Source organism: Nomascus leucogenys, chromosome 14, assembly GCF_006542625.1.
Source record: "Nomascus leucogenys isolate Asia chromosome 14, Asia_NLE_v1, whole genome shotgun sequence".
Lineage (NCBI taxonomy): Eukaryota > Metazoa > Chordata > Mammalia > Primates > Hylobatidae > Nomascus > Nomascus leucogenys.
Genome location: NC_044394.1, coordinates 49,545,064 through 49,616,319, shown reverse-complemented (window position 1 = coordinate 49,616,319; position 71,256 = coordinate 49,545,064). Strand labels below are relative to the sequence as shown.

At 48.5% G+C, this 71,256-nt stretch overlaps 2 protein-coding genes and 1 long non-coding RNA gene across 3 annotated transcripts; all 3 read right to left on the bottom strand.

Annotated features, from left to right (window-relative positions):
- Window positions 1-29,376: 29,376 nt before the first annotated feature.
- On the bottom strand, window positions 29,377-39,880 carry CD300LB (CD300 molecule like family member b). The gene is made up of 4 exons (XM_030827596.1): window positions 39,716-39,880; window positions 33,953-34,282; window positions 31,807-31,879; window positions 29,377-31,128 (listed from the first exon to the last, which is right to left on the bottom strand). The coding sequence occupies exons 1-4, from the start codon at window positions 39,864-39,866 to the stop codon at window positions 30,966-30,968; spliced, it is 717 nt and encodes a 238-aa protein (XP_030683456.1). The 5' UTR covers window positions 39,867-39,880; the 3' UTR covers window positions 29,377-30,965.
- A 9,574-nt stretch (window positions 39,881-49,454) lies between these two features.
- Window positions 49,455-51,328, bottom strand: LOC100589914. Its single transcript, XR_001114777.2, has 2 exons — window positions 51,211-51,328; window positions 49,455-50,112 (listed from the first exon to the last, which is right to left on the bottom strand). It is a non-coding gene; the product is annotated as an uncharacterized LOC100589914 (long non-coding RNA).
- Window positions 51,329-60,727: 9,399 nt separating this feature from the next.
- Window positions 60,728-67,231, bottom strand: CD300H (CD300H molecule). The gene is given in 4 exon segments (XM_030828099.1): window positions 60,728-60,851; window positions 62,879-62,942; window positions 63,805-64,161; window positions 67,171-67,231. Coding segments are annotated over 4 exon segments (606 nt in total).
- Window positions 67,232-71,256: the final 4,025 nt, after the last annotated feature.

Here is a 71,256-nt window from a genome sequence, read left to right as displayed (position 1 = left end):
GAGGTGGGTGGGTCATTCGAGGTCAAGAGTTTGAGACCAGCCTGGCCAACATGGTGAAACCCCATCTCTACTAAAAATAGAAAAATTAGCTGGGCACAGTGGCATGCACCTGTAATCTCAGCTACTCGGGAGGCTGAAGCAGGAGAATTGCTTGAACCTGGGAGGTGGAGGTGGCAGTGAGCCGAGATCATGCCATTGCATTCCAGCCTGGGCAACAGAGCAAGATCCCATCTCAAAAATAAATAAATAAAAAGGAAAAAAAGAAATAGCAATCTTTTTATTTATGTGTTTATTTTTTGAGACAGATCTTGCCCTGTTCCTCAGGCAGAGTGCACTGAGAGTGCAGTGGCTTGGTTATGGCTCACTGCAGCCTCCACCTCCTAGGCTCAAGCAATTCTCCCACCTCAGCCTCTGGAGTAGCTAGGGCTACAGGCTCATCAGGCCACCATGCCTGGCTAACTTTATTATTATTATTTTTTTTGTAGAGACGAGGTCTCACTAGGTTGCCCGGTTGGTCTTGAACTCCTGGACTCAAGTGATCCTCCTGCCTCAGCCTCCCAAAGTGTGGGGATTACAGGTGTGAGCCACCATGCCCAGCTTGAAATAGCAATCTTTAATTTCCACCTTACTAGTTATCCCTCTACACCCAAAACTGACGTATTAATTTTTACCAAGTGTATTAGTTTGTTTTCATGCTGCTGATAAAGACATACCCAAGACTGGGCAATTTACAAAAGAAAGATGTTTAACTGGACTCACAGTTCCACATGGCTGGGGAGGCCTCACAATCATGGCAGAAGGCAAGGAGGAGCAAGTCGCATCTTACATCAATGGTGGCAGGCAAAGAGAGAGCTTCTGCAGAGAAACTTCCATTTTTAAAACCATCAGATCTCATGAGACCCATTCACTATCACGAGAACAGCACAGGAAAGACCTGCCCCTGTGATTCAGTCATCTCCCACAACACATAGGAATTATGGGAGCTACAAGATAAGATTTGGGTGGGGACACAGAGCCAAACCATATCATTTCACTCCTGACCTCTCCCAAATCTCATATCTTCACATTTCAAAACCAATCATGCCTTCCCAACAGTTGCCCAAAGTCTGAACTCATTTCAGTATTAACTCAAAAGTCCACAGTCCAACATCTCATCTGAGACTAGGCAAGTCCCTTTCACCTGTGAGTTTGTAAAATCAAAAGAAGTTTAGTTACTTCCTAGATACAATGGGGGTATAGGCATTAAGTAAATACAGCCATTCCAAATGGGATACATTGGCCAAAACAAAGGGGCTACAGGTCCAATGGAAGTCTAAAATCCAGTAGGGCAGTCAAATCTTAAATTTCAAAAATGATCTCCGTTGACTCCATGTCTCACATCCAGGTCACACCAATGCAAGAGGTGGGTTCCCATGGTCTTGGACAGCTCTGCCCCTGTAGCTTTGCAGTGTACAGCCTCCCTCCCGGCTGCTTTCATGGGCTGGCATTGAGTGTCTGCAGCTTTTCCAGGTGCATGGTGCAGGCTGTCAGTGGATTTACCATTCTGGGGTCTGGAGGATGGTGGCCCTCTACTCACAGCTCTACTAGGCAGTGCCCCAGTAGGGACTCTGTGTGGGGGCTCTAACCCCACATTTCCCTTCTGCACTGCCCTAGCAGAGGTTCTCCATGAGAGCCCCACCCCTGCAGCAAGCATCTGCCTGGACATCCAGGCATTTCCATACATCCTCTGAAATCTAGGTGGAGGTTCCCAAACCCCAATTCTTGACTTCTGTGCACTTGCAGGCTCAATACAACATGGAAGGTGCCAAGGCTTGGGGCTTTCACCCTCTGAAGCCATGGCCCAAGCTCTACATTGGCCCCTGTCAGCCATGCCTGGAGTGGCTGGGATGCAGGGCACCAAGTCCCTAGGCTGCATGGAGCAGGGGAACCCTGGCCCTGGCCCACAAAACCACTTTTTCCTCCTAGGCCTCCAAGCCTGCGATGGGAGGGGCTGCCATGAAGACCTCTGACATGCCCTGGAGACATTTTTCCCATTGTCTTGGGAATTCACATTTGGCTCCTCATTACTTGGGCAAATTTCTGCAGCCGGCTTGAATTTCTCCTCAGAAAATGGGATTTTGTTTTCTATCGCATTGTCAGGCCTCAGATTTTCTAAACTTTTATGCTCTGCTTCCCTTATAAAACTGAATGCCTTTAACAGTGCCCAAATCATCTCTTGAATGCTTTGCTGCTTAGACATTTCTTCTGCCAGATACCCTAAATCATCTCTCTCCAGTTCAAAGCTCCACAAATCTCTAGGGCAGGGGCAAAATGCTGCCAGTCTCTTTGCTAAAACATAACAACAGTCACCTTTACTACAGTTCCCAACAAGTTCTTCATCTCAATCTGAGTCCACCTCAGCCTGGATTTCATTGTGCATATCATTATCAGCATTTTGATCAAAGCCATTCAACAAGTCTCTAGGAAGTTCCAAACTTACCCACATTTTCCTGTCTTCTTCTGAGCCCTCCAGACTGTTCCAACCCCTGCCTGTTACCCAGTTCCAAAGTCACTTCCACATTTTCAGGTATCTACAGCAGCACCCCACTCTACTGGTACCAATTTACTGTATTGGTCCATTGTCACAATGCTGATAAAGACATACCTGAAACTGGGCAATTTACAAAAGAAAGAGGATTAACAGACTTACCGTTCCACGTGGCTGGGGAGGCCTCACAATCATGGCAGAAGGCAAAGGAGGAGCAAGTCACATCTTGTGTGGATGGCAGCAGTCAAAGAGAGAGCTTGTGCAGAGAAACTCCCATTTTTAAAACCGTCAGACCTATTCACTATCACAAGAACAGCATGGGAAAGACCCGCCCCCATGACTCAATCATCTCCCACTGGGTCCCTCCCACAACACATGGGAATTATGGGAGCTACAAGATGAGATTTGGGTGGGGACACAGAGCCAAACCATATCACCAAGACTATATAAGACCTCTATGGAGAGAACAATAAAATTCCAATAAAGGTTACAGAAGATGATCTGAATAAATGGAGAGCTCTTTTAGGCTCTTACTTCAGGTGACTTAATGACACAAAGATGTTGAGTCTTCCCAAATTAATCAATACATTCAACGGGGCACAGTGGCTCATGCCTGTAATCCCAGCACTTTGGGAGGCCGAGGCAGGCGGATCACCTGAGGTAGGGAGTTCAAGACCAGTCTGACCAACATGGAGAAACCCCGTCTCTACTAAAAATACAAAACAGCCTGGCATGGTGGTGCATGCCTGTAATCCCAGCTACTAGGGAGGCCGAGGCAGGAGAATTGCTTGAACCCAGGAGGTGGAGGTTGTAGTGAGCCAAGATCGTGCCATTGCACTCTAGCCTGGGCAACAAGAGTGAAACTCCATCTCAAAAAAAAAAAAAAATCAATATATTCAATACACTCCTAATAAAAATTCCAGCTGGAATTTTTTTGAGGAACATAATAAGCTTATTTTAAAATGCATTCAGTGGAATAAAGGTCTACAAATAGCTAATTCAACCTTTCAAAACAGTTAAAAAGAAGGAAATTGTCCTGCTAGATGATAAGACACACACAAGGACAAAGACATAGGAATAAAAACGATGTGGTATCACTGGCACAAGATCAAACAGACAGATCAATGGCAAACAGAAAGATCAAGGACAGATCATTGCATTCCATTTAGTTCAACCAGTGTATGAGCAAACCATACGGTTCATACTGTTACAGGTCAGAGAAATATGTTACAGGAAAGGGGTCCCAATCCAGACCCCAAGAGAGGATTCTTGGATCTTGCTCAAGAAAGAATTCAGGGTGAGTCCACAGTGCAAAATGAAAGCAAGTTTATTAAGAAAGTAAAGGAATGAAAGAATGGCTACTCCGTAGACAGAGCAGCCCCAAGGGCTGCTGGTTGCCCATTTTTATGGTTATTTCTTGATGAGATGCTAAACAAGGGGTGGATTATTCATGCCTCCCCTTTTTAGATCATATAGGGTAACTTCCTGACATGGTCATGGCATTTGTAGACTGTCATGGTGCTGGTGGGAGTGTAGCAGTGAGGACAACTAGAGGTCACTCTCGTCACCATTTTAGTTTTGGTGGGTCTTGGCCAGTTCCTTTACTGCAACACGTTTTATTAGCAAGGTCTTTATGGCCTGTATTTTGTGCCAACCTCCTATTTCATTCTGTGACTTAGAATGCCTTAACTGTCTGGGAATGCAGCCCAGTAGGTTTTAGCCTCATTTTACCCAGCACCTATTTAAGATGGAGTTGTTCAGGTTCACATGCCACTGACAATACCATATACGAACTGTATTTCATTTAGGTCATATACGGGAACGTAAAGTATAATAATAAATGTAACACCACAGGTCATCAGAGAGAGGATAGATTGCTTAGTGGATGAAGCTGGGAAAACCAGCTTCCTCTGTGCAGAAAAACAACCTGAATCTCTACCTAACTGCATATATAGAGGTAGGTTCTAGTGGATTTAAAGACTCAGATGTGAAACACAAAACGATCTGTGTCAGCCAGGCATGGTGGCTCGTGCCTGTAATCCCAGCACCTTGGGAGGCCAAGGCGGGCAGACCTGAGGTCAGGAGTTCGAGACCAGCCTGGCCAACATGGTGAAACCCCGTCTCTACTAAAAATACAAAAAAAAAAAAAAAAAAAAAAAAAATTAGCCGGGAGTGGTGACGCATGCCTGTAGTCCTAGCTACTTGGGAGGCTGAGGCAGGAGAATCACTTGAACCCGGGAGGCAGAGGTTGCAGTGAGCCAAGATCATGCCACTGCACTCCAGCCTGGGCAACAGAGCAAGACTCTGTCCCAAAAAAAAGAAAAAAAAGAAAAAGATCTGTGACCTAGAGGCAGAAGACTTAAAAAGAAAAAAGACACATTATGTGCACAGTGTCAGTTCACAGAAACGAGCATACGAAATAAATAATATGATCTTATGAAGTGGCTCCACTTGTCATTTTGCCGTTTTCTAAAAACACGCTCTGTTTTTGTTTTTTGTGTGTGTGTGTGTGTGTGTGTGTGTGTGTGTGTGTACAAGGCAAAAAAAAAAAAGGACATGTGAGAACATGTAAACCGGATTTCATTTTCTTACTTTAAATTCTTAAACACATGCAGGAAGCCATGGGCCGGGCACTGTGGGAGGTGAGACTGGGGATTTCAGGACAAATGGGATCAGTCCCATCTGAACTCATTGTTTCTTTGCAATGTGAGGAGAAGCTTTTTCCTTGGTTTCTCAGGAGGCACTTTTGGGGTCTTGCTCTGTTGCCCAGGCTGGAGTGCAGTGGTGCAATCTCAGCTCATTGCAACCTCTGCCTCCCAGGTTCAATAGATCCCTCCCCCTCAGCCTCCTGAGTAGCTGGGACTGTAGATGTGTGCCACCACCTCACCTGGCTAAATTTTGTATTTTTTTGTAGAGACTGGGTTTCACCATGTCACCCAGGCTGTTCTCAAAGTCCTGGGCTCAAGCAATCCTCCCGCCTCAGCCTCCCAAAACGTTGGGATTACAGGCATGAGCCACAATGCCTGGCTTTGCCTTTCTGCTTCTTATGAATGGAAGGAAACAGAGCAAGTCACAGGTTACCTGACTTTCAGGTTTGTTTGTTTTTTTCCTACAAAATGGAAAAATAACTCTATAATTATTTCTATGTTTGTGGTGAGGATAAAATGATAGCAAAGTACTACAAGTACGTAACACAAGAATGAACATAATTGTTATAAAATTCGACCCCTGGCCACCGAGAATGCACAGCCTGTTTCCCTGTTGCCCTTTACTCCCTTGTCCTCCTATCAAAACCACCATCTCCTGAGCTGGCCTCTGCTCACTGCTCTTACACTAAAGCACTGAAGAGGAAGACATTGCATAATCTGAGCCCTTACCTGAAGAGAGGAATCGGCCAGCCCCAGATCCTTGCCTACGGGGGGATGAAAGGGTGGGGGGTGTCCTTTCTCCATTAGGGAGCTCCCCACTACTGCTATTCCCCACCCCAACACGCACACATACACACACAGCAAAATTTTAAAAGAAAACCCTTTATGGTGGGAAAATAGTTTCAAAATGCTAGCTGATGCGTTTCTTTCTTTTTTTTTTTTTTTTTTTGAAACAGAGTCTCGCTCTATTACCCAGGCTGGAGTACAGTGGTGCAATCTTGGCTCACTGCAACTTCCACCTACCAGTTTCAAGCGATTCTCCTGCCTCAGCCTCCCAAGTAGCTGGGACTACAGACGCTCGCCACCACGCCCAGTTAATTTTTTATATTTTTAGTAGAGCCAGGGTTTCGCCATATTGGCCAGGCTGGTCTCGAACTCCTGACCTCAGGTTGGTCCACCCGCCTCGGCCTCCCAAAGTGCTGGGATTACAAGCATGAGCCCCTGCGCCCGGCCTAGCTGATGCATTTCTGTAGTTCCTGTGGTTCCTTCTAATCTACTCCACCCCTCCACTGATTCCAGGAAAGGGTGAGACAGCAGAAAGCAGGGCAGACCAGGTAGTTTCAAAACCTTCAAGTCTTTGTTGAAAGAGGTAGGAATGTGCATAGGCCATAGATTTGAGGAAATAACGAGGAGCCAGAGTAAACTGTCCAGTCTCAGACTAGAAAAGGGGTGGCCTGAAGCGGAGATGGGGAGGGGAGAGAGCGCAAGCTGGTGGGACCCAGGGCTGGGCCGACCTGGAGTTGCCAAGAGAACCTGCAGGAGACAGTGCTGCCCAGCACGGCAACCACAGGCGAGCATGGAGCCCTCGGGACCGGCCAGTCCAAACTGAGACGGGCTTTGAGTCTAAGACTTACTGCAAATGACAGGATGTCAAATATCTCATCGATAACGTAACACAATGAGTACCTGTTGGACTGATGGACTGGTGTGTGTGTGTGTGTGTGCACGCACGTGTGTCTGTGTGTGCGTGTACATATACATTTTTTTGAGACATAGTCCCAGGCTGGAGTGCAGCAGCATGATCATGGCTCACTGTCCCTTCAAACTCCTAGACTTACGTGATCCTCCTGCCTCAGCCTCCCAAGTAGCTGGGATCACAGGAGCATGACACCATGCCTGGCTAATTTTTTTGATTTTTTGTAGAGATGGACTCTCACTTTATTGCCCACACTGGTCTCAAACTACTGGGCTCAAGCCATCCTCCCCCCTTGGCTTCCCAAAAGGTTAAGATTACAGGCATGAGTCACTGCACCAAGCCTGATAATATTTTGGGGGTAAATAAATATTGGGGTGAATAAAAATATTATTTCAAATATCAGTTGTCCAACTTGATTATGTAATATTTAATCAAATTGATTATTGATTATTCAAATATCAAAGGTGACTTTGATCTTGAATTCAGTTAATTGAGCCTTAGGAGATTACGGACCCCTGTAAATCCAAGCTCCCTGCTCCTTTCTATTCACTGGCATTCTAGACTCATCCACCACACACATTAACTGACAGACAGATGCCAGCATCGTGCTTTACCTGTTAAACAGTTACGAGTCTGGTTGGTACAGCCAGACTGTCTCTGTTTGCATGAGCCAGGTACACAAAGGGGCCACTCCAGTGTTTTACAGATGGTTCTAATATGTTATTACTAAACGCTCACCACGACAGCTTGCATAGGCAGCTGAGGTCACTTGGTCACTTCAACATTCTGTGATCAGCCACATGTGCTGTTGGGTTTTACTGGGAAAAGAGTGGCTAGTTATGCTTCTCTTTTTTAATTTTAATTTTTTTTTTTTGATATGGAGTCTTGCTCTGCCGCCCAGGCTAGAGTACAATGACGTGATCTCGGCTCACTGCAGCCTCTGCCTCCTGGGTTCAAGCGATTTTCCCATCTCAGCCTCCAGAGTAGCTGAGATTACAGGCACATGCCTCCACACCCAACTAATTTTTGTATTTTTAGTAGAGACAAGGTTTCACCATGTTGGCCAGGCTGGCCTCAAACTGCTGACCTCAGGTGACCCACCCACCTCGGCCTCCCAAAGTGCTGGGATTGCAGGCATGAACCACCGCTTCCAGCCTCCTCTTATAATTTATTTAAAAGGTCATGGTGCTTTATAGAACAGCTTAACAATTACTGAGAAGAAAGAAAGAAGGAAAGGAAGACAAAGAGAGGAAGAAAGGAAGGTAATTCACATGCAGAGAGAACATTCCACTTGATTCTTTTTGTTTTTTTCAGGGAATGGGTGAGCTGAGGGGTTTATTCACGCAACAGAATGCTTTGCAGCAGTGACAACAGATTGCCTTTTTTATTTTATTTTATTTCATTTTATTTTATTTGAGACAGGATCTTGCTCTGTCACCCAGGCTGGAGTCCAGTGGTGCGATCTCGGCTCACTACAACCTCTGCTTCCCAGGTTCAAGTGGGAAGTTCATTCTTCTGCCTCAGCCTCTCCAGTAACTGGGATTACAGGCACATGCCACCATGCCCGGCTAATTTTTTTGTACTTTTCATAGAGACAGGGTTTCACCATGTTGGCCAGGCTGGTCTCGAACTTCTGGCCTCAAGTGATCCTCTTGCCTCGATATCCCAAAGTGCTGGGATTATAGGCATGAGCCACCATGCCTGGCCACGTTCTTTATTTTACCGAAGAGCCACGGGCCAGAGAGGCTACCTGAAATGACAAATGCCACTCCATTGGGTAATCAAATCTGAACCTTGAATCTAGGAATTCTGGATCTTAGCATGAAAAACAACAACGATGAAAAAAAAAAAACCTTGTATCTTGAAACAATTTCAAACTTAAGGGAAAATTGTGGAAACGGTACAAAGACCTCCCATATGTCATTTTCCCAGATTTACCCTTTTTTTTTTTTTTAAATTTGCCACTTTTTTGTTACTCTGTTTCTATCTATGCATTTTTCCCCAGAACCATCTGAGAACAGGTTGCTGATCCTGTCTCTGTTTGCATGTGCCAGGTACACAAAGGTGCCACTCCGGTGTTTTCTGAAAGTAGCTGGTGAAGCCTTCCCATAGTTGTGCCTTGTCTTTGTTTTCCAATCCAGGTTCACCTTCAAAATACAGCACCTCGCTTGGTATGTCGAATGCCAACGTGATAGATATTCGGAGGATTAAATAATGTTAGGTTAATCATCAATATGTTCACAATTGGTCCAAGGAGGTGAGAGACATTTTTTAATTAGCCCAAGGCTTTTAGAAAGATGGCTCAGGGCTGAATTATCCACAGTTTAGAAAATGACCTCACAATTATGTTTCTTTGTTTTTAAAGTTTACTGTTTGGGCAAACACCAGCCCTGGTTTGTAGACCTGACTCTCTGCCTGGGAACCAAAACACAGAGATTTCATAGCCACGTATCTCCACCCTGTGGCCATACGGGGAATCACACATCCCTGGATCTCAAGCCCGTTGAATTCGTTGGGGTTGGTCTGTCAACGCCAAAGGAATTCTGTACTTTCTGGGTCAATGCAGAGGGAGGGCTTGAAACGGGAACAGACAGAAAACTCCTTCGTGGCTTTACAGCCCCTCTGCACGCCCAGTCCTTGGATGTTTCGTGCTGAAAGAAAAAACTCCTTGGCCGGGCGTGGTGTCTCACATCTGTAATCCCAGCACTTTGGGAGGCCAAGGCAGGCAGATCACCTGAGGTCAGGAGTTCAACAGCAGCCTGGCCAACATGGCGAAACCCCATCTCTACTAAAAATACAAAAATTAGCCGTGTGTGGTGGCAGGCACCTGTAATCCCAGCTACTTGGGAGGCTGAGGCGGGAGAATCACTTGAACCTGGGAGGCGGAGGTTGCAGTGAGCTGAGATCGCACTATTGTACCCCAGCCTGGGCAACAGAGCGAGACTCCGTCTCAAAAAAGAAAAGAAAGAAAAGAAAACTCAACTCCTCTCTAACCTTGAGTTTCTTTATTTCATATCCTACTGCCCCTTCCCAATTCCTAGATTTTCCCACCCCGACTGCAGTGTGTCAAAGGCAAGGGCAGCCACCCCACCTGTGGTTAGTGTCATGGGTTTGGGGTCAGATAGAACAGACCTTAAATCCCACCTTTGCCCTTGTGAACTACATGGTCTGGGGCTGCCATTCAAGGCCATCTGGGTCTCAATTTCTTCATTTGTTCCAGCAATTGTCCAGTGCCCCTCCAGTGCGTTCACCCTCACCAGGCTCTGAAGCAAGCTCTCATTTATTTATTTCTATTTTGAGAGAGAGTCTCACTCTGTCACCCAGGTTGGAGTGCAGTGGCGTGATCTAGGCTCACTGCAACCTCCACCTCCTGGGTTCAAGTGATTCTCCTGCCTCAGCCTCCCAAGTAGCTGGGATTACAGGTGCCTGCCACCACACCAGGCTAATTTTTGTATTTTAGTAGAGATAGGGTTTTGCCATGTTGCCCAGGCTGGTCTCAAACCCCTGACCTCAGGTGATTCGCTCACCTCGGCCTCCCAAAGTGCTGGGATTACAGATGTAAACCACCACATCTGGCCACTCTTATTTATTCATACAGATGCGGTCTCACTATGTGGTCCCAGTTGGGCTTAACCTCCTGGGTTCAAGCAATCCTCCTCCCTCAGCCTCCTGACTGGCTGGGACCGTGGTGTGACCCACCACACCCAGCTGATGCAAGCTCTTAACAGAAGGCCCTGCCACTCTCTCCCTGGGCCCCTCATGCTGTTTCATCACCTCTGGGACTCTTTCTAAGCACCCCTGACTTGCATCCTCCCTGTCTGAAATTTCTTTGCTGTTGATTCTTTCCTTCGCTGCTATTCTCAGGTCCTTTGAATTCGACCTTTGGACTCTCCCCTTTGACCTACATTCTGCAAATCTGGCCACATGGTGCATTGGAGCCCGTGACCTACTCCTGAAGCCCAGGCTGAGGGCAAGCCCTGGGTTCCCATGTGTCTGGGAAGGAAAGTGGGAAATGGGAACAGCAGGTTCTACCTTCCAGGAGTGTTGAGAGTTATGGGAAAGCATTGACTAGAGTGCTTGATCCCAAAATGTTCTCTCTGCATATGAATTACCTCCCTTTCTTCCTCCCTTCCTCTTTCTTTCTTGTCTTCTTTCTTTCTCTCTTCTCAGTAATTGTTAAGCCATTCTATTTTTTTTTTTTTTTTTTTTTTTGGAGATGGAGTCTCGCTGTGTCGCGCAGGCTGGAGTGCAGTGGCATGGTTTCAGCTCACTGCACTCCGCCTCCCGGGTTCACGCCATTCTCCTGCCTCAGCCTCCCAAGTAGCTGGGATTACAGGCGCCCGCCACCACACCAGGCTAATTTTTGTATTTTTAAGTAGAGACGGGGTTTCATCGTGTTAGCCAGGATGGTCTCGATCTCCTGACCTTGTGATCCACCCACCTCAGCCTCCCAAAGTGCTGGGATTACAGGCGTGAGCCACCGCGCCCAGCTTGTTAAGCCATTCTGTAAAGCACGATGACCTTCTTAATAAACTATTAAAGCATAACTAGCCACTCTTTTCCCAGTAAAACCCAACAACAGATGTGGCTGATCGCAGATGATGAGGTGACTGAGTGACCTCAGCTGCCTATGCAAGCTGTGGCGGCAAGTGTTTTGTAATAACATAATAGAACCATCTGTAAGGGTGGCAGCCATAACACCCAGATGCAGTGGCTCATGCCTGTAATCCCAGCACTTTGGGAGGCCAAGGCGGGTGGATCACTTGAGGTCAGGAGTTCAAGACCAGCCCAGCCAACATGCGAAACCCTGTCTCAACTGAAAATACAAAAATTAGCTGGGCGTGGTGGCGGGTGCCTGTAATCCCAGCTACTTGGGAGGCTGAGGCAGGAGAATCGCCTGAACGTGGGAGGCAGAGGTTTTAGTGAGCCGAGATTGCACCACTGCACTCAAGCCTGGGCGACAGAATGAGACTCTATCTCAGAAAAAAAAAAAAAAAAAGTGAAGCACGACGCTGGCATCTGTCTGTGAGTTAATGTGTGCAGTGGAAGAATCTGGAATGCCAGGGAACAAAAGGGATGATGGGTTATGAGGAAGGAGCAGGGAGCTTTGACTGACAGGTGTGGGTAATCACCTGACACTCAATTATCTGAATTCAAGATCAAAGTCACCTGCAGAATATCAATGGGCTAAGCTGTTCTGCCTTCCACAGAAGCAGAACAGGATCAGAAGACTCCCTCTCTGAGCATTCTGTACCTGGGTTAGCAAGAGTGTCATGAATATCCAAACTTGCTAGATTATCAATCTCACAGGCCATCAGCTGACCCAAATGACATGGGATCAGGAGAAAGTTCTGCATAAGATTCTCTACAAGTGTCAGAGAAAGAGCTCTGGGAAATGGGACTTTGGGGCCACTTTCACTCACATTACAAATGAAGTAGAAGCAGCTTCGTCCCCACTGAGACTGCAGCTGGCCTCTCAGAGCCTCAGGAAAAGCTTGGAGTGTGAGGGGAAGAGGGGGAGCTTCACGACGAGAGAGCTGAAACTCCGTAGTCAACACGGTGTCAACTGGAACTTTCTCCTTAGCCTCCGGATTTAACGTTTCCCTTAGGAGAATCTCATGTCTGCCTCTTTATTTGGCAGTCTTTTTTTTTTTTTTGAGACGGAGTCTTGCTTTGTCACCCAGGCTGGAGTGCAGTGGCGCAATCTCGGCTCACTGCAAGCTCCGCCTCCCGGGTTCACGCCATTCTCCTTTGGCAGTCTTATATGGAATTTATGTAGAGTGTTGCTTTGAATCTTCTCAACTAATTCCCTTTCTGATTTTTTTCAACTTAAAAATTTTTATTTTTATAGACAGGTTTTCACTCTTACTCAAGCTTGAGTGCAGTGGTGCAATCATAGCTCGCTGCAACCTCAACCTCCTGGGCTCAAGCAATTCTCCCACCTCAGCCTCCCAAGTAGCTGGGACTACAGGCACGTACCACCATGCCCAGCTAATTTTTTTGCTTTTGTTTTGTGTGTGTGTGTGTGTGTGTGTGTGTGGTTTGGTTTGGTTTTGTTTCGTAGAGACAGGGTCTCACTATGTTGCCCAGGCTGGTCTTGGTCTCTTGGGTTTAAGCAATCCTCCCACCTCAGCCTCCCAAACTGCTGGGATTACAGGTGTGAGTCACTGCACCTGACCCCATTCTGATTTTTTTAAAGTTTATGAATAAATAACCTATTTAGACATTTTGAATCAGAGGTAGATGGACCCAACTAATCATGTGGTTACTATCCTTTTTTTATCCTTGACTTTGGGGAGTTTGATTATTAAGTGTCTTGAGATAGTCTTATTTGGGTTAAATCTGCTTGGTTTCTGGAACCTTCTGGTATTTGAACACTGATATCTTTATCTAGGTTTGGGAAGTTCTCTGTAATTATCCCTTTGATAAAACTTTCTATCCTGATCTGTCTCTCTACCTTCTCTTAAGGCCAGTAACGTTTAGATTTGCCCTTTTGAGACTATTTTCTAGATCTTGTAGGCATGTTTCATTCTTTCTCATTCTTTTTCTTTTGTCTCCTTTGACTCTGTATTTTCAAATAACCTGTCTTCAAGCTCACTAATTCCTTCTTTGGCTTGGTCAATTCTGCTGTTAAGAGACTCTGATGCATTCTTTGGTATGTCTATTTCATTTTTCAGCTCTGGAATTTCTGCTTAACTCTTTTTGATTATTTCAATCTTGTCATTAAATTTATCTGATAGGATTCTGAATTCCTTCTCTGAGTTATCTTGGATTTCACTGAGCTTCCTCAAAACAGCTATTTTGAATTCTCTGTCTGAAAGGTCCCTGTTTCTCCAGGATTGGTCCCTGGTGCCTTATTTGGTTGTTTGGTGAGGACATGTTTTCCTGAATTGTCTTGCTTGTGAATGTTCATTAGGGTCTGGGCATTGAAGAGTTTCTGGGCATTGAAGAGTTAGGTATTATTTGTAGTCTTCGCAGTCTGGGCTCATTTGTACCCATCCTTCTTGGGAAAGTTTTCCAGGTATTCAAAAGGACTTGGGTGCTGTGATCTAAGTCTTTGGTCACTGCAGCCATATCGGCTTTAGGGGGCACCCTCAAGCCCAGTAGCACTGTGGCTCTTGCAGATTTGTAGAGGAACTGTCTTGATGTTCTTGGGTAAGATCCAGGAGAACTTCCTGGATCACCAGACAGAGGCCCTTGTTATCTTCCCTTACTTTCCTCCAAACAAAGGGAGTCTCTCTCTATGTGCTGAGCTGCCTGGAGCTGGGGGAGGTATGACACAAGCACCCCTATGGCTACCATCACTCACTGCACTGGGTCAGACCTGAAGCCAGTATAGCACTGGGTCTCACCCAAGGCCTGCAGTGACCACTGCCTGGCTAGTGCCCACGTTCACTCAAGGCCCAAGGGCTCTACAATCAGAAGGTGGCAAATCCAGCCAAGATTGTGTCCTTCCCTTCATGGTGGCGGGTTCTTACCTGGCCCCAGGTGGGTCTGGAGATGCCATCCCAGAGCCAGGGCCTGGAGCCAAGAACCTTAGGAATCTACTTGGTGCTCTATTCTACTGTGGCTAAGCTGGTACCCAAGCCACAAGACACAATCCTTCCCACTCTTTCCTCCCCTTTCCTCAAGCAGAGGGGTCTCTCCCCGTGGTCACCACTGCCCCAGGCCTAGAGCAAGTACTGCCTGGCTATTGCTGACGCTCACTCAAGGCCCATGGGGTCTGTAGTCAGCTTATGATGAATGCTGCCAGTCCTGAGTCTCTCCCTTCGGGGAAGCGGGCTTCCTTCTGGCCCAGGGCAGATCCAGAAATGTCATCCAGGACCCAACATCTGTGATCAGGGACCCCAGCAGCCCACTTGGTGCCCTACCCGCTGTGGCCGAGCTGGCATCCTAGCTTGTTTTTGGTTCCTATGAGGGTGTTTTCTTGTATGGATAGTGGTTCAATTTAGTGTTCCTGTGGTGGGGGGCATGGATAATCTCTGGAGGCGTTTTTCTTTTCTTTTCTTTTTTTTTTTTTGAGACAGTCTTGCTCTGTCACCCAGGCTGGAGTGCAGTGGCACAATATCGGTTCACTACAACCCCTGTCTCCCAGATTCAAGAGATTTTTGTGTCTCAGTCTCTTGAGTAGCTGAGACTATAGGCATGTGCCATCATGTCCAGCTAATTTTTCTATTTTTTGTAGAGATGGGGTTTTACCATGTTGTCCAGGCTGGTCTCGAACTCCTGGCCTCAAGTGATTCATCCACCTTGGCCTCCCAAGGTGCTGGGATCACAGGTATGAGCCATCATGCCTGGCCCGCTGGAGGTTTTTATTCGACCACCTGGCTCCACCTCCTCCTGATTTTTTATCACTGCTCTTTGATTTACCAACGTGACAGCAAGCTATTAAGGTTTACACTGCTAGGATGGGTCACCCAGTCTGGGTCACTTGCATTCCAGCAAGGACTATGTACAACCTGTTGCTTTCCCCTAATGTGAAGGGGCTTTCAGGTTGATGCCACATACAGGAGAGAGGCCTGGAAGGGATGTCCTCATTAGGGGGCATCTGCTTCTGCTTGGTGCTATCCAAGGGCCCTGAAAAACCCCAGACCCTAGCATCTTCCCTGCCCACTTGTCAAAGCATCTACAACCCTGGGGGCTCATTTATTAGGATTTGAAGATCTCACCAGTCTCTGCTCCTCTGGAGAGACCTAGGAGCCTCTGGGGCAGGGGAAGTTGGGCCCAGAATCCTGATCGAGGCTCAGGATGAGACTGAGGGGACAAGGAAGGGATGTCCCTGGGCCTGAGTGGGACTTTGTGACCTTACTCTTGAAAGGTTTAGGATGCCTCATTTTCTCACCCATTCTAATGCAGCCAGCCATGGAGTGGAGGAGAAAAGCCTCAGAGGGAAAGAACAGGGATTTAGGCAGCAGTTTAGGATTCTCCCAAAATCCTAGAGAAGGAAGGGGCAGAAGCCCAGAGTCTTCTAACCTCATACTTCATCGCTCACTGGGGAGAAACTCCCGCTTTCACTTGGACCTCAGCTTCAGAGACTCTCATGCTGCTCATCCACAGTAATGAGGGTTGGCACCCAAAATGGTCACTGTGAATGTGCAGTCCCCACGAAGCCTCCGGGGGATGCTTGGCCTCTCGTCACTTCTAGCACTGACTGACCCTGTGGCCTGAGCCACATTTCAGCTGAAGTCCCAAGCTGCTGCCAACACCTCCATGGCCTGGCAGTCTTCCACTGGGGTTCAAGTTACACTGCTCAGCCAGAGAATCACATGCATTCAGTGTGCGGACTCTATCCTCACAATCAGATGCTCAGTGTCCAAAATGCTGGGTGAGAAACATCCTGGAGAACACAAATCTGAGATACAGCCTCTTCCAGGCCTGCTCCAAGGCTCCAGACCCAGGCATGAAGCACAGCCTGAGTCCATGTGCCTGAGGGAACAGACCTCCAAAGTCTACATTGAGAGCTTCCACCTGGCAAGGAAGGTGTGCTAAGGGCAGAGCTTCCGGCCTCCCTGTTATCTCAAATGTGGACCCATCACTGGGGCCCTAGTACTGGGCCCAACACCTGCCTCCACCCTTTGTCATTGCAAACATCCTTCCTCCTGGGGACAGAGATTTAGAGGTTGACTTTAGAAAAAGCCACTCTCTAACTATAGATATTTTGAAGCAGCAAGTCCCCCCAGCTTCAAATTCTGTGCTGGCAGAGGCAGCCCAGCCTGGTTGGTGACTGGAATGGCCTGAACTGGGAGTCATGGAAACTGACTCAGAGTCATGGAAAGTTGGGGCTGAAAGGGGAAGAGGAGGTCATGCACCATCCGTCTTGCAGCTATAAAAACTGAGGTTTAGGTTGGTGAGGGGGTGTACCCGAAGGATGACTCAAAGGGTACTTCACGGGTAAAGGAACTCAGCTCAAATAAGGTGACTCAAGTCTATTTACAGCCTGGTCCAGTGTGGACTCAAGACTAGCCTGGCCCACCACCCTGAGCTGTCAGGGAGGACAGATGAGATGGACATTGTGAAAATGGGGTACTGCCAGCCTTTAAAATGCAGCGAGTGCACAAGTCACGCAGTGCTGTTATCAACCCACGATGTAAGTTCCTCTTCCCTCGCCCGACTGCCTGTGCCGAGTCTCAAATTCATCCCACTACAGGGAGGTCAGAAAGAAGTTCAGAACTTCTTTCTGACCTCCCTCTTGTGGGATTTAATGAGGACATGTAGTGGTGACATTGAGGTGGGAGTCAAGGAGAATGTGCTGGGCTTGGGGCCCAGCAGATGGACAGATGTTACCTGTGCCCCTGGGGATGATTCTGCCTCCTAAAATGGGCCATGGAAACCTGGTTTCGTGTGGTTGGATGAATCCCCCCAGTGCTTCTGAGGTTGATGAGTTAAACGATGCAAAGGCCGTGGTTAGCAGATCTGCTCTTGGGATACGACTTTGGTGAATTTACCTGGGTCTGGTCTTCATTCCTGCAAATCTAGAACCCGACCACCATCCAGACAAGAAGAGAGACTGAGACCCTACAATAACTCAAGTGATTTATTTTGGGGACCCTCCTCTCCAGGAAGCTGAATGCTTGTGACCCTCATCTGTTTTTCTGATTTCAGCTACCTGGGAGGTTGCCTGAGCAGCCGGGAGGCAGTTCATGGGCATGGACTTGAACTGGTGCCTCGAATGGCCTGCCTGGCCTTTGTCTTTCTTTGTGCTCCATCACCAAAGATTCTGCTCCTGGAATCACAGCCTTTGTATTTATTTATTTATTTATTTATTTATTTATTTATTTATTATTTTTAATGTTTTACAGAGATGGGGGGGGTCTTGCCAGCACAGGCTGGTCTCAAATTCCTGGGTTCAAGCAATCATCCTGCCTCAGCCTCCCAAAATGCTGGGATTACAGGCATGAGCCATCATGCCCAGCCACATTCTTTGTTTAGAGTAAGGTTTCTCAATCTTGGCACTACTGTATGTATTAGTCTGTTTTCATGTTGCTGATAAAGACAGACCTGAGACTGGGTAATTTATAAAGAAAAAGAGGCTTAATGGACTTACAGTTCCATGTGGCTGGGGAGGCCTCACAATCATGGTGGAAGGCAAAAGGCGCATCTTACATGGCGGCAGACGAGAGAATGAGAGCCAAGTGAAAGGGGTTTCCCCTTATAAAACCATCAGATCTCGTGAGACTTATTCACTACCACGAGAACAGTATGGGGGAAACTGCCCCCATGATTCAATTATCTCCCACCAGATCCCTCCCACAACACATGGGAATTATAGGAGCTAAAATTCAAGATGAGATCTGGGTGGGGACACAGCCAAACCATTTCACTGTATTTAATTTTTTTGGAGCAAATTTTTAAAAAATATATTCACACAGATACAACTCAACCTTTTAAAACATGTGATTCCATAGTTCTTAGAAGATTCACAAAGTTGTGTGCCCATCATCACTAATTTTTTTTTTTTGAGACAGAGTTTTCTCTTGTCACCCAGGCTAGAGTGCAATGGTGTGATCACAGCTCACTGCAACCTCTGTCTCCCCCATTCAGGCAATTCTCCTGCCTCAGCCTCCCAAGTAGTTGGGATTACAGGCATGTGCCAACACATCCAGCTAATTTTTGTATTTTTACTAGAGACAGGGTTTCGCCATGTTGGCCAGGCTGGTCTCAAACTCCTGACCTCAGGTGATCCGCCTGCCTTGGCCTCCCGAAGTGCCGGGATTACGAGCGTGAGCCACTGCGCCTGGTGCCATCACTGTCTAATTTCAGAACATTTTCATTACTCCTAAAAGAAACCCCACACTCATTACTAATCACTCCCCCAGACCCCCTATTTCCTCCCGCAACCCCTGACAATCACTAATTTACTTTCTTTCTCTATGGATTTACCTATTCTGGACACTTCGTATAAATGGAGTCATACAATATGTGGTTTTTGTGTCTGACTTCTCTCATTTCGCATGTTTTCAACGTTCATCCATGTTGTAGCACGTTTAGGTGCTCCATTTCTTTCTATAGCTGAATAATATCCCATTGTATGGATGGACCACATTTTGGTCATTCATTCACCAGTAGGTAGACCCCTGGGTTGCTTCCACCTTTTGGCTACTGTTAATAATGCTGCTATACACATCTATGTGCACGTTTCCATGTGGGCATATATTTTCCTTTTTTTTTTTTTTTTTTTGAGACAGAGTCTTGCTCTGTCGCCTAGGCTGGAGTGCAGTGGCACGATCTCAGCTCACTGCAAGCTCCGCCTCCTGGGTTCACACCATTCTCCTGCCTCAGCCTCGCGAGTAGCTGGGACTACAAGTGCCCACCACCACGCCCGGCTAATTTCTTTTTGTATTTTTAGTAGAGACGGGGTTTCACCATGTTAGCCAGGATGGTCTCGATCTCCAGATCTCATGATCTGCCCGCCTTGGCCTCCCAAAGTGCTGAGATTACAGGCGTGAGCCACCACGCCCGGCCGTGGGCATATATTTTCATTTATCCTGGATATATACCTAGGAGTAGAATTGCTGGCTCTTCTGGTAACTCAAGGTTTGACTTTCTGACATTTCAGATGGGATCATTCTTTGTTGTTCTGTGCATTGGAAGATGCTTAGCAGAATCCCTAGCCTCTACCTAGTAGATGCCAGTAGCCACCCCCATACACACGTCAATTGTGACAACCAAATATGCCTCCGGATATTGCCAGATGTGGGGCAAAATCGCCTCAAGTTGAGAACCACTGGTGTCGAGCATCTGTTGGCTCGTTAGAGAAAAGCCAAGTCATGACACTGTTCCTTTGGGCCTGGAAAACATTCCACAGATCTTTTTAAACTTTCTCTCCACTCATCCTCCAATGCTGAATTTTAGTTTGAATGGACTGTCCTTTTCTCTCAGAGCCAGGCCCCCACTCTCATACTCCCCACTACCCCCATTTCTCGTTATTTCCTCATTCCCTTATTTAGCATCTATTGTTAACTGTCTACTAGGTACCAAGTGCTGTCCTGACCCTGGGGGTGGGAAGTAAGCAAGATAACAAGGTTCTTGCTGCACGGCTGCCTCCTCCTTCTTCTCCCCCTCCTCCCTGTCACCACCAACAGACATCGGTTGGTGCCTGCCATGAAGAGGGCTCATGTGCTCTTCTAGAAATTTATAATGAAGGTCTGTGAGAAGCCAAGAAGTCTACTGGATTCACATACCCATGATGTTAGGAGGACAGGAGCAAGGAAATCAGAGAAGGGACCAGAGAGGGATGGTCGCAGCAGAATCAGGCCCAGAATCCAGATACCCTGAGCCTGTCAGATGTCTCTTCCATGTCCGTCCTGAGAGGATCCACTCCCAGGCTTGCCAGGTGCATTATGACCCAGCCTTAGCAAATGCTGTGGAGACTCCAGGTTGCCTTTCTTTCTTAGGCTTAACAATTTTCTTTTCAGCCAGGTGCAGTGGCTCACACCTGTAATCTCAGTACTTTGGGAGGCTGAGGTGGGCGGATCACCTGAGGTCAGGAGTTCGAGGCCAGCCTGGCCAACATGGTGAAACCCCATGTCTATTAAAACTACAAAAATTAGCCGGGTGTGGTGGCGGGTGCCTGTAATCCCAGCTACTCGGGAGGCTGAGGAACAAAAATCACTTGAACCCAGGTGGCGGAGGTTGCAGTGAGCAGAGATCATGCCAGTGCACTCCAGCATGGGGGACAGAGCAAGACTGCCTCAAAAAAAAAAAAAATTATTTTGAAGCCCAAAAGTACTCAAAAGAGTTGCCCAGGAGAGAAAAGACTAGAAGATGCTCCAGCACCCCTCCTGATTTTATTCTCAGAAGCTCTTGGTCTTTTTCTTGGGATGGGATCTGATGCTTTTGACTGGACCCAACCTGTTCATCCAGCCCTACGTCACTGCCTCCTGCCATCCTGAGAAGCCACCCCTTTCTCCAAGCTCTGTTTCGTCCTTGAGAGGTGTACATACACCCGTGTCTGGAAGGCCCCTTCCTTCTTCTCCACCAGGGAGTCTCCTGCTTATCCTTCCATGCCTGGGTGACATGCTCTGCCCTCTGAAGTCTCTGTTGGTCACCGTGGAATCAGATGGCTATTGCCTCTCGGCAACCACCTCGGGGCATCTTGTGCATTGCACACTTAGGGCACTTGTCCCTGGAAAGAGGATGGCTTGTGGGTGTGGGCTCTTTGAGTGCGGGAATGATGTTTTGTCCCCAGAGCACAGCTCAGTGTCTACCATACAGTGGACATCCAGTCTGCCTGTGCTCAGTTATGAGTTACTGTGTCACTGTCATTTCTTTCCAAATGTCCCTACTTGGGAACAGGACAGGCCCTTCCACTCTCACCATCCAGTTCCAGGAGGCTGGAAGGGAGTAGGACTGGGGGCAGCCTCGTGAACCTCCCTCCAGCTCCTGCAAAATCCTGAAGCCACATGGTCTATAGCCCAGCACAGTCCAATGGAAATATAATGCCAGCCATGTGTGTAATTTTAAATTTTCTAGTAGCCACATGAATTTCCATTGTAGATTTGATTTAGCCCAAAGCATTCAAAATAATATCATTTCAATGATAATGGAGGTATTTTAAATTAACTTATTTTTTCATAATGTCTTCAAAACCTAGTAAAACCTAGTATGTATTTGACACTTACAGCACATCTCAACACAGGCTAGCCATGTGTTCAGGTGCTCAAGAGCTACATGTGGCTCGTGGCCACCACCTTGGTCTGGATGCTTGTGACGAAGTCCTTCTATCTCCAACCCGGGTCTCCTTTGTCATTCTCTTTTGCCTACCTTTTCCCCTCGCCCCTCCCGCTAGGTCTTAATTTTAAGTATTAGGAGAGGTAACAGTGGCATAAAATGTTTAGAGCCTGGCTGAAAGAATGATGAGAACAGGACTGTGAGCTCCATCTTGATTCCATAATTAGCAGAATGCATGTATAAACCACAGAATGTCCCCCTTCTCCCCCTGTATGTCCCACCATTGCTCCCAACTCCTGGCTACAGCTCCCTCCTGCCTCTGGCCAGCTGCCCTTCCTCTCCAAGGCCCTTGTTTTTTCTCTTCGTGGTCAGAACAATGCCCTAAAATAAGACTTTCAGGTGAAGCTTATGCATGTCTTTCCTGCTTGGTGAGTAGGGTATGATTAGAGTTGGATTTTTCCATCCCATATTTACTCTACAGAATCAATTTAGTGTTCTGCTAATCTTTGGGACATCGATGTCACGTGATGGGTGGTCATGTGATGGGTGATGTCATGTGATGGATGATCATATGATGGATGATCATGTGATGGGTGATCATGTGATGGGTGATGTCATGTGATGGGTGATGGCATGTGATGGGTGATGGCATGTGATGGATTATGCCATGTGACAGGTGATTTCATGTGATGGGTGATGTCATGTGATGGGTGGTCATGTGATGGGTGGTCATGTGATGGGTGATGTCATGTGATGGGTGACATATGACAGGTGATCATGTGATGGGTGATGTCATGTCATGGGTGCTGTCATGTGATGGGTGATCATGTGATGGGTGATGTAATGTGATGGGTGATCATGTGATGGGTGATGTGTGTGATGGGTGATGTCATGTGATGGGTGATCACGTGGTGGGTGCTATCATGTGATGGGTGATGTAATATGATGGGTGATCATGTGATGGGTGATGTCATGTGATGGGTGATGTCATGTGATGGGTGATGTGATGGGTGATCATGTGACAGGTGATCATGTGATGGGTGATGTCATGTGATGGGTGATCATGTGATGGGCGATATCATGTGATGGGTGATGTAATGTGATGGGTGATCATGTGATGGGTGATCGTGCGATGGGTGATGTCATGTGATGGGTGATGTAATGTGATGGGTGATCATGTGATAGGTGATGACATGTGATGGGTGATGTTATGTGATGGATGATCATGTGATGGATGATGTCACATGATGGGTGATGTCATGTGATGGGTGATCATGTGATAGGTGATGTCATGTGATGGGTGATGTTATGTGATGGATGATCATGTGATGGATGATGTCACCTGATGGGTGATCCTGTGATGGGTGATTGATGTCATATGATTCCAGGGGGAGCACCTGTTCACCAAGCAGGGGAGAGGCTGTCAGTTCTCTGCCACACTGGTAACACAATCTCTACTGGGGCTTCCTAGTGCTGACTGCTGCAGGTGGCTTATCACAGCACACCGAGGGCCACCACAGGGACACATTACCAAAGGAAACCCCAGAAGACACAAAATGTCCCCTTCTTCCTGCATAAACTTGGGAGCCAGATGTTGGGTGACATCGTTCACCATCTCTGGCTGCTCTGGCCTTGCTGGAACTCCCTCTTTTCTCTTCCTCCTCTTGCATCATGATAAATGGCTGATCATTAATGGATGAAAAGCGGTGTCTCTGACACAAAGGCTTGACGAGGCATCTCTGTCAAAGGGTCACACTAGATTCTATATCCACACACAGGGGACCTCCTGACTGGGGACCCTGAGCAGTGCCTTGGAGAATTCTGCAGCTTCCTGCTCTCAGGCCTGTGGCCCCATCTCTGTTTGACTGATGCCCCCGAGGATGCTCTGAGGTTAGAGCACTCCCTCCCCGGCTGTGTTCTTGAGGCCACCCAAAGTGGGGAGCTGCATCTGAGACTCCACTTACACCCAGAATACTCAAAGGCGCTACCTCCCAGGTAAAATGGTGGACCAGAAACTACCTGCTTGTGAGTAAGTAAGGAAGGAGAGCCAAGGTAAAGCCATTAGCATTTGCAGACCAGTTGTTCCCTGACAAACATAGATTTAGAAGAGAAATTGGCAGCTAAATAAAGTTTAGTACTTGTATTACTCAGGGTTCTCTAGAGGGACAGAACTAATAGGATAGATATATATATGAAGGGGAGTTTATTAGGAAAATGAACTCACACAATCACAAGGTAAAGTCCCACAATAGGCTGTTTGCAAGCTGAGGAGCCAGGAAGCCAGTCTGAGTACCGAAACCTCAAAGGTAGGGAAGCTGACAGAGCAGCCTTCAGTCTGTGGCTGAAGGCCCAAGAGCCCCTGGCAAATCACTGGTGTAGGTCCAAGAGTCCAGAAGCTGAAGAACTTGGAGTCCAATGTTCAAGGGCAGGAAGCATTTAGCACGGGAAAAAGATGGAGGACAGAAGACTTAGCCAATCTAGTCTTTCATGTTCTTCTGCCTACTTTTATTCTGGCCATACTTGCAGCTGATTGGATGGTGCCCACCCGGATTGAGGGTGGGTCTGCCTTTCCCACTCCACTGACTCAAGCATTAATCTCCTTTGACAATACCCTCACAGACACACCCAGGAACAATACTTTGCCTCCTTCAATCTGATCAAGTTGACATTCAGTATTAACCATCAAAGTACTTTTTTTTTTTCAGCCAGTGGTACAGTTGCCTGGGTTAGTACTGAGACAAAAGGATGATGGTGGGGGATGCTGGCTTGCACAGGACTTCAGCTGTGAGGAGCCTGTGCCCTCGTGGAGCCTTCTGTTTGCAGAAAGAAAGTTGCTGTGGCTCTGGAGGAGACGGAGCTGAGAAGCTGAGGAGGGGGAGAAAGGGTCAACTTCCTGACACTGCAGCCCACAGAGACACCTCCAACCTGCCTCAGGAGAGGGTGTGAGGGCAGGAGCTTGTTGTGTTCACAAAGAAGGAGGTATGGGGTCCAGAAAGACCCGGGAGGAGGCTTAGAATGGAGCAGGGTCCAGCAAGACTTCTGCAGCAGGTGTTTTGGTGACCTCCTACCTGACTCCACTCCACGATGGAGCCATCACCAGGTCTGGTCATCCACCCTTCCACATGTGAATCAGGGAAGGATAGTCCCAGCTGGAAGGTGGTCCCGATCACCTTGTCAGTGATTAAGCTAAGGGTTGTCACCAGAGTCTGAAGCAGCCAATGAGACATCGAGGGGATGTGATGGGGGTGGGGGCTCTGGGAAACTTCTGGGAGCAGTGGTCTGGTTTTCTTCCTCAGAAGTCCTTGTGTCTGGTGTCTGGGCTGATCTCTCTGTGCTGCCTACTTCAGAGACCTCTCTCTGCTGCCTTAGGATGAAGGCAGTGCTGAGGCCGTGACCACAGAGCAAGAAGGAACTTGCATCAACCAATCCCAAGGACACCACCGAGGCCAAACAAACAAACCAAAAGCCCCAAATCAGCAATTAACAGTGAAACCAGAGAGGAAGCAGTGGCTGACCTTACAGAGATGCTAGTATTTAGGGGATGAACTGCAGGGCTTGGGGGAGCAATAGGCTTAGACCACCCAAAATGGGTGCTGTGTCTGAGACTCCACTTAACCGTTAGAATACTCAAAGGCACTACCTCCCAAATAAAATCTTGGACTAGAAACTACCTACTTGCGAGTAAGGGAAATGATTTTTTTAAAAATAGTAATAATTGAAAAACTGGAAATTCATATGCAAAAGAATGACATCAGAACCTTCCCTAATACCACAGACAAAAATTAACTCAAATGGATCAAAGAGCTAAATGTAAGATCTAAAACCATAAAACTCTTAGAAGAAAACACAAGACCGAAGTTCCACAGCATTGGATTTGCCAGTGATTTCATAGACATGATGCCGAGGGGACAGGCAACAACAACAAGAAAACAGACAAATGGAATCTCATGAAAATTTAAATTATGTATTTTTGATTCCTATCTTTTTTTTTAATAGATGAGGGTTTTGCTGTGCTGCCCAGGCTGAAATGCAGTGGCTATTTACAAGCGTGATCATGGTGCACTGCAGCCTTGAACTCCTGGGTCCGAGTGATCCTCTCACCTCTGCCTCCTGAGTAGCCAGGATTACAGGTGCAAACCACCACGCCTGGCTAAAATTTCAAAATTTGTGCACCAAATGATGATATCAACAGAGTAAAAAGGCAACTCACACAATGGGATAAAATATTTGCAAATTACATATCTGATAAGGAATTATATCCCAAATATAGAGAGAACTCCTAAAACAATAAAAAAAAAGCCCGATTAAATGGGCAAAGGACTTGACATTTCTCCAAAGGAAATCTACAAATAGCCAATAAATACATGAAAAGATGCTCAACACCACTCATTATCAGGAAAATGCAAATTAAAACTGCAATGGGATATCACTTCACACCTGTTAGAATAGTCATTGTGTGTGTGTATATATGTATGTGCATATATATACACATATATATGTATATATGTGTGTATAAAAACAACATGTATAAAACAACAGAGACAACAAATGCTGGTGAGAATGTGTATATATATATAGATGTATAGAAACAACATGTATAAAACAACAGAAAACAACAAATGATGGTGAGAATGTGGAGACACTAGAACCCTTGTGCACTATTGGTGGGGAGGTAAAATGGTGTAGCTGCTATTATGGGAAATAGTATTGAGGTTTCTCAAAAAATTAAAAATAGAACTATCATATGATCCAGAAGTCCCACTTCTGGGTATTTATCCAGAAAAACTGAAAACAGGATCGCAAAGTGCTATCTGCATGCCTATGTTCATTGGAAGCAGCATTATTCACAATAACCAAGAGATGGAAACAGCCTAAATGTCCATCAGTGGATAAATGGATAAAGAAAGTGTGATATGTACATACAATGTGATATTGTTTGGCTCTGTGTCCCCACCCAAATCTCATCTTGTAGCTCCCATAATTCCCACATGTTGTAGGAGGGACCTGATGGGAGATGATTGACTCATGGAGGGGGGGCTTTCCCATGCTGTTCTGGTGATAGTGAATGGGTCTCACGAGATCTGGTGGTTTTATAAACGGGAGTCTCCCTGCAGAAGCTCTCTCTCTTTGCCTGCTGCCATCCATGTAAGATGTGACTTGCTCCTCCTTGCCTTCCACCATGATTGTGAGACCTCCCCAGCCATGTGGAACTGTAAGTCCAATAAACCTCTTTCTGTTGTAGACTGCCCAGTCTTGGGTATGTCTTTATCAGCAGTGTGAAAACAGGCTAATACACAATGGAATAATTTTTTAGCAGGGGATGAGAAAAAAATATTTTATAGTGTGCTTGAAAGTAGACTGAGAACACAGTTTTTTCTTCTATTTATTTTCTTTTAAAAATTATTACTATTTTTAATTGACACATAATCAGACATTTATGGGGCACATTGTGATATTTTGATACATGTATATAATGTGTAATCATCAAATAAGTGTAATCAGCATATCCATCACCTCACTTTTGTGTTGGAAACATTTAAAATCTACTCTTCTAGCTATTTGAAAATATACAGTAAGTTGTTGACAATTATAGACACCCCCTAGTGCTATAGCACACTGGATAGGATATAGCTGGATAGGATTTATTCTGCCTATCCAGCTGTACTTTTGTATCTGTTAACAAATCTCTGGCTATCCCCTAACCCCCGACACACTTCCCCACCTCTAATAACCACTGTTCTATTCTCTATGTCTTGAGATCAACTTGAGAACATGCATTATTTCTCTTTCTGTGCCTGACTCATTTCATTCACATAACGTCCTCCAAGCTCATCCATGTTGCCACAAGCGACAGAATTTTGTTCTTTTTTTTTTAAGCAGAGTCTTGCTCTGTCACCAGGCTGGAGTGCAGTGGCATGATCTTGGCTCACTGCAACCTCCACCTCCCAGGTTCAAGCGATTCTCCTGCCTCAGCCTCCTGAATAGCTGGGACTACAGGTGCACACTACCAGGCCCAGCTAATTTTTGCATTTTTAGTAGAGACAGGGTTTCACCATGTTGGCCAGGATGGTCTTGATCTCTTGACCTCGTGATCCACCTGCCTCGGCCTCCCAAAGTGCTAGGATTACAGGCGTCAGCCACTGCGCCCAGTCGAATTTTGTTCTTTCTTACGCCTAAAGAGTATTCCATTATGTATATGTGCCACTTATTCTTTATCTTACAATGGAATATAATTTTATTCAGCCTTAACAAAGAAGGAAAACCTGCCGTATTCAACAACATGGATGCATCTTGAGGACATTATGCTAACTAAAATAAGACAGTCACAGAAGGTTAAAGCCTGCATGGTTCTGCTGACATGAGGTAGCTAAACTAGTCACACTCATAGAAGCAAAAAGTAAAATAGTGGCAGCCGGGAGCTGGTGGAGGAGTGGGAGGGGGAGTTGCTATTCAATAGGCGTGATTTAGTCATGCAAGGTGAGAAAGTTCTAGAACTCTGCTGTACAGCAATGTGCATGTAATTAATCATATTTTACTGCACACCTAAGAGTTTGTTAAGAGGGCAGATTTCATGTTAGGTGTTTTTTGTTTGTTCATTTTTTACTACAATTTTTAAAAAGGGGTAGAAGAAGGAACCCGTGTCTCCCTCTCTGGTGAGCGCCCTTCCCACTGCTATCTCTTTACTGCCCCTAGCCAGCTGCCCTCGGCTCTGAACTTCCTCTGTGGCTGTGCAGTTGTTCAGAAGTAAAGGCCTGTGGTAGGCCGGGCGTGGTGGCTCACACCTGTAATCCCAGCACTTTGGGAGGCCGAGGCGGGCGGATCACGAGGTCAGGAGATCGAGAACATGGCGAAACCCCATCTCTACTAAAAATACAAAAAAAATTAGCCGGGCGTGGTGGCGGGCGCCTGTAGTCCCAGCTACTCGGAGAGGCTGAGGCAGGAGAATGGCGTGAAGCCAGGAGGCGGAGCTTGTAGTGAGCCAAGATTGCGCCACTGCACTCCAGCCTGGGCGACAGAGCGAGACTCCATCTCAAAAAAAAAAAAAAAAAAAAAAAAAAAAAAGCCTGTGGGAAGGGCCTCATGGGGAAGGAAAAGCTGTGCTTTTTTCTTAAAAGAGCAAGAGCCATACCTGCCCACTAACGTTTTTTTAATTTTTTTTTTTGAGACAGAGTTTTGCTCTGTCCTCTGTTGCCCAGGCTGAAGTGCAATGGCACGATCTCGGCTCACTGCAACCTCCACTTCCCGGGTTCAAGTGATCCTCCTGCCTCAGCCTCCTGAGTAGCTGGGACTACAGGTGTACACCACCACACCCAGCTAATTGTTGTATTTTTAGTAGAGACAGCAGTTTCGCCATGTTGGCCAGGCTGGTCTTGAACTCCTGACCTCAGGTGATTCACCTGCCTCAGCCTCCCAAAGGTCTGGGATTACAGGCAGGAGCCACCATGCCCAGCCCATCACTAACTTTTGGTTCCATTAAGTGTGAAAATCAGCATATGCCAAATCCTCATGGTCTGTGGCTATTTAAGGGCATGACGGCTTTGGCTCCAAGCTCCCAATTGAAACCTATTTGTTGGAAAATGCAATGCCAGCATTAGTGACTCATTTATTGACTTCTGTCTTTCTCCCTACCCCAGAGAATGGGCATATTAGGCAAGCCTTGCTTGTCAGCTTGTGTTGGAACCCCAAGGGGTATTTCCTAGAGATGTGTACAAGGGGCGGTGGTGTAAGGGTGTGCGTGGTGGGTGGTAGTTGGGCAGACAGACAATAGATGCCTACTTTAGTCCAGTGGATTCTCCTTAACAGAGCCACGAGAATAACAACCCAGCCACACTAGCTCCAGAGAGATTGAGGGATTCATTGAATATCAACATGGAAGAAACGGTGGGAAAAGAATGACATCACGTTGACAAGCGCCAATGTCCCCTCGCCCCTTTGAGTCCAGCTGACGAAGCACCGTGCTTTGGCTTTCCCTCCCGCGGAGCGGTGCAGTCCTCCCTGGGTCTGGTCGGATCTTTGGGAGGCTGGATCCAGGAAAGCATTCCAGGAGGCAGGGCCCCGGGGCTGGTGGACCGTGGGTCTTGGTCCCTCACAGAATGACTCAGGGGTTCTTAGCCGGACTCGAACTCTCCTCTCTGGCCATTATGGAATTTTCAGGCCCATCATTGGCCAGAGCCCTAAATTCAGTTCAAAGTCAGAGAAAGTTTCTCTTCGGCTGAAGGACAAGAAGAGGGGATTAGAGAGTCGCAGTGGGAAGGGAAGGCTCCGGGTGCCATGCTAGGGACCAGAGGGTCCCCTCTCCTTTATCCACTGCTGACAGTCAGGACTCCCTATTAGAACCAAGAGCAGGTTGGAGGCATCCTCATGGGTGTCCAAAGGGCAACATGCTGAACATGTGCGGTGTGTTTGCGTGTGGGCAGGTAGGGGCGGGAGCACGTCTCACATGGGAAGGTCCCTTTGGTGTGAGGGTCCCTCACCCATACAGCACAAAGTGACCACACTCGAGGGCCTCATCGCCGTGGGTGAGGCCTGTGAGGAGACAGAACCACTTCCCTAGTACAGTTTTCATTAGTAACATGATTTCAACATCACTGAAAAGGGAGGGTGCCATTTCCTGCGACGGTTTTCGTTACTGCCCTCCCCACCTGGAGGTGGTTCTTGAGGCCCGACAGGCTCTTTTGGGGAGGAGACCTGAGCTGTCATGCCGAGGAGGCTCCCAAGCTGCAGCCCCTCTGAGGTGGGGGAGTGGGCAGGGAGCCTGGGGAGCCAGGAGGAGGAGGAGGTGGGAGGAGGAGGCCAAGCACTGGGCTGGGCCAGGGAGGTTCCCATTGCCTCCTCAGCCCTGTGGACTCAGAGCAATGTCCTCCCTGGGGACAGAGTCCATCCAGCCCCTCATGCCCTAGAACCAGGAACTCATCCCAGAATCACTCTCCTTGTGTGTGGGATCAGACAGGTTTCCTATGAACATGTCATTAAAACCCAACTTTGCTAGAAAAAAATAGTTTAAAAAAACGGATATACCAGGCTCTCAGGCAAAGACGGTGTTGAGTTGGTCTCCGGAATGATGGAAGTCTAGGGCTGGGGGGTCTCCCCTAACCTCTTTCTGTACTTTGGTCCCATGCTCTGTGCCCGAGTTATTCCAGCAGTGGGGACAGAGTCGTCCAGTGCTTGAGCTCCATCTCTACAGCTCCTGACAAAGAGAACAGGTGCTGGCACCCCAGGAGGTGATGGTGGCTTGGGAGAGGACCTGGCTAACTCCCTGAGCTGTGCAGAACAGGGAGGTGCCCACCAGCTCCAAGGCCAGGGCGGAGTCCCAGGGCCCCTATCTCAGTCGCTGCATCCCGAGGACTCGGAGATGTTCCTTCCACAGCCCGAGTCCCTTCTGGAAACGTGGTCCAGGGCAGGAAGGCTCTGCAGATCCATCTCTCTAAGCGGCCATGTCTTTAGTCAGAAGATCAGAGAAGTTCATATATTCAGGCTGTTCCCCTGGCTCCTCAGGGACCCTCTGAGACCCCTTCAACCAGAGGATGGCAGTGACCAAGATGAGCAAGATGGGCACCTTCACAAATACCAGGAGCATGTAGTGGTTCCTGGGGAAGGGGATGCAGTGGTCAGAGCCCTGGGCATCCCCAGGCCATGTCACTCCCATCCCCTGACCCTGTGAACCGCCAGCCAAAGCCTGTGACCCTGGGCCGGGCAGCCCCACTCTGACGATCCCTGTAAACCTCCTCCTTGGTTCAACCTCAAGGGCTCCTCCAACAGTCACCTTGGCTGGTTTTGCACAGGGCCCGTCTTCCTTTCTAACATCACCTTCTGGGACCCTCTTTGCCCAAAGTACATCTCAGCTCAACAGAAGCGCCAGAGGTCACCAAATACAGGTTGTGTTTCCTGCCTCTGTTCCTGCTAATGCCAGCTCCAGGCTGGTAAATCACCCTTCCTGCTCTATGTCCCTTGATGTCTTGCACCACAGAGGGTGGTATCTTATCTCCCCCTGGCACCCATGAGGCCACCAATGCAAGGTTGACCGAATGACTGGGCGGATGATGCTCACTGAGAAGAGTTTTGCAGAGTGGTTTCCTGGTGAGAGCTAGGGTAGGGAGATGGTGGATTGCAGTGATGGGGGCAGGAGAGAGATGGAGGTGGGGCTTGGGGCCTTAACTCTGGCTAGAACAGGTGCTGGCATTTGATGACAGGCAGGAGTTCCCAGGCTTGGCTTCCCCTTAGGAGGGACCCCAGGTAGGGGCAGGAGAAAGAACCACATGACTCACCTCTTGTGGGAGCCGATGAACACCCCCATATTGCTGTTGGCAGGTGAGCTTGCTGTTGTGGAAGCTGCTCCCTCTAGACACAGGCAAAGTCAGCCATGGGTTATTAGCAGAGTTGGGAGCTCGTGCATGGGTCACAAAGCCACCTGACCCTGCCAGCCCTCACCAGAAGACCCTTTCCCCTGGAGCAGGAGGATTTTTCTCTCCTGCTACAGCCCCTCATGCTTCTACTGAGTCACTTCAATCTCAACACACAGACATTTTTCCCCATCATGTTCAGATGTGGCAAGAAACATTAAAAATTAAATAGGAGTAAGCACTGTAGTTTATTCTGGGAGAGAGAGGCTTTCTCATACTTTCTTTCCACCTATCCTGCAAGTGGGACTATTGGATGGGGAAATAAATTTCTGGTCTTTTCCACTGGAGTGGTGCCTGAGCAGGGCTTAAGGAGAAAAGATTCTGGAAATGGGCTGTCCAGAAACTGGGGTAGTCCAGAAAAAGGGAAAAGGGGCTCCAGAAGGCTCATGAAGAAAAGGGCACACTCCAGTTAACTAGAGAACACCGACTATGAGAAACGGAACATTTTTAGGAGCAACTATATAGGCAATTTGTTGGGGCCAGTCTGGTGGGCGGGGGGCCCTGAGCCCAGCCCAGCACTGAGTATCCATGACCCAACAGTGATCTTTTATTTCAGCCCTCGGCCCCAGCAAATTCTTCTCAAAGGTCCCACGCTGTCCAGGCGTGGTGGTTCACGCCTGTAATCCCAGGACTTTGGAAGACCAAGGGAGGCAGATCGCTTGAGCCCAGGAGTTCGAAACCAGCCTGGGCAACGTGGTGAAACCCCGTCTCTACAAAAAATACAAAATCAACCAGGCGTGGTCATGTGCCCCTGTAGTCCCAGCTACTCAGGAAGCTGAAGTGGAAGGATTGATTGAGTCCAGGAGGTCGAGGCTGCAGTGAGTCAAGGTCACCCCATTGCACTCCAGCCTGGGCTACAGAGTGAAACCCTGTCTCAAAAAACAAACAAAACAAAATAAAAAAGGCCCAGGCTTTGGCCACACTAGGTGGGCTCCTGTCTGCGCCGCAGGTAATTCCAGTCACAACAGTTCCTATGAAGCCCCTGATCGTCTTACAGGCTGGTACCCCTGTAGGTCCCCCACCCAGGACTCCAGAACAGCTCTCCCCCTAAAGCTCCACACTGGCCACTGTTTTTTGTCTCTTTGTACCGCCTGCATGTCTTGCTCAATCCCCTCTCCGCCCCCATAGACATTCTGGGCTTCCCCTACTTGGCAGCCCTGGGGAAGTCTTGCTTGACCCTTTCTGGGCTCCTCTTTGCCCAGCTGCAGCCACTGTATCCATGTGCCTCTTTGGTCCCAACCCCAACTGTACACAGGCTTGTTCTAAAGCCGGCATTGTCTATTTCCACATCACCACCAAATGGACCCGAGCGAACACTGAGCTGACGAAGTACTGAGTACGGGTGTGTGGGTGGAAGTGGGGGTTGGGGACTGCTTCCCAGACTCCAGCAATAGCAGCAGGACGACCCCAGAGTCTGTCAGTGGAGGCCAAGGCATGGAGGACATGCCAGGGCAGCCAGAGTGGTCCCTGATGTTGACCGTGATGGAAGCCATCCTTTCGTTTTAAAGCGTCCACTGTCACCCATGCACCTCCCTGGGGCTTTCTTACCCCGTGCTCATCTTACACAGCCAGATAAAGTAGCGGAGCAGGTGGCTGGGGACCTAGAGAGGAGGGTATTGTAAGACACCCAGAGCTACTCTGGGTTGGCGCAGTTAGTGGGACTCAATACTAGGATCCCCTGGGCCACTCTAGGTTCCCTCTCTGCCATGTCATGAGCAGGGCTGGGCCACCAGTCACCACAGCTGAGGTCCCCATTCCCACCCCCATCCCAAGCCCCACCTGGATTCCTTGGAGAGACTTCAGGGACTGAGATGGCAGAGAGATGCTGGCTGCCACTCTCCCTTAGTTTCTGTCACCTCCTTCCCAGTCAGTCTGTCTGCCTGTCTGTCTGTCTCTCTCTCTCTTAGGCTCACCATCATTCCCTTTCAGCCTTGCGGGGGAGCAGGTAAGAGCATTGACTTTCCCTGCCCTGAGCTCCAGGGCCTCCTCATGTAGATGAGAAAGTTCTTACCTCGGTCAACGATCACTTTCACTCGAGTCCCAAGGTCAGTTCCTGTTCTTTCAATCCCACACCAGTAAATGCCTTCGTCATCTCGCCTGAGCCCCTCCATGGTCACAGTGAACGTGCGGTCTTTCTGATTGTCCTTGATGGACACACGGTCACTCTTCTCTACTTGCTCCGACCCTCTGGTTCGAATGAGGATCTTGCATGTATCCCAGCGTGCCCCTTGGCACCACCACTTGATGTAAGTCTCCCATCCTTGCTTATAGTGGCACTGAACCGTCACGAACCCCTGCTCTGGGGCTCTCACGAACTCTGGGCCTTGGATGGAGAAACAGCCTGAAAAACAGAATCCCAAGATACAGCTCCTGTTGCCTGAGCCAGTTTGGTGTTTAAGAGTCCCAAGTGTGTCTCTAGCACACCCGATTCCTCATCCCCATCTCCCTCTCAGTCCAGTCCCCCACCAGCTTCTAGACCTGCTTAGCATGTGACACCGTGGTCTCCTACCACCTTCTTTCCTTGTCCTCTCAATGCTGTTCTCATCGGAGCCAAATATTTAACAACCAGCCCTCTGGGGGAAAAAAATCTCTGGTTTAGGAGCTGGGCACGGTGGCTCACACTTGTAATCCCAGCACTGTGGGAAGCCAAGGTGGGCAGATCACCTGAGGTCAGGAGTTCGAGACCTGCATGGCCAACAGGGTGAAACCCAGTCTTTACCAAAAATACAAAAATTAGCTGGGTTTGGTGGCAGTCACCCATAGTCTCACCTACGCGGGAGACTGAAGCATGAGAATTGCTTGAACCGGGGAGGTGGAGGTTGCAGTGAGCTGAGATCACACCACTGCACTCCAGCCTAGGCAACAGAGTGAGACTCTTGTCTAGAAAAAGAAAAAGAAAAAAAATCTGGTTTTAATATTTGCCAAATTCCGTAGTGTAACTACTCCCACGGTGGCAGATGTCAGGTAATCCACGTGATGTCATTGGACACACAGCTGGGAAAAGGTATCCCAAGCCAGCTCCTGTGAGCCAGCCCCAGCACACTGCCGGGGTACCCAGAGTTCCCTCTCTAGCCTTCATCTTGTCTCATCTGAGAAGCCTCCATGGAGGGAGTCTCTCCATTTCCATGGCTTTAATGATTACCTGTTTCCTGATGATTCCCAAATCCATATTTGCAGCTCAGACTCCCCTTAGCTAGCCCACCATTTACAAAGACATGCTGGATATCTCCACCCCAGATTCCTTCGTTGCAGAACTGAATGCACTTCCTCTCCCACCCTGAACTGCTCTCCCTCAGTGCTTTTTTCTAGTGGGGCAATTGGATGTGGCAAGAGTACCAAAGGCCTGGAGAAAGCTGAGCAGGATAGAGGTGAGCATAAGCAAATGGCAGTCCGGGCCTCTGCTGATTGACTCCAGTTAAGCTGTGTGCAGATGGGCTATTTCCTTGGCAACGACACGGGTTTCTCGATCACGCAGAAGTGGATAAAGGGGCAGAGTCACAGGGGAAGCCTCTCTTGACTCTCTCTTTTTTTTTTTTTTTTTTTTTTGAGACGGAGTCTCGCTCTGTCGCCCAGGCTGGAGTGCAGTGGCACAATCTCGGCTCACTGCAAGCTCCGCCTCCCGGGTTCACGCCATTCTCCTGCCTCAGCCTCTCCGAGTAGCTGGGACTACAGGCGCCCGCCACCACGCCCGGCTAATTTTTTGTATTTTTAGTAGAGACGGGGTTTCACCTTGGTCTCGATCTCCTGACCTCGTGATCCGCCCGCCTCGGCCTCCCAAAGTGCTGGGATTACAAGCGTGAGCCACCGCGCCCGGCTCTTGACTCTCTCTTGGCCTCAGAGCTTCAGGCCCAGGCCAGGTGTCTCTGCAGGGTGGAGAGAGCCAGGTCTATTTCCCCAGACAGATGGCGCCTCCTCACAGCTTGGGCCTTCTCCTTGAAGCTGCTTTAGTTTTCTTGAACTTTGCATTTGTGGTTGGTAGAATAATGTCCCCCATAGGTATTGGCATCCTGATACACAGAACCTGCGAATATGTCCCCTGACATGGCCGGAGGGACTCTGCAGATGTGATGAAGTTAAGGACCTTGAGACAGGAAGAATATCCTGAATAATCTCCGTGGATATTCTAAGTGAAAGAGGGTTGAGGGAGAGTCTGATAGGAAGATGCTCTGTTGCTGGCTTTGAAGTGGAGGAAGAGGCCACCGGCGAAGGAAAACAGATGGCTTCTAGAAGCTGGAAAGTGCAGGGAAACAGATTCTCCCCTAGAATAGGGGTTCCCAACCCCAGGACCACAGACTAGTAATGGCCCATGGCCTGTTAGGAACCGGACCTTACAGCAGGAGGTGAGCGGTGGGCAAGCAAGCGAAGCTTCATCTGTATTTACAGCCACTCCCCGTTGTTCAAACTACCATCTGATCTCTGCCTCCTGTCAGATCAGCGGCGGCATTAGATCCTCATAGAAGTGAGAACCCTATTGTGAATTTCGTGTGTGAGGGATCTAGACTGCATACACTTTATGAGAATCTAATGCCTAATGATGTGTCACTGTCTCCCATCACCCCCAGATGGGACCGTCTAGTTGCAGGTAAACAAGCTTAGGGCTCCCACTGATTCTACATTATGGTGCAGTGTATAATCATTTCATTATATATTACAATATAATGGTAGTATAAAGAATACAATAAGTGTAATGCATTTGAATCATCCCAAACCATCCTCACCCCACTCCTGGTGTGGAAAAATTGTCTTCCACAAAACCGGATCCTGGTGCCAAAAAGGTTGGGGACCACTGCTCTAAAGAAACCCAACCCTACGTGCACCTCAGTTTTAACCAGTAAGACCACTCCAGGCTCTGGTCTTCAGAAGCATCAATGAGATGATGAAATTGTGCAGTTCTAAGCCATAGAGTTCATGTTAATTTGTTACAGCAGCCACTGGAAATTAACATAGCATCCAATCAGCAGAACCAACTTGATTCTCTTCAAACCAGCAGCTCCACCACCCAGCCTTCCAGAAGAGCTTGGCATCTTCTTTCATGCTGTCCTCTCCGTCAGCCCCCAGAGCTGATTGTTAGCCAGTTTAGTCAGCTCTATCCTAGAGATGCTCCTCAGGTTTTTTTTTCTTCTTTCAGTCTCTGCCATCGCAGGCCATGAGGACAGCATGACATCAGAGAGAATGTGAGCTTTGATGCAGAAAGACTTGATGCTGAACTAGTTGGGAAACCCTGGCAGAGTTGCTTAACCTCTGCAAGTCTCGCTTCCTTATTCATAAGACAGTCATGCTACGCTCTACTTTGAAGGTGGTAATAGGACTTGGATGTGTGTAGGCTGGGCAAGGTGGCTCATGCCTGTAATTCCAAAGCTGTGGGAGGCTGAGGCAGGAGGATTGCTTGAGCCCAGGAGTTCTAGACTAACCTGGGCAACATGGTGAAACCATGTGTCTGCAAAAGCAAAAGATTAGCCAGGAGTGATGGTGCATGCCTGTGGTCCCAGCTGCTTGGGGGGCTGAGGTGGGAGGATCGCTTGAGCCTGAGAGTTCAAGGCTGCAGTGAGTTATAATCGCCCACCACTGCACTTCAGCCTGGGTGACAGAGTGAGACACTGTCTTCAAAAAATTATTTATTTTTAAATTTAAAAGAAGACTTGGGTGTATGTCCAACACCAGACATTTGGGGTTTACTCTGTCAGTGACAGCTCATCAAAAAGTCAGGACTTCATCTGTGCCTGGATCATGGCAGTGGCATCTGGAGAGGTTTTCCCAGCCCCAGCAGCATCCTCCCCACTCTCCTCTCCTGAGGATTATGGCCTTCATAATCTTGTCTTTTGTGTTTCCAACCTCATATCCAACTCGCCACCCCCAAGATGTCCTGCACACTGACAGCTACCTCTGATTTCCTCTCCATACCGCTGCCTGAGTTGGGTACTGAGACTGTCTCCTCCCCATCATCAGCTGCACTTGCCCTGAGCATCTAAAAATCTTTTCAGGGCCGGGAATGGTGGCTCATGCCTGTATTCCCGCACTTTGGGAGGCGAAGGTGGGTGGATCACCTGAGGTCAGGAGTTCGAGACCAACCTGGCCAACATGGCAAAATCCCATCTCTACTAAAAATACAAAAATTAGCCAGGCATGGTGGCAGGTGCCTTAATCCCAGCTTCTCAGGAGGCTGAGGCAGGAGAATCACTTGAACCTGGGAGGCGGAGGTTGCAGTGAGCCAAGATTGCACCACTGCACTCCAACCTGGGTGACAGAGTGAAACTCCATCTCAAAAACAAAAAACAAAAACAAAAACAAAATACCCAAAAACATAAACTGGATTTGTCAGCAATCACTAACAGCAGAAAAGAGATGCTGCTGCATTGAACAAAGTGTCATCAATCCCAGCTTCAGTCATTCAAACTGTAAAGGGCTCACGATGTAATTAGGCCCGTTTAAAAAATTATGTGGGCGTTTCTTTAACTACAGAATATGATGGCTGGAACTATTAATCAGGCTTCTATGTGTTGTCAAGAGTTGGTATGAGGAACAATAGAGACGGAAATAACAGGGCAGCCGTCAGCTTGGAGCAGAGCCCTGTTGAACGGGCTGAAGGGTTGAAGTCCAGCCAGGACTGGAGTCGGGTCTCAGAACTCCCCAGCTGTGCTCCTTCCTGTTGTCCCTCTGTGGACTGCTCTATCTGTGCCAGATGGTCAGTCCCTAGGCTCCAGGAGAAAACTGTGTGGCCCACACACATTGCACACCCTGCGTAAAATTCTAGATTGTCCCCTAATGCCCTCTAGGTGTCCACCAAGGTTTGCCAAGGAGAAGATCATCTAGCCCTTCCCACTTTCCACCTGGGTTCTTGAGAATTTTTTTCTTTGAAAGTCTCAGCTCCTGAGCCTGGCATAGATGGCCTTCATAATCTTGTCTTTTGTGTTTCCAACCTCATATCCAACTCGCCACCTCCAAGACATCCTGCACACTGACAGCTCCCTCTGCATGAATCCACCATTCTTTCTAAGCCTCCATCTCTCTGCACAGGTCCCCCAACACACACACACACACACACGCACTCTCTCTCTCTCTCTCTCTCTAGAGTGTTCTCCTCTCAGCTCTGCTTCAGAGACTGACCTTCCTTCTACAAGGCGCATCAAGTGCACAGCTTCGTGAGTCTTTCTCTAGTCACCAGAGAGAACTGCTTCATCCTCTGCACACACCTCCACCAATGCCTTATTGTGTCCTGTAATTGCTCATTGTTTATGTGTATGTCTCACCCACTAAGCCATCTGGAGTCTTTTTACTTTATTTTTTTTTCGAGACAAAGTCCCGCTCTATCACCCAGGCTGGAGTGCAGTGGTGCTATCATAACTGCAGAATTGAATACCTGAGCTCAAAGGATCCTCCAGCTTCAGCCTCCCAAGTAGCTGGGACTACAGGCATGTGTCACCACGCCCAGCTAATTTTTGATCATTTTCTGTAGAGACGAGGTCTCACCATGTTGCCCAAGCTGGTCTTAAATGCCTGGACTCAAGCAATCCTCCCACCTTGGACTCCCAAAGTGTTAGGATTGCAGGTGTGAGCCACCACCTCAAGCCTGGAGTCTTCTTTAACGGCCAGTTCTCCTCCTCTTTTTTCTTGATGTCCTCAGGCCCCGAAGCACACGATGTCAGTCCCCAGTGCACCTTTGTCGAATGACTTCACAAAGCCACCTCTCATTTCCCTGGATGTGGAAGGACAAATGCCCTCTGCCTCCTGCCCTGCCCCTGTCATACCAAGCGCCCAAGGCCCCAGCCCCACTCACCTGAGAGGCTGAGAAGGAGCAGAGCCGGGGGCAGCCACATGGCTCTGCCTTCCCGGCTCCTCATCCGCCTGATCTGCAACCAGTGGCAAATGCAGATCCCAGATGCACTCTGGAAGTTCTGCCTGAGCTCAGGCTTGCACCTTCTGTGCATCTAGACCGCCTTTGACTTTCTTACTCATTCACTTCCTTTTATAGAGTGGGTAGTTCCTGCTTTTATTCAACAAAAGAGGTGTCATTTTTTGGCAGGGCTGGGCCACAGGGCTTGAGCATCGTCACTGTGTAAAAAAGAGGAAGGAGGGGACTGTGCAGGGTCTTTAGGGTAGGGGGAGATACGTCTGCAGAAGGGGTGGGGTGGGGGGCATCTGGCCTAGCAGGCCTTGGGTCCAAGGGGTATAACACTCTGGGAGTCAATTTCAGAACTGTTCTATACCACAGTGATGGGTCCCAGCAGCAGGGAACACCCAACTCAGATGTCAGATGGGCCATGCTGGGCACACCTGAAGATGCATTTGTTCAAGTGTTATAGCCAAGTGCATAAACATGCAGACTGTTGGGTCAGACAGACCTGACTCTAACCCCACGAGCACCACCTACAAGCTGCGTGACTGTGGACAACCCAATCAACATCTCTGTGCCTCAGTTATTGTATCTATTAATTGGGCTCATAATGTTTGTTGTTGTTATAAGAGTTATTAAGAAATTATTTTAGGCAGATAGAGAGGAAAAGGGCTCCTTGGGAAGATTTTTTTTTTTTTCTTTTAAAGCAGCTCCGTAAATGTTTCTGGTCTAGCAGAAAAGCCCTGGCTCTTAGAGCTGAGCAGGCAAGCTTTGATATGCAAATACAGGCCATTAGAAACTAGGTCCACCCAAACATGGAGACTCCTGCCTCTTCTTCTTGTCCCCACATGTGCCTGGCAACTTGGCCACCCCTACATATCCCCATGTGTGTAGAACATCATGGCGCCTGCATTGGTGTATTAAAAGGCTAGGGTAGGAGGGCTAGTTTTTTCGTGGGCTACTTGAATGACATACCTGGTCAAACCAATCCCCTGGGCCCTATGCAAATCAGGTACCGCCTCCTCCAGCCTCCTCATATAACTGGCTGTTTTCCACCATACTCGAAGTTCCCTCTTTCAGCTTGGAGCCCGCCTCCCTCAGTCTCAGAACAGGGGGAGCCTCTTCCTTCCTTCTTTCTTGTCTATTAAATTCTCCACTCCTTAAAACCACTCCACGTGTGCCCATGTTGTTTTATTCAAACCAGCTGGAGACCAAGGACCTTGGTGTTCCTCCAGTCATCAGAGCCATATCATTTTGGTGCATTGGCCGGGAATCCAAGGTATGACATTCATCGGAGTGGTAAGTATGGGAGTGAGCTTAAAATCTCTTCTATCATTCCGAGGCACTCTTAGCCTCTATTTTAAAATAAAATAAGTCAATGGGCATCCGTCAGCCGCGTACACACACTTAGTGTTGGCTGCCATACTGAAGACTTGAATGTGAGGCTTGCTGGTGAGAACACGGAGAACCCCCAACACCCCTGGGTCACTGGGAATGTTGGCCATGTTTCAAATCAGCTTCTTTTCACAGGAAGACCTTGCCATTGTGCAAGGCTGGGAAAAGTTCTAAGGCAACTAAGAATTTCTGGCCAGAGCACACCCTGGCATGATTCAAAGGCCCCTGGACTGGACCCAGCCTCTGGTGGCCCATTCTGGGTGTTGGCAAAGAATCCTCAACTATCTTGTCACAAAACTCTCCTTCCTTCTCTATCTGCGGTCTCTTACACTTTCTCTGTGTGAAATGTGTAGCGATTTTTACAGCCTAGGAAAGTAATCCTGTTAGGCAAAATCAGGAAGATGCTGTTGCAATCTTCTAGGAACAGAGTTCTCCCCTTTCTCCCACAGTGAGGTTACTCACTACCACGTCTCTGGTGAGCACATAGTATTTCTAAGCCAACAGTGCCACCTAGTAGAAATAGAAATCCTCTACATAAAGCATATTTTTTTTCATGGCAAACTGCAGCTTCTTTTTGCACGATTAGAAATCAGGCTCGGCCAGGCGCGGTGGCTCACGCCTGTAATCCCAGCAATTTGGGAGGCCGAGGCGGGTGGATCATGAGGTCAGGAGATCGAGACCATCCTGGCTAACACAGTGAAACACTGTCTCTACTAAAAATACAAAAAAAATTAGCCGGACGTGGTGGTGGGTGCCTGTAGTCCCAGCTACTCGGGAGGCTGAGGCAGGAGAATGGAGTGAACCTGGGGGTGGAGCTTGCAGTGAGCTGAGATGGTGCCACTGCACTCCAGCCTAGGCAACACAGCGAGACTCCGTCTCAAAAAAAAAAAAAAAAAAAAAAAAAAAAAAAGAAAGAAAGAAAAGGAAAGAAAAGAAAAGAAAAGAAAAGAAAAGAAAAGAAAAAAAAAAAGAAATCAGGCTCTAGGCCTCTTCTGGAAATGGGAAATTTCTGCCTTTAGCAGTTAGGAGTTAAGATGTCTTCCATAGCCAAATTTTAGTCTCAATATTGTCCCATTGGCAGGAAAATGGCCATTCGGTTCCTACATTCCTTTAAGGCACCTATTCTGTCTCCCATTAAGATGGTACTTAATTAGTAAGGGGATTTTTAAGTCCAGAAGTTAACCAGAACCATTTTTCTAAGGGTAAATGCTTTAGCACAGGCCACAATAATAGCAAGATATAAAGTTCAATCTAGCACGCCCCTTCCCTTAAAGAGGCCTTGCCCAATTATGTAGTTTTTGTTTGTTTTTTTTTTTTTGAGATGGAGTCTTGCTCTTGTCACCCAGGCTGGAGTGCAGTGGTACGATCTCAGCTCACTGCAACCTCCACCTCCCAGGTTCAAGTGATTCTCCTGCCTCATCCTCCCAAGTTGCTGGAATTACAGGCGCCCGCTATCATGTGTGGCTAATTTTTGTATTTTTAGTAGAGGCAGGGTTTCACCATGTTGGCCAGGCTGGTCTCGAACTCCTGACCTCAGGTGATCCACCCACCTCAGCCTCCCAAAGTGCTGGAATTACAGGCATAAGCCACCATACCTGGCCCGTAGTTTTTCTTAAAATCTTTTTTTTTCTTTTTCTTTTTAGGGAAGCACACAGGTCACACAGTAGGTCAAAGAGAAATAAAAGACAAAAGACTAAGGTGCTTGGCCAAGTGTAACTAGGCCCAAAAGTCTAGTTTCTCTGGTGCCATGACTTGGAGGGTCACGCCTGCAGTCATGGCCAGCACATTTAAATGGGTGCCAGGATCCAGGAACCAGGGAAAGAAAATAGTTGGGGGAATGACCCCTACTGTGTTCTCCATCCTGGATCACATACTGAAAGGAAGGAGACTAAAATAATGCTTTTATTCTCACTTCTCTTTCTAGATGGGTAACAGATCGTCTTCTCTGCACTCCAACCTGGGTGACAGAATGAGGCTTCATCTAAAAAATTAATATAATGAATCACATTAATAGAATAAAGAAGAAAACCCACATAATCATGTAGATGCACAAAAAGCACTCTCTAAAATCCATTACTTTTCATGATAAACTAGGAATTAAAAGGTGCCTATAAGCAACCCGTTACAACCCATGGCAAAATCTTCCCTTTAAAGTCAGGAAGAGGACAACGTTGCTCAAAATCACTACTTTGATTCAACACTTTGATTAGCCTGCACAATACAACAAGGAAGAGAAACAAAAGACATGAGAATTAGAAAGAAAAACAAAGCTCTAAATTATTATAGATTAGTTGATTATCTACATATAAAACTGAAAACAATTACTAAGATTTTTTGCAGAGTTGCTAAATATATATAATCAGTAAGGATCAATTGTTTATCTACATGCATGCAATGAATAACTTGAAAATGCAATAAAAGATGCCACAAAATGGGGCCGGGTACAGTGGCTCATGCCTGTAATCCCAGCACTTTGGGAGGCCGAGGCGGGTGGATCACGAGGTCAGCAGTTCAAGACCAGCCTGACCAACATGGTGAAACCCCGTCTCCACTAAAAATACAAAACAATTAGCTGGGCGTGGTGGTGGGCACCTGTAATACCAGCAACTTGGGAGGCTGAGGCAGGAGAATTGCTTGAAACCAGAAGGCGGAGGTTGCAGTGAGCCAAGATTGCACCACTGCACTCTGGCCTGGGCAATAAGAGCAAAACTCTGTCTCAAAAAAAAAAAAAAAAAGCCACAAAACAAGAATAAAAACATAAAATATCTAGAATTACACTTAACAGATATATGAGCAAATACCAAGGAGAAAATAATAGAATGTTATTAAAAGACATTTTAAAAGCTCATAAATAATTAGAATTACATACCATGTTCATAGAGAAATTATCATAAAGATAAATTTCATACATTTACATTTAAAGTCTCAACATAATTTTTTTTCTTTTTTAGTATGTTGACTGGTTAATTCTAAAATTTCTGCAGAAGAGGAAATGGCCAATATTTGCAAAGACATTCCCAATATCAAAGAACAATGTCTAGTGACATGCCTTACCAGATAACAAGACATTTTAATACAGCTATACTAATTAAAACAATGTTGTCTTGGTTCCAAAATAAGCAATTAGGCAAATTCAACATAAGAGTGGTTAGAAAAAGGTCCAAGCAGATATAGAAATAAATACATGCCAGGGGTTGCATTGCAGATTGCTGGGAAAATGTGGATAATGTTTATCCAAATGGAAGACAGAAAAATGGATTATTATCTCAGCCTAGAAACAAAATCATTTAGAAATGGGTCAAGGACTTACCTGTGAAAGGGAATATTTAAAAATTTTTAGAAGAAAATATAGGATAATTTTTTTTAATTTGGGAGTATCCATAATTGCTTAAACAAGTTGAAAGTATAAACTACTAAGGAAAATGAATAATTTGTACATTAAAGTGAAAATCCTGTTTCTCAAAAGATATCATAAAGCCAATAAACTAGGAAAGGATATGTGGAGCACCGGTAACTAACAAAATACTTGCAAAGAACTTCTACCAATCGGATCACGAGGTCAGGAGATCGAGACCATCCTGGCTAACACAGTGAAACCCTGTCTCTACCAAAAACACAAAAAATTAGCAGGACGTGGTGGTGGGCGCCTATAATCCCAGCTACTCAGGAGGCTGAGGCAGGAGAATGGCGTGAACCCAGGAGGCAGAGCTTGCAGTGAGCCGAGATCACGCCACTGCACTCCAGCCTGGGCGACAGAGCGAGACTCCATCTCAAAAAAAAAAAAAAGAACACTGACAAACAACAGAAAGTAGATGAAGATTAGAAGAGGCATTTCTCAAAAGAGAATATTCAAATAACCAAAAAACACATGAGAATGAGTTTAATATTAGTAAGCAGAGAAATTCAAATTAAAACAATGAGATATCATTTCATACCCATTAACTTGAAGAAATTTAGAAAGTGTGATAAGATTCAAGCAGGAGCACTGCTGATAAGGAGCAAATATTGGTGCAGTTACTTTGGAAAATAATTTGCAATTGCCTAGTAGAGCTGATTACACACATGCAGCAAAACCTAGCAGTTATTCCCTTAGAACTCTACTCTAGGAGACACTTTTGGACAGATAAAATTAGGATATATGTTCATAATAACGTTATAAGTAATGGCAACAAAAAAAAGAAGAGGAGAAGGAAGAAGAGGAGGAGGAAGAGAAAAAAGAAGAGGAGGAGAACCAAGAGGTAGGAAGAGCAGGAGGAAGAGGAGGAAGAAAAGAAGGAGGAAAAGAAAAAAGAAGAAGAGGAGGAGGAGAAGTAGGCAGGAAGAGTAGGCAGAAAAGAGTAGGAAGAGGAGAAAGAGGAGGGACAAGAGGAGGAGAAAGAGGAAGAAGACAAGAAAGAAAGGATAGAGAAAGAGAAGGAGGAAAATAAGAAGAGCACAAAAAAGAGAAAGAAAAGAAACAACCTAAATGCCTGTTTAAGAAAAACAGATGTGCGAGCTGTGGTATGTTCATACAACAGAATGTAGATCAATACAAAGAAGTGACACATCAGTGCATCAACGCATCAACATGGATGAATCTCAAAAATAAAGTGCTGAATGGTCCAGGCACTGCGGCTCACGCCTGTAATCCCAGCACTTTGGGAGGCCAAGGTGGGTGGATCACGAGGTCAGGAGACAGTGAAACCCTTCTCTACTAAAAATACAAAAAATTAGCCAGGCATGGTGGCACATGTCTGTAGTCCCAGCTACTCAGAGGCGGAGGCAGGAGAATCGCTTGAACCTGGGAGGCAGAGGTTGCAGTGAGCCGAGATCACACCGCTGCACTCCAGCTTGGGTGAAAGAGCAAGACTCCATCTCAAAAAAAAAAAAAAAAGTGTTGAATGATAAAATCTGATTGCTTAGAAATAAAAATGTCTAATACTATTCACAGAAAGTTCAAAAATAAACAAAGCTAAACAATATACCCTTTGGGAATCAATATGCATGTATATGGCAAATCCCTTAAAACAAGATGATGACGAACATAAAAATCGGAGTGTGAGCCGGGTGCCGTGGTGCATGCCTGTAGTCCCAGCTGCTCCAGAGGCTGAGACAGGACCACTGCTTGAGCCCAGGAGTTCAAATCCAGCCTGGGTAACATAGTAAGACCCATCTCTATAAAAAAAAATATAATAAAATAAAATGTAGGATGTGGTTTTCTGAGAGGAGGATAGAAAAGAAATTTCATAAGATCAGAAAGCGGTTTGGGGCTTCATGAGTATGAATGATGTTCTATTAAACTGGATGGTGGGCACACACAGGTTAAAGAGTATTCTTGGTGTAAAGTGCATGTATTCTTTTGTGTGTCTGACACATCATAAGAAAAAAGCCTCCAAATCTTCTGATAGAAACATGGATTTGTTGGTCAGAAGGCCATTCCCATATGTAAGAGGGAGTATGTTGCTTGGCGCGGTATCGATTGGCATCAGAGTTACTGTTTCTCACAATCCGGCTGACTCTCCCTCCCCACCAAGCTTCTCTGAGCCCTGTTCACCCACAGGACAGCCCCCAGCTTGTTTAGGAGCAGGGGCAGCTCCAGGAGGATCAGGAGCAGTGGAGGCTGCTGAGCAGGGACCTGTGGGGATATGGTGACAGGCAGTGAGTCACCTCCCCAGGGGAGGCCCTGGTGCCCTCCACCTTGCCCCATCCCTAGTGCCTGGGTACTGTGGCCACAAAAATCAAGACCTAACCTGGACATAGCAGCCAAACACATAAGACCAATGCCCTCTAATTATCACCCTAAGAATTGCCTTGAGATTCAGGGCTGTGGGCTGAGGCAGGGCAGGGCCATAGCAGCAATGTGAGGGGACACCCAGGGACCTGGTAGGACCTGAATCCACAAGAATCTCTACCAAAGTCCTTCATGTACAGGAGCACACTCTTCAGAGGTGCAGGAATCAATAACCTGGATATCTGTTGAATGCCTGCTCCTCTCCAGATGGCATTTCCCACAAAGGCAGGAGCCCTGTCTAGTCCTCTTCACAGATAAACTGGCACCTGCCGTGTGGCTGCAAACATCAATCTGTAAAATTCATGGTTGTTGAGCGGCGGCTGCTAGTGCCTGTCCTGGGTCCACTGTGATGGCCAGGCACCTCCCAGGGAACAGACATGGTGGACAGGCCTTCCCAGGAGGCGGGAACCCAGGTCTGTCCACACTCAGTATGGCTGGTTCTCCTGACATGATGGGCTCAGGGTGTCTTTACCATGGAAAGGGCAAGGAGGCTAGTCAGACACAGGATTTGCCTCCTGTCTGTCCCAGAGGGCATCACCCCTTCTCCACCTTCTCATGCCTTAAGCATATTCCTTGACTCTCCCAACCCTCTTACAGATTTCCGTTCCTTTCTTCCTATCATGCCCAATAGCACCAGAGGCCGAGTGGAGAGTGACACGGGAATCTGGGTGGGCCTGGCACCATGAAGGGGTCACTGCACCCTCGTCCTGCCCTGCCCTCCCTTCGTTTACACTCTCAGGGACACAATGTGCACTGGAGTCATTGGTGCTGATGTCCCCAGACTCACATCATGGGACTGTCGCCAGCCCAGTGCAATCCCAGGCCTTCCCACCTGCCCAGTGTTCAGGTCTGACCTTGGCCTGGCTTGGCAGTAGCCGGCCCTGCCACGGGGACCTGACCTGGTCTCCCCTTCTGCTCTTACTCATCCCTTTCATTCCCCCCACAATCAGCAGTTTGACCCCTGACACATGCACACGGCCCTGGGGAGGCGCTGCTGAACTCCCAATGGCTTCTGCTGTCACAGGATGGCACCCACCTGACCTGGCCTCTGCACAGAGGTCCTGGCAGCCCCTATCACCTGGCAAGTGGCTCCAACCTCCTGGATCCAGGTTCACCTCGGTGCTGCCGCCCTCCCCACTCGGGTCTTTGTCCAGACCCTCAACCTCCCTCCTCTGCCTGCCTCCAGCTGACACGTTTGCCTGCATGTTCCTCGACCTTCCTGGGTTATGGTGGCTTCCTTTTTAGGGGTCCTCTTGACCCATTTCACATTTCCCTCTTGTCTTTATCACTGTTCTGTTCGTGGGTTTCATCTGGACTGGTAGCTCATGGAGAACCAGGGCAGTATCTTGTCTTGGTCACAGCTGTGACTTGCTATCATCCTAGGGTCTGCCAAGGGCAAGTCAACAAATTGCCTGTTGAAGGAATGAATGCATGACTCTCTCGAGTCTTACCTGCCTTCAGAAAACTTAATTGTCTGATGGCTGGTGTGCCATATCCCGCTCAGGCTGGGGAGGAGACAGAGAATGCTATCTGCAGGCCCTGGAGCCATTGGATCCAGAGAGGGATCTGCTTCCTGTGTTTTCCAGATCCAAGTCTAAGATGCCCCCCTGGCAGGGCACATGCACCTGCTGCTCTCTCTGCCTCAGAGCTCCTCCTCCAGGGATCCTGGCGCTCACCCCCCTCCTTTCTCCTGATCCCTGCTTGCTCATTACCTATTAGAGGGGCTTCATCACAGACCCCTCCACTCCTGCAAAGCAGTCACCCCACTTCTTTTATTTTACTCCGTGGCTCTTTTCACCTCTGTCTTTTACATTACCTCTGGAACTTATTCATGTATTTTTGCATTTGTTTATCATTTCTATCCCCCACCTGGAATATGGGCTCAATGTAAACAGAGCTCCTTGCCTGGGTGTTCACGGCTGGACTCCAATGCCAGGTCAGTGTCTGATACACCAGAAGCTCCCATAAGTATCTACTGAAAGGAAAAAAGGGTAAGAACCCCCAGGCGAGGCCCTCCTTGACCAGGAGGACTCATGGGAATCATCTGCCTCACAGGGGTCTTGGGTGTTGGCCAGGTCATCATGGCGACCCTGGAACTGAAATGGTGGGCAAATGATAACATCTTCTTTCGTCTGTATAGGCAGACATGGTCTACACTACTGAGCAAAAGACTCACTTAACTACCACATCAAGGAGTCATAGCCCTCAATCCATTTCCAAATTTGCACCAGTTAAAACCCACAGCCCTGGAATGAAGGAGAGGTCAGGTTCCCTTGAAGAAGGAGGAAGGGTAGGCCTGGCTATGCTACCACAGTTCACACTGAGAATCTTCTACCAGCTCTCCCAGAGGGACCAGAAGACACTGGCCAGGCTGTGTCTACATAAGGAAGGGAATTGTCAGGTTTTGGGGGGAATCCCGGATCCTCTTCTGCAGGGACCCCCAATCCTGAGAGGCCCAGCATGGGGCTTGGTCCACTATTCTGAACAAAGGCCTGTGGAGATCAGGGAACAATGGAGTTCTCACCCAGGTCTGACTTAGTGGGCATGATAGTTCCAGAATCTATGTATTGTCATTTCTTAAAGTTCGAAAGCATCGTTGGATTGACACACTCAGCAAATGGCAGCAGCCACATATTCTGCACTCCTGGACCCGGGGAGTGTGGGCCATTATGGTGGTAAAGGTGCAGTGGAGTCTTGGACCTGCCTCTCCCTGTGAAAATGGTGAAGGAAGCAATGCCAAGCTCCTGGAGAAATGGAAAGGTGCAGAGAGGGCATCAGGCACTTGGAGGTGTTGGTGACAGCCTGAGGTTCAGCTGGCCAGCGCGTTCACATGAGACATGGAGTCACAGCTCAGGGCGTCCGTGTCCATCAGGTTCACGTGTGACTCGAGGATCAGGCACAGGGAAAAGGAGGCTCACAGAGAATTCCAGGAGAGGCGGACAGAGCAGCCCGGGAGGGAGTGGTCAGGAGGTCATTCCAGTCCCGCAGAGGGGTTCTGTCTCAGTGCAGGGCCTTGAAGGACAGCAGATGCTACTGGTTCTCACCCTCTGGCCAACTCTGCCTGCTTCTAGAGCTTCTCTGAGGTCTGTTCACCCACAGGACAGCACCCAGCACGCTCAGGAGCAGGGGCAGCTCCAGGACCAGGAGCAGGACATAGGGGCTGCTGAACGGGGAGCTGTGGGGACACGGTGATGGGCAGTGAGTCATCTCCCCAGGGGAGGTCCAGGTGCCCTCCACCTTCTGCCTGTCTGTGAACCCAGGTCCTGTGGCTGCACAAATCCCTGGAAGGACAAACTCTGTATATGACAACTCCTCTGAAGGGACCATTAGTCCCTGACCTTCAGCCTGAGAGTCCCTGGAGTGTCAGGACTGCCTATAAGGAAGCACATGGCCATGAAAATGGTGCATGAGGACAGGGAGGGATCCACGCGAGAACCACACCCACAAGATCTCTACATCCTGGGGTTATTCACTGGCACATGGAATCAGTCATGTAGTTTGATGTCCGTATGACCATCATTTCCCAAGAAGGTCAGGACTATTCATGTTATTCACAAGTAACTGGTACCTGCCCTCTGGTTGCAAACATCAGCCTGTAAAATTCATGGTTGTTGAAGGAATGAATGAATGGCCCAGCTCAGCTCTCAGCTCCTCAGAGGATTGGGCTCATCAAACAGGATGAGACTCGGGCCAGGGCTGCAAGGGAGGCAGGGGAGAGGGCCAGGGTCACCGGACCCCAGAGCATCTGCCCCCTGCCCTGGCCTGGCTGGGTCCTGAGACTCCCTTGCAGGACATTTGCCTTGCTCCTCCCTCCGCCTGGACCCCTCTTCCTCCAGAACCTAGAGTGCCCTGCTCCCAAACCCTGCAGGTCTCCGCGCTCATGTCCTCTAATCCACAAACCCTTTTCTGATCATTGTCAGTGAAATGGCGACTCCAACACCCACACACATGCTCCCCAAACCCAAGGCACAAATATCTCTTCCCAGCAGTCATCAAACTTTGCTGTACTTGTCTGTCAGCCTCTGTGCTGACCTGTTCACTGTGTGAATCCACCTGGTAGAACCCAACTTCCACCAGAGCAGGACAGTGGCTGGGTGGTTCCCTGCTGTGACCCTATCCTGACAGGAGCGCCTGGCACTTAGTAGGACCTTCACATTGGGTGTGGGAGGCGTGAGCAAAGAAGGGAGCAGAAGAAGGGAGACAGAACCATCCATCTCTCCCCAGCCTACAGGAAAGGCTGCCCATGTGGCACTCCTGGGGGCATGAACCTTACCCAGGGTGTGGGCTGGGATCAAGGCTGTCCTGTCTGGTTGAGCTGGGCCAGGTGCATGCTGGGAGGTAACGGGAGGACCCGAGGTGCCCGTGGAGCTCTGAGACTGGAGGCTGCGGTCAGGGCTGCAGGGGCACCACAGGTCAGTCTTGGTGACCTCACCTGAGTCTCCCACTTGTCATCACCTGTTCAGCTCTGATTTCCACAGACACGATCACTCAGCACATGCTGGACAGATGCCCTGAGTCCAACATGTTCCACGGCCACACCCAGGCCAGACCAAGGCCCTGGGCCCCTCCCTAGACTTATCCCCATGTACTTCATAGCCAGGTGAGCCCTTTCAGATGCGAGAGTCGACCTGCTCTCTACGGGAATGTGAGAGTCTGTGGAAAGAAGACCTGGCTGCAGACCCCATCTCAGCCAAGGAGGGAGGGGTGACATTTACTCTGTGAAGCGTGACCCACAGTGACTGCGGAGCCAGGGCCCTGGGCATGGCAGTGGCTGGAGTGAGGCTGGAAGTAAGGACAGGAAGTCAGTGGGGTCCTCCCTGAATGATGGGACCCGAGTCCACTCAACCCTAAATGTCAGCCAGGCCGGTCACCGCACAAGGCCAGACACTTTCAGGGTGGGGCACACAGAAGAGTCTCGAACAACAGGTGCAAACATGCTTTTGTGCATGTCAGCACACACACACACGGGTGCACACACACAAACGCACCACACAACTGTGCGTGCACACACACACACACCACACCTGTGCATGCACACACACACACACTGCAAACACACCTCACACCTGTGCATGCGTGCGCACACACACACACCTGTGCATACACACACACACACAGCAAACCCATGCACGCACGCACAGACACTGTCCTAAGTCACTGCCTGCAACCTCACACACTCCTGTCCCATTTCTCTCTTCAGGGACAGAATGACGAACCCTAGACTCGGACAGGCCTGGTGCTGAGTGAACGGGTCTCCCCTGGGAACACCGACACCTCCACCTGGAAGACGAGGTCTTGGAAGACAGGATCTTGAAATTCTTGGAGCAATAGTCTATTGAACCCACACAAATATCCACCTGCATCCTCCTCTGTGAGGCTCTCCAGGGTCACTGTGAAGCTGAGGTTTGCAGGATGGTCCCTGATGGACACTCAGCCATTCCTCACATCCTCTGACTCTCCGGCCTTTACAGTCTTGTTACATAGTAGAAAAAGTGGTTGTCTGCAGCAGTGTTTGTTGAAAGTCCTGTATTCCTCTTCATACTGACACTGCACATTCAGGGATCCTCACTGCGGTGTCTGTTATGGTGCTGGGGCCGCCCACAGCAAAACAGCTGGAAAACACAAGCTGAAGTCCCAGCTTCTCCTCAGATGGGCCTGGGTCAGGGATGTTCTGGGGTCAGGGCCTCTCCGACCGTGGGGTTGTAGAGGAGACAGTGGCAGGCAGACAGCCCTTGTCCACCCAGGAATCTGAACTGAGGGGTGAGTAGCTCCCTCCCTGCAGAGGTGGGAATGGGGAGGGGGGTTTCCATGGAGACAGGAAGGGCGTGGGCTGGGAAAACACTGTGTGTGTGCATGCCTGTGTGTTCACGTGCATGCATCTATGATTGTACGTGTGGTGCATCAAGATGGCATTTCGGATTGGATAACTGTGGCAATGACAATCACAGGCACCTCTCTCCCAGGGCCTCCTCTATCGAGGATGCAGTGGGACATGACTCACCTGCGCTGTGCCCTGGAGCCTGGTGCTCAGCTGGTGAGGCAGCTGCTGACAGCTCCTCGGTTCTCCTCTGTCCTCCTGCCCTCTCTCCATATCCCTACTTCCATGTCCAGGACCCACCCACCCATCAGTAGCCGAGCAGCCCGATGCCTGGTGGTCATTTCTCAGATGTCACTTGCCGCTGCACCAGGCTCTGGTAGGACAAGGTGGAGTCCCCTCTCCCAGGGTCTGAGCCCCACTTCTGCTTTCTTCCCCTCTCCGCTTCCTTGTCCAGCCCTGTCTCAAGTCTGAGGCTGGAGATGGGAGATTGCAGAAAGCTCAGGAGAGAAGCTCCCTGGGCCGGTGCAGGCACCCCCAGACTCAAGGGGCCAGGGACCAGGGGCCAAGGTGCAACCAGGATCTGAAGCTCAATGGGCAGTTCCGACCACAGCAAGTTTCATCCCTAAAGACAAGTGCCCAGGGCAGGGGGTGGAACCAGGCAGGAAAGAGGAGGACACATCTGATTCTGGCCCATGGCTTCCGCTGTATTGAGAAGCAGCACACACACCGCACGTTGAACTTCTCACTTCTGGGAGAGGAAGAGACACCCAATGTCCCTACTGAACATGTTCGCCTAGTCTGGAACTTGGTTTGGTGACAATCTTCAGTGCTTCTTATTTGTGAACAAGGGATGCAGTCTTTGAAGCACTAACTATAACCAATGCCAGACCTAAATTAGATTATCTGTACAACCTGTGAACCAAAGAGTATCTGAGAGAAGTCTCAATTAATTTTAGAAGTTTATTTTGCCAAGGTTAAGGGCACATCCATGACACAGCCTCAGGAGGTCCTCACAACATGAGGTGGTCAGGGCACAGCTTGGCTTTACACACACTTTAGGGATACATAAGACATCAATTAGTATATTTGGTTGGTACAAAAGTAATTGCAGTTTTGCCATTACTTTTAATGCACTCCAGCCTTGGCAACGTTAGTTTTAATGGCAAAAATCGCAATTACTTTTGCACCAACCTAATATGTAAGACGTATATTGGTTCAGTCTAGAAAGGCAAAACAACTCAAAGTGGGAGAGGGCTTGCAAGTCACAGGTAGTTAAGAGACAAACAGTTGCATTTTTTTGAGTTTCTGATTAGCCTTTCCAAAGGAAGCAATCAGATATACATTTATCTCAGAGAGTAAGGGATGACATTGAGTTACATCTGTCCTTTGCCCACAAGGAATTTCCTTGTGAACAAATTGTGAGGGAGGTATGCAACTTTTTTTTTTTTTTTAATCTCAGTAGCTATCTTTTTTAGCAATAAAACGGGAGGCAGGTTTGCTCTAAACAGTTCCCAGCTTGGCTGTTCCCTTTGGCTTGGTGGTTGTGGGGTCTGGAGGTTTATTTTACTTCCACAAACCTCAGGGCTGGTTGGCAGAAGTATTTAGCCCATACATTTATACGTGTCCTTTTTTTATCCGCCCCCCTGCAGACAGTGTCTTGCTTTGCTGCCCAGGCTGGAGTTCAGTGGCACAATCATAGCTCCCTGCAGCCTCAAACTCCTGGACTCAAGCAATCTTCCCACCTCAGCCTCCCAAACTGTTGGGATTATAGGCGTGAGCCATGGCATCCAGCCACAATCTTCTTTTTTATAGCTCGATTAATTATACTTTATTGCTTTCTGTATACCAAGAAATTTATCTGTGAACTTCCCTCATTTAAAATATACCACAATTTTGTAATCTTGTTTTTTCATCTGTCTCTCTCTCTCTCTCTTAAAAATAGAAGTGGCCCAGGCCTCTCTGGACCTTAGGGAGGCCCTGAAAGCCAGAGAGGAATAAAGCAGATATTTCTGATTCCAGCCCAAGGAAAGACATTCGCTTTGGGCTTTAATCTTTGCTTGATTATTTTTTCCTTTGCAAGAGAAAGAGACTCAATTTCCTGGGTGGCTGGTTCTAGGATATTGAATGTGCAGCTTGCCGACTCCTTGGGCGTTGTATTCTCAGTTTCTCTGTGGCAGGCCTTGAAACCCAAACAATTAATCAACTCCAGGCAATGTCTGTGGAGAGGTCACTCTGCCCATGAGAGGGGGACCTCCCCGGCCAGAGTCTTCTGAGTTTCTGTGTGGATCTTCCTGAATCAGGTCCTCATGTGCAGGCATGAGAGTTGAAGAAAGAAATTCCCACAGGGTGCGGTGGCTCATGCCTGTAATCCCAGCACAGGCTGCTTTCGGTTTCGAAGTGTTTCCTGAAAAGCAAAAGGCACTGGAGAAGTGAGAGGGGAGGGAGAGAGAGTGGTGGGTGGAAGGACTTCGAAAACAATGACTCCCTGGAGTTTCTCAGTTTGGGTCGCCTTGGCCCCCCTCCACCTAACACACCCTTCTCATTCTGTTTCCTGGGTCTGAGGATTCTGCTTTTCCCTTTTGCCATCCCTGGGCCACTCTGTCCTCTTCAGTGTCCTGGTCCAGTGAAGAGACTCTAGGGCATTAGTGCCAGAGAAATGCTGACGCCATCACTTATACTGCATGCTTTTGGTCAGATTCTTTACTCTCTCAGAGCTGTTGGCGAGGCAGCTAGAAGGAGGAGAGATTAATATATGTAAACTCTTTCTTAGGTGGAAAAAAGATCAATAAACTATAACCAAAAAAGAAAGTCAAGCAAACTTTCAGAGGTATAATCTCATGTTTTGGTTTTTAAATTCTTTGATGGAAGTATATCATACAAACAAAATAATACAAATCATAAATGTATAGCTCAGCAAAATTTGAGGAAATGACTATCCATGCCTAACAGCCATCCAGATCAGACACCCACACCCGTGAGGAGTCTCCTTCTGTATGGTATTTGGGTGGGCCTCTGTGATCCATAGATATGGGCCATAGGCTGACTTCCAAGGATAAGCCATCAAAGGTACTGTGCCTAGCTCTCTCTTGGATCACTATCTCCGGGGAAAGTTGGTGGCTATGTCTTGAAGACTCACAAACAGCTCTTTTGAGCAAGGAGCTGAGGCCTCCCACCACCAGCCACGTGAATGCATGATGTTGGAAGCAGATCCTCCAGCCCCAGTCCAGTCTTCAGATGACTGCAGCCCCGGCCAACATCTTGACTAGAACTTAATGAAGAGAGACCCTGAGCCAGCAACACCCAGCTAAGCAACTCCTGGATTCACGACTCTCAAAATCATGAGATAATGAACATTTGCTGTTTTCAGCTGTGAAGTCATGGGGTAATTTGTTATTTATCAACAGATAGCTAATATAGTTGGGCCACACTTGCCCAGAGCCAGTCTCTGCAGCCACATCCAATCCTTATTCATTTACTCACTCAGCAAGTATTTTTTTAATGCCAACATTTGTCACCACACTCTGTAGCTGGATGCTGGGGCATTCAAGGTGAACGAAGCTGGCCCAAATGCTGCTGTGATGTAAAGGGAGATGGATAGAAACCACCGAAAGGAAACACATTAACAGCATTTGGCAAACTGTGGAGGAAATAAACAGGGACCCATAATCAAGACAATCGGGGTGATCCCTTCAAAGGGTGATCATAGAGGCCTTTCAGAGGAGGCAACATCAGAGGTGAAACCAAAAGGATAAGAAAGAACCAGAGGTAAGAAGATCTGGGGGAAGGGATTCAGGGGGAGGAACAGCAGGTGCTAAGGTCCTGGGGAGGGATGCACACTGTAGCTAGAACATAAAGACCACATGGGGACAGGGCAACACGATGAAATGGAAGAACAAACCAGTGGCTTGGTCCCCTCAGACCAAGTAGGCCAAGCAAGGAGAGTGGGTGCTATGGTTTGGCTGTGTCCTCCCTCCAATCTCAAATTATAGCTCTCATAATACCCACATGTCATGGGAGGGACCTGGTGGGAGGTAAATAAATCATGAGGGCATGTCTTATGTTGTTCTCATGATAGTGAATAAGTCTCACAAGATCTGATGGTTTTATAAAGGGGCATTCCCCTGCACGCGCTCTCTCTCTCTCTTGCCTGCCACCGTGTAAGATGTGACTTTGCTCCTCCTTTGCCTTCTACCATGATTGTGAGGCCTCCCCAGTCAAGTGGAAGTGTGAGTCAATTAAACCTCTTTCCTTTATAAATTAGTCTCAGTTATGTCTTTTCTTTGGGGGTTTGGGGGTGGAGTCTGGGCAGTGGCACAATCTCAGCTCACTGCAATCTCCCCCTCCCAGGTTCAAGCAATTCTCCTGCCTCAGCCTCCTGAGTAGCTGGGATTACAGGCACCTTCCACCATGTCTGGCTAATTTTTGTACTTTTAGTAGAGACAGGGTTTTGCCATGTTAACCAGGCTGGTCTCGAACTCCTGACCTCAGGTGATCCACCTGCCTCAGACTCCCAAAGTACTGGGATTACAGGCATGAGCCACTGCGCCTGGCCTCAGGTATGTCTAATACCTTACTTTTGGGAGAGGAAGAGACACCCAGTGTCCCTGCAGAACATGTTCACCTAGGCTGGAACTTGGTTTGGTGACAATCTTCAATGCTTCTTATTATCTGTGAACAAGAGAAGCAGCTCTTTGAAGCACTAACTACAATCAGTGCCAGGAAAGGTCTGAGGGAAGGCAGCTGTGGGGATAAGAAACACCCCCTTCTTGCCCCTGCACCCCTTTCTCCTTGTTAGTGCCCATCCCACCTGCTGTAGTCAACTCTTCATGGTAAGGGTCTGGGCCAGAGCTCCCACCATCAGCAAGCTTCCTGGCTGACAGGTGGCTTAGGCACAGGAGAAGGGTCCCAACGAGGTACACTTCATCTCTGCCCAGACTTCCAGCTCTCAGAGAGCAAGAAGTTTATGTTTTCAAAAGACAGTGTGTTTTTGACGTTGCCTGCAAAGGGTGTTTAAAGGAAATAAGAGAGATGTCAAGAGGGCTGGGTTAGATTGGTCGGGAGAGGAGCCTCTTCCTGGGTAATGACTTGCCAAACACATGTGACAAATCCACTTAGACATGAGCCAGAGGACATGTTAGAGGAGGCTGGAGGGGAGGGGCAGTTGTAGAGGGTGAGATGAGAGTTTTTAAGCTGAAACTAAACATTGTCCAAGCAGTGGCCTTTTCATATCCACATCCCTCCTTTTCCACATCCCCCATTGCTAAGCCCTGGTAACTGCTCATTTGTCATCTATTTCTGTACTTTTGTCATTTTGAGAGTGTTATAGAAATGGAGCAATATGGTACATAAACTTTGGATTGGAGCTTTTTGCTCAGCATAACCTCCTCGAGATTCATCCAAGTTGTTGTGTACATCAATAGCTTGCTCCTCTCTAGTGCTGGGGTGGCATTCTGTGGTAGGAATGAACTGCAATTTGTTGAACCGTTCACCCCTGTAAGGATGTCTGGCTTGCTTCCAGTTCAGGACTATTGTGAATAAAGCTGCTGTGAATTTTCATGCACAGGTTTTTGGGTGAACATAAGTTTCCATTTCTCTGAGATAAATACCTAAGAATGCGTTCACTGGATCATATGGTGCTTGCATGGTTGGTTTTGTAAGAAACTGACAAACTATTTTCCAGAGGGTTTGCACCATTTTACATTCCTGCCAGCCACATAGGAGTGATCCAGTTTCACCACATCCTTCAGCATTTGGTGTTAAGGGAGGAGATCACCCCTCATATTGTCTTATGCCCAATTTCTGCCTCCAAAGAAAGAAGCAAAAACTAAAAGGCAGAAATGAAATCCATAAGCAGACAGCCCAGCACCATACCCTGGGCCTGGTAGTTAAAGATAGACCCCGACCTAATCGGTTATTTGTATAAAAAAGCACTGTGAAGATCCCTGTTCTGTCCTGTTCCATTCTAATTACCTGTGTATGCATCCCCCTGTCACGTACCCCCTGCTTGCTGAATCGATCAGGACACTCTCACGCGGACCCCCTTAGAGTTGTGAGCCCTTAACAGGGACAGGAATTGCTCACTCAGGTAGCTCGGCTCTTGAGAGAGGAGTCTTGCGGATGCTCCCAGCCGAATAAACCCCTTCCTTCTTTAACTGGTGTCTGAGGGGGCTTTGTCTGCAGCTCTTCCTGCTACATAATCACTATTTTTTTATTTTAGCCACTCAGATAGGCAAATATATCCATCCAAATAACTCTCTCCCAAGGCTAATTCCTACAGAAAGTAAACAACTGGCCTGCAAGTCTGCCTTTGATATGCAAACCAAACCACTCCCAATTCCATGCCCCCACCTGCTTCCTTTCAGCAGGCTCCTGCAGTCTGGGATATTTTCTTTCCCCTGCCCTAAATCACCCCAGGGCCAGGTACCAGACAACTAGAGACCATTCTTGTATCCCAGCCCATCAGAATAATTCAAACTACGCACTCTGAAACCTGCTGTTTGCTTACCTTACCTTGCCTATCACTTCCTCTGAAAACCATGATAAAGTCTCCCACATCCATTTCCTCTCTCTCTCTCTCTGCCCCCTCACCCACCCTCGTGCTTCCCCGTGTGGCCCTACGTGGCACACTGCACCTCCTGCTTCTAGGGGTCTTTGAGTAGAAAATTATTTCTTTATGACAGTCATTTCCATATCTGCATGCCTTACCATATCTGGTTAAAACAAATCCTGGTACATTTTTTTGTTTTGTTTTGAGACAGGGTCTCACTGTATCACCCAGGCCACAGTGCAGTGGTATGATCATAGCTTACTGCAGCCTCCATCTCCCAGACTCAAGCGTTCCTCCTGCCTCAGCCTTCTGAGAAGCTGGGACTACAGGTGCGTGCCACCATGCCTGGCTAAATTTTTTTTAAGTAGGCATGAGGTCTTGCTATGTTGCCCAGGCTGAGTTCAAACAATCATCCTGTCTTGGCCTCCCAAAGTGTTGGCATTACAGATGAGAGCCACCATGCCCAGCCCCAGGTACATTTTTAAACATGTCCTCAATACATTAACCTGGTCCCTGTAAAACTCAGAGGGGTCCCATCATATGACAGTAAACCAATTTAAACTGAACCAGTTGATGGCTCAATCACAGTTTTGTTTTGTTTTTGTTTGTTTGTTTGTTTGTTTCTAGGGAGTTCCCTACAATCTACTGTCAGGAAAGGAAAAAAATCCAATATGGTTTATGAGCAGAAGAACTTGCAATGGTATGATTTCCTCTGTGCAGGATTCAAAAACAACCATGTCCTTGCTCAGCACACTAAAGCAAGGGAGTGATCACCCCAAGAAGCATTCAGATAGTATTTAACTCTGATAGTAGGGGAAAGACAGTTATGAGGTCAGGGAGAGGCATATGGGGGGCTTCAAACATCTTAATAATGATTGATTTCCTAGGCTGAATGGTGGGTACACATGTTTATTTTTAGTCCTTGAACTGTATAGATACCTTATATACATACTCTTGTGTATGTGACATATTTTATTTATTTATTCATTTATCTGAGACAGGGTCTCCCTCTGTCACCCAGGCTGGAGTGCAGTGGCACAATCTCGACTCAATGCAACCTCCACCTCCGGGGCTCAAGCAATCCTCCTGCCTCAGCTTCCCAAGTAGCTGGGATCGCAGGCACACACCACCACGCCCTGCTAATTTTTGTATTTTTTGTAGAGAAGAGGTCTCACCATGTTGCCCAGGTTGCTCTCAAACTCCTGGACTCAAGTGATCCACCTGCCTTGGCCTCCCAAAGTGCCGGGATTGCAGGTGTAAGCCACCGCACCCGGCCTACATTTTTTTTTTTTAACTTTTAAAAAGTATCCGGTGATAAGATGGAAAGAAATATGAGGGTCAGGGTCAGAAGTCCTTTTTGCAGTCAGAGGGGCTGTGTATCTGGACAGGGTTCCAATGGGCGTGGGGTGTTGCAAGTTCTCCTGTTCATGACTCTGTGCAAGGAGTCCTCCAAGACCTGTTCACCCAGAGGATAGCACTGAGTATGCTCAGGAGCAGAGGCACCTTCAGGAGTGGGAGAAGCAGGAATTAGGTGTTGCTGGGCAGGGACCTGTGAGACGGAGAGAGTGACCAGTAGTAAGCTGCCTTCTCTGGGGAGTCCCAGGCTCAGCCTCTCCCCCACCTTCCCTCGAGGTCTCATCCTGTGCCCTCAAACCCAATGTCAGCATCAAGCCTGGTGGGTACCAGGGTCAGGCAGCCCCATGCTGAGGGTCACAGGCTCCTGACCTTCATTCAGCTCAGAATTAACCTTGAGTGTCAGGACCCAACAGATGCCAGAAGGTGAGGGATAGAGAAGAAGAGAGATATGTTAACCCAGGCAGGAACTGGCTCCCAGAAACAACTTCCTGAACAGATCCCTCAGCCACTGATGCCTGCGGGAACTCAGCCCTTGCTGGGAAAAACCTCAAGGATGAAATATTCCTTTACAACCACCTTCACTCAAATTAAATATGATCACAAGAACAGCTCTTTTGCTTAAACTGCTTAACAATCTCAACCCCAAGGAGTGACCTCTTCAAGCTTGGCCCATGGCCAGTCCTCTCACCCCGTGGGTCCCACTACACTGCCCCCATTCCAACTCCTCAAATGCTGCATTCTCTCCCCAAAATAAGCTGTTGTGCCATCTCTCCACCTTCCCAGCCCTCCACCTGCAGGGCTTGTCTGATGCCCTCCCTGATCCTAAGACGAGCCCCTGTAACAAGCCCTGTTGGCGCCCTGCCCCATATCACCTTTGCCCACTTGAGCTCCTGGCAACTGCAGGCAGTCTTGGCCCCACCAAGGATTTCCCAGCTCAAGCTCTCCTTCTCTGCCTGAGGTTATCTACAGGAGTGCACACATTTCCCTGTGCAGAGCAGGCCAGATGGGCCACAGAATTCATGCCCCTAGGAGTGACTTCTGCCTGGAAGATTCTATCTCCAGTTCTGAGGAACATTCTACACAATCTCTCATATGGTGCCCAGAGGGGTTAATCTCCAGTGACTCCAGTTACTGCAGGGATAACCCCTTCATTACATCACATTTCACCGCCCTTCCCCTTTCCTGGTCTCACTTTCTGCTCTCTCAATGTACTTCCTGAGATTACCTCTCTATAAACAAATTGCTGCTAAGTCCCTGTCTCGGGACCTGATTTGGGGGAAACCCAAACTAAGACAGTCCCTTTGTTCTTTATATTTCCTTGATAGCCCAAATCATGCCCCACCAGCTTCCCACACACCCTGGCACCCTATCTCTTTACACCTGCTTTATTTTCCTCCACAGTAATTATCATTAGTTGACATATTTCCTTGATCTATCATCTCTCTATCTGTCTCTATTACATATCTCTCTCTACCAGCTATCATCTCCATCTGTCTATCCAGCCAGCCAGCCAGCCATCTCTATCATCTGTCATATCTATCTATCATCTATCTATCTATCTATCATCTGTCTATCTATCTATCTATCATCTGTCTATCTATCTATCTATCATCTGTCTATCTATCTGTCTATCTATCTATCCGCCTGTCTGTCTATCTACCTATCCATCTGGCCATTGCCTGAATCTACCTATTTGCAACTTCCTCAAGAACACAATCTTGCCCCTTTGTTCACTGTTGCATCTCTAGAATCTCCATCAGTTTCTGGCACATAACAAATAAATATCCGTTGGCCAGGCACGGTGGCTCACGCTTGTAATCCCAGCACTTTGGGAGGCCGAGGCGGGCAGATCACGAGGTGAGGAGATCAAGACCATCCTGGCTAACATGGTGAGACCCCATCTCTATTAAAAATACAAAAAAAAAAATTAGCCGGGCGTGGTGGCGGGCGCCTGTAGTCCCAGCTACTCAGGAGGCTGAGGCAGGAGAATGGCGTGAACCCAGGAGGCAGAGTTTGCAGTGAGCCGAGATGGTGCCACTACATTCCAGCCTGGGCAATAGAGCGAGACTCTGTCTCAAAAAATAAATAAATAAATAAATAAATATATAAATAAATATCTGTTGAGTGGGTGAATAATCAAGGAAACCTGTGTCTAGGAAGCCCCATCCTAGGAAAGAAGCTACACACATGGCAAAAGACACTGGGACACGTACATTTTGCCCTTGGCATTGGCTGGGCCTGGTGGGAGATCCAGGTGTCTTCACAGAGTTCTCAGTACTGGAGGCTGAGGATAAAGAACAGAGGCTCAGTGCCCTATGCCTGACTCTTCCCAGCTGAGTACCTGGTGCCTGCATGGTTCTGACTTCATAAAGCAGAGGACGCTCAAGGAGGCAGCTGGACAGATGTTCTAGGACCATCATCTTCCCATAGGCAGACTGAAGCCTGACTGGAGCAATAGAGCATACCCCCAACCCCATCCCAATGGATGCCCTGCTCTGGAGCCAGGTGGGCATTTTATAAACCCAGACCAGAGGATGACCACCTTCTCCCATGTTGCTGTCCCCCATCTCGCTGAAAATTGACTTGCTGAAGGTCAGTTAGGCTTAGGTTCCAAAACCCCCCATCCTTGCCAGTGTATCCACACACCACCACTACCCTCCAGCACACACTCTCTCTCTGTCTCACACACACTCTCTCACACCTGCACACACACTCTCACATGTGCACTCGCGCAACTTCACAAATACACTCACACGCCCACCCACTCACACACACCTGCTCTCACACACTCTCACACGCACACTCACACACCTGCTCTCACACACACACACCTGCTTTCACATTCCCACACACACTCACACACACCTGCTGTCTCACACACATACACACACACCTGCTTTCACACACACCTTCACACCTGCACTCACTCTTACATGTTTGCACACAACTCACATTCACATACTTAAACACACTTACACTCTCCCACTCACTCAAACACACATGTATTTCCCACACACGTTCACACAACATACTCTGTCCTGAGTCTCTGATGCACCACACTAGGCCCAATTTTTCTCTCCTGGGCCAAAATTTCTGTGGCTGCTCTGCAGAGATGGCCTCATATGCCTGAGAAAAGAGGCTCTTACCCGAGGAGACCAGCACTTGAACCTGGAAGAAGGGATCGGGCAGGAAACCAGACAGACTCTCTTCCTGCAGTATTGTTGCAATCCCACATCGGTATTTTCCGGCATCATCTGCCGTGAGGTTCTCCAAGGTCACAGTAAAGGTGAGGTCCCCAGGATGGTCTGTGATGACCACTTGGTCACTCCTCACCGCTCCCTCGGGCCCTCTGGTCTCCACCATTTCATGCTAAATTGGCAAGCATGGTTGTCTGCACCAGTATTTGTTAAACGTCTTGTATTTCTCTTCATACCAATACTGAACGCTCAGGGATTCCCCCACGGCGCCCATCAAGGTGCTGGGGCCATTCACAGTCAGACAGCCTGGAAAACACAAGTCCGTTTCCCCATCTTCACCTGGAAGAGTCTGGACCAGTGGAACCTTGAGTGTCAGGTCCTTTGCACGCCCAGTGTTGCCTGAGGCTGGAGGAGGGAGGAGTCGGGAACCAGGGAGCTATGGGCTATTTGCAGCGGGAGACCCAAGGAGATGCCCGGTGTGGAATCCTGAGACTCCAGAGGCCATGCCCAGCCTGGGGGTGCTCAGCCATCTTATAATATCAGGGGGAGAGGCTTGACCTCGGTGGCCTCAGATAGGTTCTGGGTCCCCCAGAAGTGTCAGTCCTGAGAAGAAACGCCTGTCCTCATCGAACACCAATGATTGAATGAAACCACTAAGTACACTCTGAATAAATGGACGGCTGGAGAGATGGATGGATGGATAGACGGACGGATGGATGGATGAAATAGGAAAGGAAATAATATTGAGAACCAGGAAAAACCAGAAGCAGCCCAGTACAGAGGGCAAGGAGGAAGGGGGCTTCTGGCTCTGCCCCTTTCCCAAATCATCTGTGGGCCTCATACTTGCAGTCCCTGCCCATATAGATGAGGCCTCCTGCTCCCAGGTCTGGGTCACAGAGAATATGGGGGCTGCCCTGGGGATATCAAGAGGCCATGTAGAAAGGGGTTGTTCTTGTGATTCAAGGACATTTATGCCTGGATTCTTCCCCCCGGACAGAATCCTGCAGCAACACTCGCCGTTGCCTAACATCTGTAGGCCTCCGCTCCACGGGGACACCCATCAGAGCTTCCTTCCCACCCCCAATTCTCTGCAGCACCCACCCGCCTTGGCGTGTCCTGGGCCTCTTCTCCAGGTCCTCTGCCCCCTCCAATATTTCAACATTACTCTCCCTCTTCGAGTCCCCTCTCTCATTCCTCCACCCATTCTGCAGGCTCCGGGTCCAAATAACTAGGACCCAGCCCCATCAACTCTCTGCTTCCTGCCTCAGGGGCCTTGCCAGTCCTAAACAGCTGCTGTCTCATCTGCTCTTGACAAGGAGGTGGTTAACCCAGGGCAAAATGGCTATTGAGAATTTTGCTATGGAGCAAAATACCAAGCTCCTGTAGAGGAATTGTGGATGTAATCTGTCTACCTATCATCTATCTATCTATCTATCTATCTATCCATCCATCCATCCATCTTTCATCTACCCACCCATCCATCTAGGTAATATATTGCCATCCACTGATGGAGAGGCTTTGCTATGTTTTTATTGTGAATTAAAAGAAAAATCTGGCCAGGTGTGGTGGCTCATGCCGATAATCCCAGCATTTTGGGAGGCCGAGGCAGGTGGATCACCTGAGGTCAGGAGTTTGAGACCAGCCTGAACAACACGATGAAACCCTGCCTCTATTGCAAATACAAAAAATTAGCCAGGTGTGGTGGTGGGCATCTGTAATCCACCTACTCAGGAGGCTGAGACAGGAGAATCACTTGAACTCAGGAAGTGGAGGTTGCAGTGAGCTGAGATCGCACCACTGCACTCCAGCCTGGAAGACAGAGTGAGACTCTGTCTCAAAAAAAAAAAAAAAAAAAAAAAAAAAGAAAAACAAAAAGAAAGAAAGAAAAAGAAAAAAAACAGGAAAACTTTATCTTTTGCATCTTCATTTTCTTATCTCACGTTTTCTCACTTTATTTCCCAGAAAGCAGGCTCAAGTGGCCCACTGACCTACTCTGCATTAGAATGCTGTCTGCCTCTCTGAAACGGTGATTCTCACCTGGATGGGGGGAGCAGGGGGGGCGGGGGGAACATTTGGCAATGACTACAGATATTTTTGGTTGTCCCAACTTAGAGTGGGGAATTGCTGCTGGCATCTGGTGGGTAGAGGCCAGGGATGCTGCTAAACATCCTACAATGCACAGGACAGCCCCCAACACACAGAATAACACAGCGCCAAATGTCCACAGTGTTAAGGGCCAGGAGCCTTGTCCCAGGGAGCTAACTGCCTCCCAGGCACAGGCTTGGGGGCAAGGAAGGAGTGGGCGCACCCAGTCCTCTCCTGCTATTGCTGCTGCTCTCAGCTCAGGCTCTGGGGGCGCTGTTAACCTGCTCTTTCAGGCCCTTAAACTTCTCTCTTGATGATTTGGGGCGAATTCCACAGATCTGGGAGGAAAAACATTGTGGGGCACACACTGAATCCCACCACAGAGCCTCCCTCCCCTTGGATATTCAGTCCAGATCCTGACCCTGAGCCAACATGGGCAGCCTCCTCCACCTCCACCCCGACCCCACTGCCACCCAGCAAGCTCCCCACCTACCCAGCTTTGCAAAGAAACTGACTTTCTCCCTCCACCATCATTTACGGAAACTCTCAGACCAGGGCTGACCACAAGTTCCCAGCCGTCTCACCCTTCTGGGGGCCCATTATGTAGCAGCCCTGGGGCCAGCCCAGACCTGTGGGGACACCCAGGGTTCCCACGCGGGGATGCAGCATATGCCTCCAGATATGTAAGTGAAGCTTTACAAGGAGGCTCAGCAGACACTGACATTGAATTATAGAAGGAGCAACAATCTTGGAAATAGAAGTATTTAGGTTTGGACCTTGACTGTGCCTTTTATAAACTGTTTAATCTAAATTATTTGCACCTCTAAGCGCAAGGCGCGGTCTCTTGTTTTCATCAGGATTGCAATAAGAATTAAATTAGATAATGGGAAACAAGACATGTATTACAGTGATTAGCCTAGTAAGTACTGGTTTTCTGTCCCCTATTCCCCCTTCTCTCTGATGGATCGTGGTGGCATTCCTGATCTTAATAATGATGGTAATAATGATTAAAGTTGCAAAATCTACTTAGGGCTTACTGTGTGGGAAGCAGTTTACCGTTTAATCCCCACCCTATCCCGATAAGGAGATTTGAGAAGCTTCTATGCACACCTCACTCCTTCTTTCTTCATATCATTTCTTCCCCTTGCCCCTCACCAGCCTTTTCTCAGGCCCGCCTCACCCTGACCCGCCAGAGCAGACCTCCCTGCACCCAGGACCTGCCCTGCTCACCTGGGACACAGAGAAGGAGGAGAGCTGAAGGCAGCATGGCAGCCCCAGCCCTCTGGGTCATCTCACCAGCATGGAAGTCCCTTGTGGCAGCAGGGTCTGAGGCTGGAGCCCAGTCGCAGAAGTTCAGTTCACCTGTCCCCTTTTCTGCTGTTCTGGACACCTCTCGTTTCCTTCTCTGGCCTCTTCTGGGTTTGGTTCTCAGGGCTGGTGAGAGTATGGAGGAAGCTGGGGCCACGGGGCACTATGTGGTCAAATGAAACAGTTTTGAGAACTTGCTGAAGTTCTTCCTAATAAAACATGTTTGCATTTGCTGTTCCCCTTTCTGTTCCCAGTAAAGACAACATCCCTCCCATTACCCACAGCTGACAGGTCTGCCCTTCTCCAAATCACAGCATGGCCCAGGACCAGTGAGACTGGGCCAGCTACCATCTGGATTTTCTGGGCAGGTCCTCCCCTCTGTGAATGGCCAGTTTTCTGTGGCCAGCATGAGCCGCCCCAGGGTATGGCTCAGCCTTCACTGGATGAGACCAGCTATTTGCAAAGCCCAGTGTAAAATGAAACGTAGGGTTCCAAAATTATTAAGAATTTCAAGATGGTGACAGCCAAGAATTAAACAGGGGACCCTTCTAAGAGCCGGGCCTGTGAGACTGCATGGGGTAGGGGCACACCCAGGATGCCCACTGGTCTATCTCTGATCCTTAGTGGTACAGATAGGCTGGGTGCAACCTCGGAGGCTCTGACCTCTTAACCCCTCACTCTTGCTCTGACCTCAGCCGACCCCAGAGGTCCCTGTCTTGGTCATGTGCCTGACCTGGCACCACACAGAGCTTGGTGGACCATCTATAAGCCTTGCTTTTGACCTGTGTGGCTCTTCCTGTCACCCAAGATGACCACATATAAGAGTTTCAATATATCAAGAGCTAACTCGGGGGAACCTGGCCAGAAGTGTGCCCAATATACACAGAATGGCTGTGGAGGATTTATAAATGCAAGCACAGCTTCAGAATGCCTCATCCAGGGACTTAGATTCCTGGAAGCAGGAAACTCTGAATTCCTGGCATTCTGTTATCAAACGTCTCCTCCTTGGTGTTTCAGTAAATGTGTTTCCTGCTTGTTCATTTTTTGCTGCATTTGGAGTCCTCATATTTCTGTGTGTGTTCACATGTGTGTATATGGGTGTGGTATGAGGGATATGTGTGTAGTGTGTGTGGTGTGTGTAGTGTGTGTAGTATGTGTGTATGTAGGTACACGTGATGTATGTGCATGGTGTGTGGGATGGTGTGTGTGTAGTGTGTGTGTATGTGGTGTATGTGGTGTGAGTGGTGTGTGTGAGATGTGTGTAGTGTGTCTATGTGTGGTGTTTGGGGTCGTGTGTGTAGTGTCTATGTGTGTGCATGTGTGTGTGGGGTGGTGTGTATGTAGTGTGTGTGGGGTGTAAGTGGTGTGTGTGGTGTGAGTGGTGTGTGTGGTGTGGGTGGGATGTGTGTAGTGTGTGTATGTGTGTACATGTGGTGTATGTGTGTGATGTGTGGGGTGGGGTGCACATAGTGTGTGTGTTTGCATGTGTGTGTGGTGTGTGTGCACAGGTGGTGTATGTGTAGTGTGTGTATGTGTATGCACGTGTGTGGTGTGAGATGTGTGTGCATGTGGTGTATATGTATGGTATGTGGGGTAGGGTGTGTGTAATGTGTGTGTGGTGTATGTGATGTGAGTGGTGTGTGTGAGATGTGTGTAGTGTGTATGTGTGTAGTGTGTATGTGTGTACGTATGTGGTATGTGGGGTGGTGTGTGTAGTGTGTATATGTGTGCATGTGTAGGTGTGGGAGTGTGTGTGGTGTGTGTGTGTCCATGCGTGGTATACATGTGTGGTATGTGGGGTGGTGTGTGGTGTATGTGTGTGGTACGTGGGGTGGTGTGTGTAGTGTATGTGTGTGCATGTGTGGGGTGGGGGGTGTGGGTGGTGTGTGTGTACATGTGGTGTATGTGTGTGGTGTGTGGGGTGGTGTGTGCATGTGTGGGGGTGTGGGTGTGTGTGTGTAATGTGGTGTATGTGTGTGGTGTGTGGGGTGGTGTGGCATGTGTGGGCGTGGGGGTGTGGGTGGTGTGTGTGTACATGTGGTGTATGTGTGTGGTGTGTGGGGTGGTGTGTGCATGTGTGGGGGGTGTGGGTGTGTGTGTGTACATGTGGTGTATGTGTGTGGTGTGTGGGGTGGTGTGTGCATGTGTGGGCGTGGGGGTGTGGGTGGTGTGTGTGTACATGTGGTGTATGTGTGTGGTGTGTGGGGTGGTGTGTGCATGTGTGGGGGTGTGGGGTGTGTGTACATGTGGTGTATGTGTGTGGTGTGGGGGGGTGTGTGTGTGGGGGTGTGGTGGTGTGTGTACATGTGGTGTATGTGTGTGGTGTGTGGGGTGGTGTGTGCATGTGTGGGCGTGGGGGTGTGGGTGGTGTGTGTGTACATGTGGTGTATGTGTGTGGTGTGTGGGGTGGTGTGTGCATGTGTGGGGGGTGTGGGTGTGTGTGTGTACATGTGGTGTATGTGTGTGGTGTGTGGGGTGGTGTGTGCATGTGTGGGCATGGGGAGGTGTGTGGGTGTGTGTGTGTACATGTGGTGTATGTGTGTAGTGTGTGGGGTGCTGTGTGCATGTGTGTGGAGGGGAAGCAGGAGCTGGAAGTGATAAAGATGTCTCCCCTTGCAGCCTGCACAGCCGGTTGCGAGCCCCGCCCCCTGTGCCTAGCTCTGGGCGCTAAGGAAAGTCTTGCCTGGTCCTCCCTGACTCTGCGTCAAGGGCTGCTCAACGTGCCTTTCTTGGGAAGAAGGGATCTGAGTCTGTTAAGGAGATGACGCACAGCTGCAGACTTTTCCAGAAAACACTCTCACCATCTTCGTCTGGACAAACCACCGGGTGCACGGGGTTGTATTAGTCAGCTCTTTCTGGCTCACATTGCCATAGCAAAACTCCCTAATCCCAGCATGCTGTAACCACAAAAGCTTGTTTCTACACACAAGCGGTGAGTCAGCATTGCTTGGGCACCAGGCTGCAGAGCCCAGTCCGCTAGAGGGGAGGGAAGGCACCAGGTGGCTCTCTGAGCCTCTGCCCAGAAGGCGGGCATGCGGCTCCTGCTCACCGTTCATTGTCATAGGGTCAAGCCTGAAGTCAGTGGGAAGGAGAAGCGCAGTCCTCTTACAAGGCGAAGCAGCAAGTCACTGCCCACAACCACAGAACCCACTGCTGGAGGTTCCCTAACCGGGTTGGAAGGGTCTCCCGCAGCACACCGACTCCGTGCTTCTCGCTCATCCAAGTTCGGGGCAGGGAGAGGCTGCAGGGTCTGCTTAGAAACAGCCTGTGTGTGTTTCATTTTTTTAGCTAGGACCAGACACTTTGCCAAATGCAAAGGACATGGCAATGCCACAGGGAAGCACCTTTGAAGCAGATGTGCTCTGGGCCCTGGAGTCCCCCAGGAGATGACAAATTCCTTGAAGAGATGGCCCACATCTGGGACACCCAGGCTTTTTCCATGTCAAGGCCAGCATCGGGAGCCGCTGTCCCTTCCCCAGCAGGCCCTTGTGCTTCTGTCTCTGAAACCTGTCCTGGAAAACGCTGTCCGCCCCAGGAGGGCAGAGCTAGGGGAGGACTGAGAAAAATGAACACTGGCCGTTCGGCACAGCAGTGCGGGGAGCCCGGGGCCCTGCCTGGCACTGCACCACACTGAGACTCCCACCACCGCTGCCCTCGAGGGACAGCTCTTGGGGCCTCCAGAAAGTGAAGATCTCATCTGGTAGGGGTGCCTTCTTAGGGCAAACTCGGGGCATGTGATGTGTAGGACAGTGTGAGCAGCCCACACACTTCTCTCTGCCTTTCCGGGCTGTGCTTGTCTTTCTGCTTCCTCAAAGACCATCATCCTCCCTTCTCATTCTCCCAAGATTAGCTCAGGCCACACCTCTCCTGGAAGGCATCCCTGCCTGCTCCAGGCCTTCCAGACCCCTCCCTCTGGGGTCCCTGTTACCTGCAATGCTTATTTCTGTATTTAATCTCATGTCCCTGTGCTGTCATTGTGCTGTTGCATGGTGTCCATTTCCAGGTGAA

Bases quoted from the DNA above. Each gene is read 5' to 3' on its own strand.
- CD300LB (XM_030827596.1), bottom strand. From the start codon at position 39,866: ATGCACAGAAGGTGCAAGCCTGAGCTCAGGCAGAACTTCCAGAGTGCA. The intron at 34,283-39,715 runs GTGAGTGGGGCT...TCTGTTTTTCAG, and splicing joins GCTCCTTCTCAGCCTCTCAG to GCTGTTTCTCCATCCAAGGC. The intron at 31,129-31,806 runs GTGAGTCATGTG...CCCCTTCCCCAG, and splicing joins TTCATCGGCTCCCACAAGAG to GAACCACTACATGCTCCTGG.